The 72,089-nt window shown below is 39.1% G+C and overlaps 1 protein-coding gene across 3 annotated transcripts; it reads right to left on the bottom strand.

Annotated features, from left to right (window-relative positions):
• Positions 1–33,647: 33,647 nt before the first annotated feature.
• On the bottom strand, positions 33,648–69,484 carry BICRAL (BRD4 interacting chromatin remodeling complex associated protein like). 3 transcript variants are annotated; one of them, XM_008932913.3, is made up of 12 exons: positions 69,295–69,484; positions 54,080–54,128; positions 51,264–51,312; positions 51,115–51,183; positions 44,542–46,242; positions 42,669–42,768; positions 41,342–41,439; positions 40,339–40,400; positions 40,078–40,223; positions 39,833–39,927; positions 38,276–38,378; positions 33,648–37,463 (listed from the first exon to the last, which is right to left on the bottom strand). In XM_008932913.3, exons 2-12 carry the CDS (start codon positions 54,121–54,123, stop codon positions 36,661–36,663), a joined length of 3,270 nt encoding a protein of 1,089 aa, XP_008931161.2. In that variant the 5' UTR covers positions 54,124–54,128; positions 69,295–69,484; the 3' UTR covers positions 33,648–36,660. The 3 variants fall into 3 exon arrangements, with proteins under 3 accessions (XP_008931161.2, XP_017940639.1, XP_017940640.1); XM_018085150.2 differs by lacking the exon at positions 69,295–69,484 and adding an exon at positions 55,352–55,698; XM_018085151.2 differs by lacking the exon at positions 69,295–69,484 and adding an exon at positions 54,716–54,896.
• Between the last annotated feature and the right edge of the window lie 2,605 nt (positions 69,485–72,089).

Here is a 72,089-nt window from a genome sequence, read left to right as displayed (position 1 = left end):
GGATCATATTCAGAATAAAAACAAAGAGGTTCTTCAAAAGCTAATCTCTCAGAAGTCTCAGCACAACATGATACTCTCTCAAGGTACAGATCTCTCTACCTTGCTGCTTAAGTATGCTTTACTATGCAGAGTGTAACAATAAAGACCTTTTTTAAATTCAGTTAAAAGGTAACAAATTATCTTAAATGACAAAAGAAGAGAAACAAGACCCTAAACCATGAAATTAGAAGTTGTAGGAATCAGATTCTCAGACAAATACAGAGATGTCGCTCTGCTTATTGGCTACTAGATTCATTTATTTTACTAAGATCTAGCATAGTGTTTTCTTTATCAGCTACTATGTCAGGCATTTCTGAATAAATATATTCAGATATCCAAAGCAACTCCTGCAATAGAAGGAAGTGAACTTCGTCATTATACTGACCTATAAACAAAGCCAGCTGCCAGGGGTGTTTCAGGGAACATCACCCTGATGAAACTGGAGCTGGCAGTCACTTTCCTACTAATTTCTCAAAATCCAGAATAATATGAACCCACAGGATTTACAGACTCTCCTACCCAAATCCTACCCACTCACACCTTTCCCCATAGAATTTGCCTGCAGAAAGGACCGGCACCATAAAATGAGAAACACACCCCATTGCAAGAGGCCATCTGTGGAATCTGAGGTCTGGTCCAGTTAAAGATAACACCAGGGAAATGCTGTACAGGAACTCCACTGGCAACAAACTTGCTGACTGGTGTTTACTCAGATTGCGACTTTAGGGGTGGTCGTGAAGAGAGAGCTGTAGATGTCATATGTTCAAATAAACCAAAGAAGCTTCAATTTCACATCCCTCTACGAAGAGTTAATGTCCATGGCTTGGGGAGAGTGCATGGGAGCTACTAGTACCCAAGAAGAGGAGATCTCAAGGCACTGCACAGTGCCAAGCTCCCTCACCGCATGTTGCCAGAAATCCAGACCAAACACTTTGGGGCAGCAAGGAACCCCAGTTTCTTCCATAACTTTGGTTCATAATTTGTTCTCCTATATTGGCAGAATCAAGGACAGAACCAAGAGCTCTGACTCCAAATCTCCAGCTTTGCCAAGGTACCATTTCTGTCTCCTTTTATCTTCCTGAAAATGAATAAAACACCACCAAAACTGCTATTACCTAACCTCAACTCGGGGAAAGATGCAACACAGCATCTTTCAAATGCTCTCTTCCATGGTGCATACCTTGATAAATGATGAAGACAGTAGGCAGACAGTCCCACCATTGCATGGATGAATCTGGCTGACAGGAACTTCTGCACACAGCTAATGGAGCAGCAGGCAGTCAGCTTCCTCACCAGAGCCTGGTCAGACCACAACAGAGGAGAACAACGTCATAGTGAGGTGCAGACCTGTTTGGTTGATAAATCCTTCCTACCCCTTCAAAATCATGACATTTCACAACTCTAGACAACTCAAGAGGGAGGGGAGGACTAACACCTTGCATATTTACTATACCATTTCTGTGATCTTTGGTGCTGAAATCTTGCCCACCCCCTTCTACTTTTTGCCTCTCAGCCACCACCTGTCACAGTTAAGGACCAACTCTATAAAGTGCTGAGATTATTAAATATCTTTCAGCTTGGTTCAGGCATTGATTGAGTAAAGGGACTGTGCTAGAAGCCTCTTGAATCAAGATCTAAACACACAGTTTATCACCTTTCTCACAGTGTTTCTTTCAATCATTCAACGTTGTCTTCAAAAGGCCACAACAGGACCTTTAAAAAAAAAGAGAAAATATTGAATATCTGGTTCCCAGACTAGCTTCCTCCTACAAAGTTCTCTGCAGAGCAATCCCAATTTATGAATCAGTGAGGAAGACTTACATAGGCATATCTTGCATTCTAGAGTTATCAAATCAAGCACACAATTGATCTTACTTCAGCTGGTCACTTTAGACCTGTTACAAAAGCACAAACAAAATTTACTTTAGCAAGTAAGAATTTCTACAGATTAGAAACATACATCTTTAACACACTCACGTTTTCTTCCATCGAACCTGTGGAAAACTTAAGTATATGCAAAATTCCTGCAGCTCGATATCCCAACAGCCCACACAGCTTCTGGTTTTTCCACATTCAGACTGATCTTCAGGCTGTAGTCACTAAATATTGAGCGTTCATAGTACTAAAAAGTGGTAATTGGTTAAAAGCATGGATATAGATATTGCTAAATTCTTTACTGTGTTCTGTTATTTGTATAGGTATGAGGCTACAAGAGGGAAACTTGGGGATTTGGGTTTGGGTTTTTTAATAAAAGATCATTTTCTCACATCATGTACCAAAATTTCCTCTGTCCTAGGACACACTAAGGAATACTCTTCAACCTACCTGCAAAAGTTAAAACTGGTTTTTGACATTTTCTTATTTAATTAGTACGTTTTTTGGTAATAGTCCCACATCGTTCTAAGGAGTGTATCAAATAATCAAACGGGACTGAAAAAAAAGACTAATATTGCTTTCATTGTTTTAAAACTAAATGTGCATATGCATAATGCAAAAAATATATTAAGTAATCCAATGTAATCTGGATAATTATTTTAAATGCATACTCCAAAACCCCGAATGTGTCAGCCTACAAGTCCACTTCCTATGTTTTTCTATCTGCGAGATCTGCAAGTAATTTAGTCTTGTTTTCACAGAGCGCAAAGACATTCCATTTGTTTACACTAGAGACAAATTTTACTCAATTGACGCAATTCCATTGATTAAATAATGGCTTTCTTCCTCATTTTAGACAATTTCAGCCTTATATCATGACATAAAAGAGGTAAGTGATTGTCATCTGTGCTCATATTATGTGACGGGCAGATTATCAGGTATGAGCCTCACTGCTCAGTGACAGGACCTTTTCAAGGATTGATTTAAGTCTGAATGTTCATAACTTGTTGTGAAAACCAGGCAGATGACTAAATAAGTAAAAAAAGGGTCAATTGTAGGCCAACTATAGGTGATTTAATTGGAGGGACCTCTAGTAGGTCAAGTGAAATAAAGCAGATATAATTTGTCCAACTTCTGCATTAAAAACACTATTGAAGACCAGCTACTGTGTATCTGCCACATTTGTGATAACCCTTCTTTAACAAGATTATTGGACATTCAAGTCCTCTTTACAGACAAAAGTCTGCATATTCCATATCAGCATGGAGTTTTGTCTTAGAATCAAATACAGAATTAGCTGTTGCATTTGAAAGATAAGAAAACAAAATCCTTAGCATTCCTAGTGAATAGAGCACTGTCGAAATACCTTCATAACAAGAGAGGCATTTGCCCAAATGTGCTTGCACAGTGCTAACCCCAAAAGCATTACTGTACCCATCCACAGGCTCTTCAAAACCTTAACATATAACACAGTGCAATTTTCTAATCTTAAACTTGTGTAAGCACACACAAGCCCAGGATGGCTCCTTTCCTTGGGTCAACACAGGATGTCCCGTAGAGTGAGAAGTATCACAAGCCTGGGCACAGGAGTGGCACCAAGAGGCGTGCAAGAACACGGGTGATGCTCACCTGTACATCATCTCTTTTTAACTACCTACCAGAAAAGGCTTTTTAAATCTTATTTCAGTGAAGTGCCAGTGACATCTAGTGGGCAGCTCTTCTACAGTCGTGTATCTAATGGGGCAAATCCAGTTAACTTTCCAACATCTTTGAGGGAGTCTACAGAGCAAGGCTCAGACAGAGAATGGTAGATTTAAAAGGAAATTTTAAAGGTTTTCTAGTCTATCTCCCTGCTCTAATGCAGAACCAACTAGGACATGTGATAATGATAAGTAAAGGGTAATGGCTTTAAACTGAGAGCAGTTTTAAATTACACATTAGGAAGAAGCTCATTACTATGAGGGTAGCAAGACACTAGAATAAGTTTGCCCAGAGAAACTGTGGATGCCCCATCCCTGGAAGCACTCAAGGCTGGTCTGGATGGGGCTTTGAGCAAACTGGTCTAGTAGAAGGTGTCCCTGCTCGTGGCAGAGGGTTGAAACTAAATGATCTTAAAGGTCCCTCCCAATCCAGGCCATTCCATATTTCTCTAATACTTGCTTTGTTCCTAAAGAACACACAGAAACACATCTTAAAACCTTTTCATAATGGAGCTGCAGCCACACTAACCATGCTTCCTACTAAGCACTCCAGCAACAAGCTGGGTAGTGAACTACTTTCCACACTATGACACTCCTTTCCCCCCTTGTCCTACTCACAGCAGACATGGGGAAGAGTGAGTGCTTATAACTTACCTAGTTATAAGTTGGATGAGCAATTATAGTAGCATGATATATAAATGATGCAAGCAGGTTAGTTACTGCCTAGCCAGTCAACTCTGCAACACACGCATCCTCACCTTCTCACAAATGTATGGTTTGTCCAAATTGGGTGAAATTTCATAGATGCAGCAAAAAAAAACTAAAAAAAAAACCAACCAAACAAAAAACCACAACCAAACCAACCAACCAAAAAAAGGCATACCTAATGACCCAGCAAAATTGCAATACCTTATTCCATAAGGAAAAGTACAATCCCCAATTCTCAATCTCATTTTCAACAACAGTTTCAAAAATAGCCTACTCAAAGTGCTCTGCTTACACTGAAGTTTTTCGGTCCACAAGCTAAGATTGAGCACACATGTGCAACAGTGGCAGGGATTTTATGAAGGACAAAACCAGGCAGCTGTAGCTCCAAGTAGGACTTACCTGCATTTGTCTTTATATAATGTATCAGCAGCTAATCCTTTCCTAAATAACACTGCCCAAATGATATTTCATTTCTTAAACATGGTACAGACATGTGAGGTTTCAGCAGTAATTCCAAGCACTAAAACCAGCTAAAAGCTATAAAAACAACAGTAATTTATTTTCTGAATAAGATTCTACATAAGCACTTTATAGACACTCCTGAAACTTGCTTGAATAACACAAAGATTTTTTTTTTTCCTAAGCCAGTATCCAGACCCTGGTGGTTTCAGCTGCTGTGTGTGCTTCACACCACACAGCAACATCTGCTAGCAGTTAATTTGGAAAATGGGAGACTGTCACCACAAAATGTAGACCTTTTAAAATAAACACAAGAAAAATATTACCAAGCAAAAATAAAGCTGCATAATAAATATAAGTGGGTGGTAGCTACACACTGGTAGGAAAGATTTTATAGTACATCAAACAAATCATCATACTGAAAGTGCCCACCACAGTGCTGGTTTCAAAAGACTGATGTTGTCAGACAGAGATCTGGACCTCTCTCTCATCTTTCCCTTCCATTTTATTTCTGTTGAAAAAAAAAAAAAAGTCCTAATTATCTATTCCCTTTCAAGGTATGGTAATATTAAAAATATAAAACCCCAAATCTAAATTTCCAAAGTACTCTGTCAGCAAGAAAAACTTGGTCTTTCTTCTTTATGAGCTCTAACTACAGAGCTGGAAAGAAGTATGCTCCCTCACAACAGCAGATGACCCACAGCTTAAAAGCAAAGTCAGAATTCAGTTACTAGACCTTGGTGGAAGTGCTGGTCTCAGATAGACAAAACTGTTTGCATTAAATAACTGGAAAGATTAAATTTCAGGGAAAAAAAACCAAAGTTGTCCTTATGGCTTTATAATCCTTAGTATGAACAAAACTAGAATAATTCTACAATTTTCAAAAATAAAAAAAATACAGTGAATATTTAATTCTAAAATGTAGGGGAAAAAATTCAGTGGTCCAGGTGATACCAACTGGCAGAGGTTATTTTGTGAATCTTGCCAAAAGGAGCTTAGTAGATGTTATTGTCAGAATCACATTGAAAGAAATATCCCTCTCTCCTATGCCACTAAACCTCAGTCAGGAGTTACAAGCCCTCCTCTGTTTCCATTTAACTGGGAAGCCCATTGGCAAAAGGAAATATTCAGCTACAGCTATTGATGGAATCTCCTGTACTGACTTTTCTCCCAGTTTGGTGCTCTCAGGGAGTCTCTGCCAGGTTTCCAGAAAGGCTATGGTTAGTCTGACAACATATTCTCCCACGAGTTAGGCTTGTGCTTGGCTTCAACAGTTCAGACCTACTAACTGATCACATGTAAGTCTTATACATGCTTAGGGAGAAGGATTTTGTGCAAAGATTCCCAGGACTCACACTAAAAACAGTATCCATTGAAAGAAAAAAAAAAGGCAGAGCATTAAGGCTCTCAACTGGAGCACTCAGAGTGTTTTGGTGAACAAAATTACCTGGATTTGGTCAGTAGGTTTGATACAGGGATTCTGTTGAGTATCAACACCGTTGGGGGAGATTTAAAAACAAACAAACAGATGAACAATAAATAAATAAATAAAAACCACAGAGATAAACTATCTGTTACCATTCACAGATTTTTACACCTCTGTTCCTTTTTTCCTCATTCTGCCTTTTTTCTGGGAAGACTGGAAGGTGCAAAGTGAGTGCAGGGAGATCCACTTTCATGGTTCCTGCACATGAAAGCTGCTCTCAGCAATTCAAGTTTACTCTTGCAGTGGGCAATGCTTTCAGGTGGCTCTAGGCAGCTTGGGTACTGCCAGCTCCCCAAACATGTCACCAGTTCTGGGTGTCTCACCCTGGGATGAAAGTCTGAACCACATTTGTCTACAGTTGTAATCTCTCATAAAACCAGCTGAAATTATTGGAGACTCTCAACATCCCTGTTGCCCCCCTCTACCACTGGTTTGGGCCATTTCCACACCTCACAGGGGCAGAGTAAAAATTAATGCATTGATATCAAAGTCTCAGGTAACTCCACTATCAGCACTGTAGAAATGTCCAAAAAAAGAGAGAGTTTTATAAAAAAAGAATACTTTGGAAACACGCATGACCCAAAAGATCTGGCAAAAATCATGGAATAATGAAGTGAGATGCTGAATAACTGTTCATTCATGTAGTGAGTGCTATCTATCCTGTCCTCTGTGCAAGGCTAAGCAATACTCTAGGGTGCAAGGTATGTATGGGTAGAGAGGGCCTCTTCTACAGTGGAAACAGGCATTTTGGACAGTCTTGAGGAAAGAGCCCTGCACACTGATTTCTCTGGCCTCTCAGGTCTGCCAGGAGCTGCAGGAAATGCTATTCCCTACAGCAAAAGCTGTCTTTTGTAGGTAACTGAATGTTCTGCAACTGATAGTACTCAGGTCAGATGTCAAAGGAGGACTGGTGCCAGAACGGTGATATATGGCTGGCATGAAATGGCTTGGGGCGTCACCATCACCTTCCATCTGAAGATATCAAAGACACAGTCAGACATGAACAGATAACATCCACTCACACTTGGAGAAACAGGAATTCCAGTGTTTCCAAATATTTCTATCCCCAAGGTAGTCCCAATGAATTAACCCCTGTAAAATTTATAAGTCTGCAAGTATATATGGTTATCAACATAGAAGTAGGAAAACAGGAAAAAAACATTTCAACAAGCAATTTCAGGTGTGCCAAGTGACTGATTTTGCTGTTTGACCTGAAGAGGTATACTAGCCTAAGGTTCCTCTTGCTTCAGTATGGATAGATGTAGCAGACACAGCTACATTTGCTATGGGGAGTGAAAGCTGCTACTGCCACCCTCCCTGGCTGGAAGCTGTCTCTATACCCCAGACAGCCCTTGACTAACCAAGCCTGAGTTAACCACGTCAGCTTACACTTCTCTGCTCCCACTCTTCTGTCACCATGAATGCAGCTATTTGTTCATCTTCATCCTTTTTCTCTCGGGTGAGGTAAGATCAGCACACGACACCCTCAGACCCCACAGCAGTGGAAATGTTTATGCGCAGGAATCACTTTCTGCCGTCAATCCAAACTGGACTAGAGCTCACCTCGTTGAAAGTCTTGTGTCTACTTCAGATCTGTTCACATGGGAACTATGCTGTGTGTTGGCTGCACATTTACCCATGATCCATGGGAAAGACAGGTTGGAAATAGCACATCATCTGACTCTCTTACTGGAGGTTCTCACTACACTTTTATTGTTGCAATATAAAGATACAGTCTGACATTTCAATTTAATGATCCAATTATAATTGTTTGAGGGGCTCAGCTCTTTCTCATTGAGCGTAGATGTCTCACATCTGTACGGAGGACTAGGAATCTTCTCAGTCTTGTACAAGAGAATCCCTGGTGGTTTATCTGACAGAGGCTTTTACAGCTCAGATCTCCATATTCCTACATTGCATTGTTTCTCCAGAAACTGCACTATACATTTCATAGCTGTAAGTTAACTTTCACGTTTCTTTTTGGTTATTCAAAGCAGTCAGTTCTCCCAAGAAGCATTTAAAGTGCTACACTGATACAGCCTGTTTTGAAACTGGCAGGCGATGATGAAGACACACACAAGTCAGAGTAGCTTTTGCTCACATGCTTGATTTGCTGTTCAGATTCCAGAGCTGGTTTTTATGTCTGTTGCAGGGTGTCTGTCATCACTTCTCTTCAGAAGCCCAGCAGGGTATCCCAAACAATACCAGCCTTGCAATGGGGAAGAAGGTTCCTTTCTTCCCAAGGTTTTAGTGGCAAAATCTCAAACAACAGAGTGAAACATTCTGTTGCAGAGCCCAAACTGGAGAAATAAAAAAAATAAAATAAAAAAAAAAAGTTTTTCCACCCACCCGCCTTTGCTGTGAGCCCAAGCTCTCCCTGACTTATGGCAAGCACCCTGGAAAATATAAGATTTTTCCAAATTAGAAGACCATATGTTCCAACCACAATTCCTTTCCCGAGAAAATCATGGAAAGTCATCCTGCATTCATAGTCTACTCCAGTGGGAACAAGAAATTCTTGCTTACCCTTTCTCCTAGGATCCTATGAGAAGAATGAACAGGGAGTGGTTTTAAGAAGCTATGTGGTACTAAGCCCCATACATCACCAGCACCACTAATTTATAAGCAGATGTCTTGGAATCAGTTACATTCTACCTTTTCTCTGCAAAAAGAAAAGCAAACAAGTTTTTTTTTTGTTTCAGACTCCCCTCTCAGCTCAGGATATGCACCACTGCACTTTTGGTGACCTGTTCATCAGATGTTCTTGTCCCAGCTGATGGCACCTCTGCTACTGCCATCCCAACAACCAGAGGGCCACAGGCACCCACAGTCTCAATACGCAGCTGTGGGCACAGGACTGGTCAAATGTCACCTGAACCTTCACATCAACCACTTCCCCTGATCCCTTTTCATCCATCAGCTTCTGCTGGTGGGTACCTGTCCAACACAAAACCAAGAAGACAGTGCAGTCATCAAGAAGCCACCACTGCAGAGCTGACACCACACAGGCCAGAGGACACAGCAGTCACAAGCAGGTGACTCAGGCCAAGTTGCTCCAGCCAAGGACCATTGCATGGCTGTGATCCCTTCCCTGAGAACCACCACACACCTTTATTGCCTCTGCTGCAACTCTGAGCAGAAGATGAGTAACTCCAAAAGCTGCTCTCCTTCTCCCAGAAACATGACCCTTCCAGAAGCTTTTTCAATCAGCTGCCCATGTAGGATCCATTTAAAGTACCCTTGTACCATTCCTTAATCATACCAAATATATGCTTCATTGTGTCTGAGAGCTGAGTTCTGAATTCTTACAATTTCTTTGTAGTGATTTGAGGCTGTCCTGGCAAAGGTGTTTTTTTTTCCAGGGAGATTGAGGAACATCATATTCATCTGTGGGCTCCTAATCCCTTCAGAGTAAAGACTACTTTAAAGAGTTCTTTTTAAATTACTTTCAACTTCTTTGGTTAGTTCTTACAGGAAAGAATCCGAAGAAGATCTTATCTGAACCCTGACATGCAATGACCTCGTTGCTCCATTTCATCACTGATTCTCCAGTCACATTATTAGGGATAATACTGGGAATTATAGGATTACCTCCGGCTTTCAGATACACTTTACATTGACTAATTTATTCTGTCTGTCCTTTCATGAATGTCTGATGTAATATACGAGATAGAGGGTTCGTAAGACTCTAAAGGTATTAAGCTTTCACCTTATCACTACTGTTTGTGGTCTTATGGAAACCCAACCTGATCTGCAGCTGGGTGTTACTAGTATCTGATCCCAGACATGTGATGGTACATTAAAAGTGCTAGTAAAGTATCTGGTTAGCACAGTCATGGATGGAAAGCTAATTAACTAGTACTATGTGTACGCCGTTGTGTGTGTAAGTTATATCTGGCTGCCATGTGTGCCCAGAAGCAGTTCTTTCTCAGAGTATGCTGAAAAGCTCTGTCACCACAAGTCAGGCGCACCCTTGATACTTTTCATAAGGCTCCAGAGGAAATTAACGTTGGTTCTTCCAGGTTATAGCTTTTCTATGATAAAAAACCCTACACCAGCTGTATCATATGGAAAACAGAAACGGATCAGAACAGAGACAGGTAACATAATCCACATGCAACTGATAATTCAAGTACAGGTCTGATGTTCAGCATTGGACAGAATGATAGACGAGGCCAGAGTTTGCTTCCTTAAAACATCCAATGTCAGTGGGAGAAAGGAAAGCAACACAGAAATGTGCAGCCTGATTCTGACTGAAGGTGAGCTGTAAAAAGGGAATAATTGTTATAGAAGGTGACCTTTTAGTCTGTAGTAAAGTCCCTAGTGATTTCAGCATGTTTTGTGCTAGGACACCTGCAGGTATCAAGAGATTTTTCTGTGTACCACCAAGTTCTGAGTGATTTTGTCCTGAAGACACAGTAGATATACAGTAGCAACGCACACTCTGCCCTTTTTAGAGTTGCCAGCCTTACGCACAGGACTGAAAGGCGCTCAGTTAAGTATGCTTAATAAATGCCTTGATGAGACACAGAGATAAAAAGCTCAGAGGTCACTTCCATGGTGATACATCAATATAAAACTGGAATAATGCAGCGGTGAGTCAAACCAAGGAAAAACCAATCAACCCATACGAGGGCTCATTTCCTGGCATGCTGCACGTGAGATATGTGAAAGCATCAAAGCAAACCCTTCAGACAGCATTTTGGGCAAATTATCCCTTCTGCCATTTAGTTACTCATTCGCAGACCCTTTTTGTGGAATAAGGCAAGATGAACTATACATACAGAGACAGGTTGTGTTTTATGGGAACAGAGGAGGTGTGCTCATAGCGAAATACATCTTGCGCCCAAAACTCAGCACCAAATTTTTCAGTAATTATTTGTTCTAATAGTTTGTAAATGCACTCTTTAGATCTTAACTCAAATGTTAAAAATATTCAAGTATAACTGTACAGAACTTGTCATTGTGCACACAAAAATTCCTCTTCAGGATCCATCATTTCTCCTGTATCCTAATTTTTTATTTTCTCTATCTCTGGATTTGTCTCATCAGAAGAATTTTAACTTGGTTTCCTATCAAAGCAAGGTCTATCTTCATTAACACACAATTTATCGCATAGAGAATGAAGATTTACAACATCTTGTGTGCCTAAAACATGAAATATTCTACCAGCACACTCCAAGTGTCTGCAACTGCAAAGTCACTGGAGCTCACCGCCCACTGACATGAGAAAGATCTCAGTTACAGAGAGGGTCCCACACTTTGGCAAATTTATACATCTTAGAAGTCTAATTTTTGCATGTCTGAACTGCTTCACCAGTTCACTAAGGTCTTGAACCAGGGCTCCACTACTGCAAACAATAAATGAATTGCATTTCTTAGATGCCACAGCAACAAGCATGGTGGATACCCTGGGCTTGGTATGCAGAAGGCAGGTAACAAAATTTAAACCCTCATTCTTTTGATTTTTGGCCATTTGCTGTCACCCAGTGCATTCCAGCTTGAACCTCCTCCCACAGGCATAACAGAAGTAACCCAGCTTTGTCATAAGGAGACCTGGGCAAACAGTGTTTGTTTGCCTTTCACAAGCCACCAGATTGCTGTGCAGGCAGGTCTTCAGTGCCAAAGCAGAAACCAGGTCCTTTTACTTTCCCATTCCTTTCTCCACTGAGCAAAGGAAAGGGTAGAAACACTCACAAAGAAGATTACTGTGTCATTGACTCCATCTTCCCTATCTTTTCCTCACTGGTTGTTTGCTGGCACCACAGCCCCTCAGGTGGACAAGCTTGTGGCAGGAGCTTCAGCATCAAATTGTGTAAAGTCCAGGGAACCTGCTTGCCACTAAAACTGACACTGTCTGTGGAACTGAACTCACAGAGTTAAAGGTGAAATAAAGTAATTTGAAGTGATCAAGGCTCTCTATATCCACATTTTGAATGGGATATTTAGACTTTTCATTCCTAACTGTTCTATTTTGAAAAAATCTTGTACAAAGTGAAAAACAAAGAGTATCTTCTCCCCTCTCAAATACTGAAGGAACACCCTTTGAACCTGCTGACAGGCTCAGAAACAGATTTTTGATTCATAGTAGTGACAAAGTATTTCAGACTCAGGAATTCAAACTAAAAATAATGTACTAGATTTATGCCTGGCCTGATGCAGGCTTTCCTAGCTCATAAATGCATTACATGTGGCATCTAGGAATAAAGTGTTCGGCCTCAAAAACGAAGAGGAAATACATACTAAGGAAACATTGTGTGGGAATAGTTGGTGCTGTTTTGCCCTGCTTAGCAGTCTTAAAATGCTGCTTCAGCTTTGGTTATGTTTTCTCAACTTTAGCTGCACTATGACCTCAGATGACCCAGCCTGCTATGAATCTGGCCACTGTACATTTGATCCAGAATACTAAACAACCGGTGTCATTTTCAGTCAGTGCTAAATCCAATCTGACCTAGATTGAAAAGCCCTTACATCCCATCTCTAATCCCTTTGGTTCCATCCAAGCAGTGAAGCTTGTAGGAAAACACAGCACGCGAACTTTTAAGAAAAGCAGGCAAACAAATCAAGTTTCACAGAAATCTAAAAACAGAGACTTCAGGAAACCAACCCAAGTAATAGTCTCCATATTCTCCAGAAGCATATTTTTCTGTATTGCTCCAACACTTTCAGACCATTCTGTGACAGTAAATAGATTTTGTCTTTTTTCAGTCTCTCTCTCTCTCTCTAAGACCAGACTGAAGCAACAGTATATTCATTATCTCTTCTGGCCTTCTAAAAAGGTATTTCTTGCATGAGTCTTGCAGGAAGTTAAAGAAAAAATAGTTACAATTTTAAAACATTTTGCTTGAACATGCCAGACATTCCATTTCAGATTTTTTCCCTTAAAGTCATGATTCTCAGCCACAGTCACTTCATCAGTATAGAAATAGTTGATTTTCCCACAGTCTCTCCAACACTCAGACAGCAAACCTGCATTAAGATGGTTCAATTTCATTGGAGTCAGCACCTACTGAGCAACGTGGTTTAGGTTTCTTTTAAGCATTCAAGAACATTTCTCATAACAATGCCAGATGGCCTTGCAATCAAAACCTTCCCATTCAGCCTGTCACCTCCAGATTCACTGCTGATAGTCTTTGGATTTGAATTTGAATACACAATATAGAAGTTGTTTCAGATGTTTTTCAGAAAAAAAGTAAAGCAAATTACCTCTGTGATGACAAATCTTCCAACTGTATTAACTGTTCTCTGGCTTTCACATACTTTGCCAAATATTTTGTGAAAAAATGAGAAAGAGGGAAAAGGAAAAAAGATTTCTTGACTACACAAAAGAAATTGTTCCTTAATTACAAACAGGACACCCTTAAGCTGAGAAGTGAAGAGAAGGGCAATCTATATGACCTTTCCCCATCATTTTACTTTGAAATATGGGGTAGGCAGAACCAATTGATGTGAGCAGATTTAGCAAGATAAACACCAGTGGCAATTTTTTATATTTAACAACATTAGGCCTTCTCCAGGACAAAGAGTAAGAATGAGAATGCTTGTTATGTACTCTTGCAAAATGTACTGTGTATTTAAAAAGAAAATATTTGCTTATCACTTGTGGCTGTGTAATGTCAAACGTACAGTAGCTACATGGTATTTTAACCTTACCCCCAAGCTACAAGGAAATTGAGTAGATAGTTGGTTTTCTAGTGTCTTTAAAGTAACTAAACATGAAAGGTCAGCCGTAGGGAGAACAGTAGCTAAGCTGCCCAACAAGGCCAGCAGAGCTGAGGAAACATGCTCATGGGCAATGGATATTCCACTGTTTACTTAGACACATGTCATAAATGTAACATTTAGTGATGGTTTAAAGCACCCCATGTGAATAAATAGTGGAATTTACACAGGAAAGAGAAGGATATCAAAGACTGATTCGGAGAGTAGAGAAGATAGCTTGTTTACACCCTTAGACCAATTTTAATTAACTTTATGATACCATAGTTACTGGTCTTATGATCATGCATCACAGTTAATCATATTCCCCATAGATGGCTTGCCCTGAGACACAGCCTCAGGACAATATCTTGTACATATTTTCACCACAGTGTATTAGCCCTTTGTGATGACAGAACTATGAAATGGGAAAAATGTGCCTGGACCTGCCTGGGACAGACCCAGTGTCCTCTGAAGTCAATTGAAACAGATTTTGACATAAAACTTTAGAAGAAACACAAGCACAATTCAAGGTGCTCACTTTCAGAATTTGTTAAAACCTGTACTAACTTGTTGGAGAGGAATTGTAGGTGTCGCAAGTTTGTTTCATGCCGATACAGAACAGTCCAAAGTTTTAGAGAAAGAGACAGAGGGCCCATTCCTATGTGCAGATTTAAAACTCCACTATGCAGTGATGGTATGCAACATGTCTGAAAGCCAGGACACCTCAGAGAGCATAAGGAGTCCTACCACAGTCACCACCAATCCATAAGAGGGATGTGACAGTGGAAGAGCATCATTCTTCAAGCAAGTGTGTATCTCACATCAGTAGATTTCTCAACAGAGATGGTGGGATCTAGTAGTGGACTCTAGAAGACGTCTGTTCCAGTTCAGGTTTGGTACAATAGAATTCAAAGAGATATCTTCCCCTCTTTGACTTGTTTTTAGGGTGCTGGATCCCACACTGGCTCTCACACCACAGAAAGGCTGAAATATTTCTACTGAAAGTGACTCTTCTTTTTTAGGTAATCCTTTGCAGACATGTGGGTATAGGCCTGTCACAAAGTTTCCTTGTGGCTAATTACACAAATATTTTTTTTAATCCCATAATGCCACTGGTAGCTATACATTTGACTGCTTTGTTCTGAGAGCAGTGGAAGTAGTAGTTACTAAGTGTTGCAGTTTAGAAATTTGCCATGAATAAAACAATTAATATTGCAAATCAAAAATTACAGCTTTCATTCAAACAAATTATTCACCGATACCGTTATTTAATTTCTGTGGTTCATGGAACCAAAACACACAACCCTCACCCAGCTACAGAAAAATAACACTGTTTGTCAAATAAGCTCAGTAGGACTGCATTCACAATTTCCAGATTCCCTGTAGCTGCTCTTCAGCAGCAACACACAAAGCTGCTTGGGAGCTAGGCAGCACTCGAAGCACTCAGCAGTGAAGCAGTCCCTTGTCCCCAGTCATGCTCCAAAGTTCTCCTGAGACCTTTTCCATGTGCCATCTCAGTCGAGGAACATTTACAGGAATGGGATTCATGGGACAGAAACATCACATGCCTCCTTCAGCCATTGTCCTGAGCCAAAGCCTGGGCTACAGCTCAAACAAACTGGTGAATGGATGTTGGAAAATAGCTGATTTAATGGAAGTGCAAGTGCCAATTTGAATGAACTCTGTTTCATCTGATATTCCCCCATTGTAGACTTGTGATACTGTACTTTGCCTTAATTTTTATGAAATTTTATTTAACTGAAGTTTTGAGTGTTCCCCCTGACTTCCATAAGTTTAGGGTTTATTGTGCACCGGCCTCTCACATCCAGCATACAGTGCCTAAAAATGTCAGGTTAATTAACTCACATCTGGTTTTCCACAAACAGAAATACTAAGTTCTGCTTCCAACTACTATTGCTAGCTAAAGTGCTTCATGCTCTCACTTGTTTGGGGATGAAACCAGTGCATCTTTGATTTTTAAGTCTATATTCTTCAAGTCTGATGCCTTGTTAGAAGGCCAAGGGTTATTAATTTCAAAAACAGAAGGTAGAGTTTAATGAATAATGAATAGCAGCTGTTGGAAGCAAATCTTTGTAGCCCTGGGACCGTCTTTCCCTATGTTACAATTACACTTTGATTGACCTCAACAATAACTAACAAGCATGCCCAGCTGGATCATAAACCAAGTATATACTATGTCCAGATATGGTGTAAAATTTCACATCAATGAAACACTCACTGTCAGTCTAACTTTGTCCCATCATATGTCAGTCAGACTTACAAATAAACTTACTAGAGCTGGGACATGGTCTTTTCCTAGGGAAAAAATTCTTAATTAGCAATGAATGCACAATTTAGAAAAGTCGTGATTACATAGGGATGGCTCAACCTCTGAAGAAAAGCGTTTTGTCATGACAGATGTGTGGGACTCCTTCACGCTGTGAATATTTAGCAGTTTTAACAAGGAGAGGCAGGTTTCAAGGTTGCCTAAAACAGCTATATCCCCACAGTTGGGAGGCTGAAAGCAGAAAAGGATTAACTTTGGGCTGATCAAGCAGCTGACATATTTTCTCTATGAAGGAATGTGCTGCACTGGGACCTGGTGCTTTGGGGGTCTGTGGGTGGGAGGCCCACAGAGTTCACTGGGGATACAGTGCCTCTCACCTGTGGATAACCACATGGTGCAACACCTAAATCTGTCTAAACAAATGGGAATAAAAATGCCGGGACAAACTGTTTATACATACAAAATCAGAAAAATCTGGCTTGTGCTGTTTGGTTGATGGATTACTCACAGTTTTACATCCTGTCTTGTCAGATAGGAACTTTGGTCTATAGCCAAACAATATTAGGGATGAGCCACTGGTGAATAAAACACTTCAGCCTTTGGATTTATATATACTCTCAGCTTTCTAACACTTTATCCTCCCTCTCCTGACAGTTCCAGGTGAAATAGAGAAGCAACAGATCTTTCTCTCATCAAGTTACTGGACTTCTCCATTTAAAACAGCTATATATTATTATTTGTATTATTATTTCTGTTGCTAAACACACCAAATTAATTTGTCATCATTTCTTCCTCTTCATGAACTACACTATTATAGATCCCAAAATGTTGTTACAGGCACTTTCTCAAAAGACACAGTGCAGCCATGCAGAATTACTTAGATACCCAAGCATCCCAGGTTTGGTTTCCCATGTAATTTCCCTAATGCACACTGTGAGACCACATTGTGGCACCTCATACAATCTGCTCTGAACAAGAGTCAGCTAAGCTTGCACATTGTGTTTTCTGCACTGCAGAACTGTAACTGTACGTCCTACCTCTCTTCATCAGAAGTCAAGGTCAAGCACATCCCATCCTCTTGCAGCTTCCCCTCTTCTGCACCTCATTTAATGAGCTAAGAATAAAACAGATTTCATTACAAACACCAACACAGATTTTGTCTCCCCTTATACTGTTGCTTGTCTTTGCTTTGCTTTCTCCAGCTGACATTTCTGCTCTATAATGGACCATCACTGATCTCAGATTTAAAGAGAAGTCCTGTTATCAGTCAGGGTTTCCTGATCTCATCCATCTTTGTACAGAACTCCTTTACAGATTCTTATCTGATCTCAAATGTTTTGCTCGGGGAAATAAATCCTAGTACCACAGAATGAGTTGCATACGCCCACTGATTTCAGTGGAACCAGAAATGTAATTAATTAAAAGGCAGTTGGCAATGCCTTGGGTCCAGCCACATGATTGCTGGTATAAACTGTAGCTATAGTTTCATTTCACAAAACAATATACTGTTCTTTCTAGCATAAAGAAAAAAAAAACCACCACTCACCAAGAGGTAAAATTACACACCATCCCCAGCATAAAGCAAACCCCCAGTACATCACACAATCCCCCACCAGGTAATCAGGCATGACAAGCTGAGCTTGCAGCACACACTAACTTCTGACAGACGCCAGGCCCAGGTGGATGGATTTGGGAAGTCAATTCCAAAGCTGAGGTTGAGTGTCTCTGGCTGATCCCAGTTACAAGTGCTGTGCTGCAGGAAGGGAAGCAGCCTCCTGGGTAAGCGTTTGGGGCTTTATAGGTTCAAACTAACACCTTGAATTCTGCCCAGGAACATATTAACAACCAGCAGAGCTGATCTAAAGTGTTCTTGGCATGGAGCTCCACATTGTGCACCAGCTCCAGTTTCCAAGGGTCTCAGCACACAACTCCATATGCAGTGTGTGGTGATAAACATAATCCAGCGTCAAGGTGTCAAAGGCATGGATAACTGTGACAAGGTTCCTCCACCGGACATAAAAGGCCCCTTTTTCTTTATAGTAGCATAAGGGGGGAAAGACATGGACATTTTGTCAAAGACTTTTCTCAGTGTTTTTAGGCCCTTGACACCACTAATCTTGGAGCCCTCATAAAAGATTGATTATGGACCTGGTCTGTGCTTTGGGCATTTCCTGACCTCCCCCTGACGAAATTAATGAAGTTACCTAGGTGTGAAAGCAGCCTGTGGGGTCACGTCAGCCTCAAAAATCCTCAGGTATGAAGATTAGCTAGGATATACTGGAGAAATTTTAGTGGCTAAAATGTCTGTCTTTGTTCTCCATAGAACATATTTCTGCCGTGCCCCACTGAAGGTTTAGTCAGTTAATTTCTCCACATTCTCAATTCAGGACTGAGCTCTATCAACTACTACTTTTTTTAAAACCTATTTAAAATCATATATAGTTGAGCTGATTTTCTCCACATTTCTTATTGTGTTACTCACTTTCTGACTGTAATTACACAAACAATTCAAACTAATTTAGGGCTGGAGAAGAATCTAAATGCTTCCCTTGGTTCCAACGGGTTTGCTGGATCAAAAGCAGAAATAAACAAATACGGGTGAGTAGATTACTACATACATAAAGGTAATTTGAGTCTCTGATAGTCCAGGTACAAACATCCAGAACAAAGTTGGAGACACAAGCTCTGGCACTCACAGACTCTCTCTGTTACCAACTTATGAGAAATAACATGCAGTCAGGATGCAAACTATTCTTGAGCAAACTAGTCAATGAACTGAAGTTACTAGATATGCAAAGCAAATAATAATTTTAGTTTCCTATTCACTCTGGAAAACTATAACAATTTCCTCTGTGACTGAACTGATCTATGTAAATAACAAGCTCTGTGCTGAATTACCAAGAATGCATTAGGGTGTTTGCAGCTAAGTATCTTCTTCATAAGTGATGAGTCAACAACATAAGGCTCCTGGCCAAAGAAACAAAGCTGGCAAAAAAACTAGACATCAAAGACCACTTCAGTTAAAAAGCTTTCTAAGAGAAAGGGGTCAGAGAAGGTGAGAAGCTATCTAGTGAGACAGACTGACAGAAAGAGTGAGTGAAAGATTAAGGAGTGGGAAAAAATTCCTTCTCTGTGATATTACAAACAGCAACCATAAGGAAAATTCAAGCAGTTTGGTATCTTGAAAAAAAAATACAAACAACTTTCTGAAGAAAGAGATTTGTAAAGTAATCATGTCTTCAAAAATGTATCTTTACTTTAAAAGCCATTTACTCTATACTACTTGGCTAGAAGGGAACTTTTGGTCACTCTCCTCCTCTTGGAAGGAAGAAAAATGAAAAACCAAGGTTCCTAATTGTTCCTACAGAAATGGTTGCACAAAGAGCCAGATACACAGCAAAGAGACGATCTGAAAGTCAGAAAATCATGATTAGGGGGTTCTCCCATGTTTTTTCCCTTGCCTTGAAAGGAATATGAGTTGGAGCCCATTTCCAAGTCCTTTTTCTTGGAATGTTCAATTCAAAGGGAAATTCTAGACACAGAGAACTGTGAAACAAGAGTGTATAAGGCAAATCCTGAAGGATACCAGTTATTACTACACAATGGCTCAAGAGAAAGCAAATGCGTTCATCCAAAATCAGTGATGTTAAACAGTATCAATCATATTCACAAGTTCCCGGAGTCTCAGCCTGGAGTCTTTGGAGGACTGAGAATGGGAACAGAGAACGTCCCACAAAACAGCATGATTCCAAGATATTTTAGCAATGGTATCATGCTTCATAGGGTGTAAACATTGTTCCAGGCAGCAAGCCTGCAGATAGAAGCTCCTTAAAAAGGTGAATGGTCAGATTCTACTGAAGCGAGCTCCAACTCTACGAAAATTATAGTTAAACCACTGAAGAACTTAACAGAGCCCACTACCATTCACTCTCAAAATCTCTGCACAGAGGTGATCATTTCTTCAGGGTTTCACTTTAAAAGAGATAAATAATTTTAATATATTATCTGAAAGCCCCCAAAACATGGAAAGGCAAAGCCTCTCTCATGTTGCTGATCATCACCGAGGCAGAACAGCCACAGATATTAGGAAGCAAGAGGTGCCTACATACATCACAACCAAACCTCACAAAAGACACACTGAATTTACATTAAATACATCTATGAATCTAAGTCTCCCTACCTGAAGATTTATCCTACTCCTATTGTGACAGGCAAGTACTTTTTGCCAAGTCGATTGTTAGTTTTGGTTTTGTTATATAAGTAAGATTCCCCACCTTTGTCAACAAATGTTGAGATAACCCAAACATAAAACATCTGTCCTATAAATCCTAACATGTCTTGCATGCTGTACCAATTCTACCTCCATTGTAGGAAGAAAACATACAACTATTTGGATTGGATTTGGCAGGACTGAAAATAAACTATAAAAATACTACAGAGATTAACCAGTCACACAGCACTAAAATCCAGAAACACTGATCCAGTCAGAAAAGTTTCCATTTGACGAAGAATAATTCCCTGTATCCAACCTTGTTGAGATGCACCTTATAGATACAGCTACAGTAAAAACACACATGATATTCATTTTGTAATTACAGCTCCACTTCAGAAGGACCCTGATTTTAACTGTGACTGACAGAAGACCAAAACAGGGAGGTGTAAGAAATACTTGCCATAAAGTCAAACTCTTTCCTCCACTGCAGGCAGCAAACATTTTTACACTGTCACCAGACAGTGTAACTGTCTTAGCCAGACTTAGCCTGTAACTTAACTGTAACCAGACTTAGCCAACTGTTTGAGCACCAAATCAAAATATGTTCTTCTTTTGCTGAGACGTTACATAGCCTATCTTTAAAGTATCAAAAGACAACATAGAGAATTTGAGAAGAGGTTTTTCAGTATTCATGGACTTATCTAAAATACGACTATTTACTCCAGTCACTAGAAAAAAAATTTGGAAATACAAGAAATGCTACAAAATATTACAGAAGTATCTTGAAAGTCTTCTTTAAATAAAAAAAAAAAAAAATAAAAACTCCTACCAACTACCTCCATTTTAAAAGAAAATAGAGGTCAGATGTGAATCTCAAGAATAGCAAGTTAATAAAGTATCCTCCTCTGAGCTTCCAGGAGAAGAAAAACAGAAGGGGGTGTTAAATCTCTGAATAAATCTCCAGTAAAGACAGACAGAAATTATGCTGCCTTCAGCCACATGAAAGAGAATAGAAGGATTTCTCCTTTTAAATTAGTCTTTATTGTCTGCTTCGTAAATCGTGATCACATGTGGTATTTATTACAATGAAATTTTCTTGTTGCTGTAGCCCTCTTGCTTGCATTTGGTGCTTTCTGTTTATTTTAAAAAGAAAAATGTCCAGAATTTTTCAGTTCTGCGACTGAAATTTCATGGCTGTGCACATGGCAGCGGGTCAAGGTGACAACCAAAGAGCCTGTGTAAAATATAACATACATGTTAAGCAGCAGAAAAGAGTCTAGATCGTGTCATCCCATCTCTCCATTTCATCCTCACAGAGATATCTTTTTATAGGTAGGATGGGAATCGAAGTGTAACAAGATTTTTCTGTGCCTGTGTAACTTCAAACTTGCACTCCTTATTCTAAAGCCCACCAGAACCATTCCATTAGGCGAAATTATTTAATATCTTCTACAACTGACTTTACAAACTTTCCGAACAGGCAAAGCCAATTCACGGATTGACAAAACCTCACCTCCCCAGTGAGGCCTTGAATCACCACATATATTAAACTAAAGAGAGACACTGATATGGCCATGGATAAACACATTCCTTGCATTTTTTTTCCAGTTGGAAACTGACCCACGTTTGGTTTGAATTAAAGATTCATCGCACTGAAACAAATAACTAAATGGAAAGATATGAGTCCCTTTGAAGAGCGTGCAAATCAAATTTGGGTGATAATTAGCAGCAGACAATTGAAACCTACTGTTTATTTGCACGGAACCTGATGTTACTGAAACATGGCTTGAATTCAGGCACAACTGTGAACCAAGTGACTGAGTTTTCAGGAATTAATTTAACAGTTTAATATCTGAGGTAGAAACAACCATGCTTTTAACAAAACGAGACAAATCTAAATAGGCTCAGACCCTTCACTCTAGCTACTGTCCCTTTCTGTGCAGTTACTGAGCTTTCAAGGCTTTATATGTCGTAATTTGTTTTTCCCCAAAATACTCCTCTCTTGGGAAAGTGATGCATAGGGATGCCATAATTGGAGAGAAGAATAAGCGGCTCACAGTCAAGTTATAATGAAGTATTACCTCCTATAACATCTGCCCAACTTAGTCCCTGTTTGTTTAACTTAGTTTGCCAGGGAGCATAAATACACGTGTCATCAGCTGCATGTTTGGCAAACCAAGCAGTTTTTTCTCAGGATGTGTTTGGCCTCAGCATAAGAGAAAGCACAATTCTGCAGCACAAGTGAAGATGAGAAAAATGTCTCTGCAGCACAGAGCAGGCTAGAGTAGCAACTCCCATAAGACAGATTTGGCCAGAGCACTGAAGTGAAATTTTGGTGTATTTTTCACTTCACCACATGTTTTATAGATTTTTTTTTTTCAGTCAGCTTGAGCCACTGGCAAATAGAAGGAGGCTGATAAAGATTTTTAAAGTATTAGAAATTACAGAATCTTTGTGATGAAAGGAACTAGAAATCAGGTTAATGAATTCCACAGGAAAAAAAAAATGCCATTTCAAGCTTTAAGACACAGATCTCCCTGTATCAGGAGACAGGTCCCAGTCTGAGCTGCTAAAGCCATTACTCCAAAAGGAGGAGACAGTGTTCATTTCACACCCACTTTTATCTGCTGGAGTTATGAACTACAACAGTAAAATTTGATTCCTATAGATTATTATTGCCTCATTGTATAGCGATCTTCCATGACAACAGGGATGTAGGGATGGTCATTAGTGCAGCACAGAAGGTAACACCTCTCCCATGCAGGTCTGGGGGGAGAGAGCAGCATCCTGGGCCATTCATGCTGGAGGCTGCTGGGCACTTTTAAGAAGCATCAAGGGCACCTACTGAGAGAGACTGTTGGTGTTCCCAGCCTTAGGCATGGATCAGCAAGGGGCCATCCCCATCCAAAGAGAGCCCGTGGGTCTGGTCCTTGCTCTAGCCTGAGCAGGGAAACCACACAGCTGTCTTTGCAGCTCTCCACTGGGTTTTGCTCTGAACTTGATATTGCCAGAGAATTTGAGGCAGTCCCTCTCCTTCTCACCCAGACAGAAAACAAAGTGAAGCTTTAAGGAGACTGCTGTCCCACCTTGCTAAATGTGACCAGCCTCCCATATAGGTATTCTTGAGTCCTGTATCAATCATAAAACAGCAAAGCCAACATATGCTTTCAGGACTCTGGAAGTAAGTTTTGCCGCTTTGAGGACAGATAACTCACATAATTTAGCACAGCTCCAGAGATAAACTATCTCTGGCCAAGTTACATACTTCAGAATAAATGTGTTTTTCTTCAAGTAGTTTGGAGGGTGTTCCCATATACTTACCCCTCCACCCAGAGAAAGCACATTCCCATACTACCAAAGCAGAATTATTTCTGTTAAAGCTAAGATTCTATTAATCATACCTATGGTCACCTGAATTTTAAGCCTCTCCAGGAATTGGGGCTTGGTCATCTGATTGATTTACCGCACTAACAGATTGCTACTAATCAACTGAATGTATTCTTTTAGCTGTCACAGAAGCTGGTAAAGCTTGACTCCTGTGAACCTGTTCCAGAAAAGTTTATGTTAACGTTATTTAGCTTGTACCAAGCTAAAATATGTAAAGGAGGAGAGACCAAACCTCACCTGAAGTACAGATCACATATCCAAGCTGTTAGAAATTTCAAAGTCCTGGCTATGAGCTAGATGACCTACTATTATAGGTATATCTCTCAGAAGCAAGAAGAAATTATGGCTTTAACTGATGAAGCTATGCTGGAAGAAGCCCTCATGTATTTTGGCCAAAAAAATACTGTTATCATAGAATGTTCAAGGTTGGAAGGGACCTTAAAGATGATACAGTTCCAATCCCCCTGCCATGGGTAGGGAAAAGGAACTGGCACAAATAATGCCAACAAAGGGAGAACACAAAAAAGAAAAAAAAAAAAAAACACACCAAAAAAAAAAACAAAACAAAACAAAAAAAAAAACCAGAAGCAAGCATCAACTAAGCTAATCAAACATCTGCCCCTGCCCCCAGAAAATAAAAGCTTTGGGGACACAGTAAAATACACTCCTTTGTACATTTTAGAACACATTCATGGACATTTTTTCTGATGCAACACCATTTATGAAGTCTGCACCTTCCTCACCTCCCACTTCTTTTTAACCTCACACTGCAGCTCATAGATGTTTCATTTATTGCAACATGATGCTTGTGGGAACAGAAACAAGAAGCTCACACAAAATGTTCGGGCTAAAGAGAAGCAAAACAACCTTTTGTGTAAGCTTACAATGGCAAACTAGGACAGACTTCTGCCAAGAACAGTATAGGCACAGAAGATCACGTATTTAGGATGAAATGGCTCCTCAAAATGTCTGTCCAGCCTTCTTTCCAAGCAATTCACTATTTCAGTCTTCAGTTCTACTCCTGTGTTCACTTATTGAAAATCACCTTACTAACAACCCATTCCAATGGCTTTTTATCTTGATACAATTGAATTAGCCCTGTGCAATGCTGAAACAACCTTAGCACTCCTGCAAACACACTTTAACACCTTGAAAAGTAACTCACATGATCTGCCTTAAGACAATCAGCTAAAGCAGAAGCAGTGTTGTGTAATTCATATGAGTATTAACAGAGATTTCATTTTTTTAACAGAAATGCACTGAATTGAACGTCGCAACTAACCAGTATTTTCTATTTTGGGCTGGCCTGCTTCAGCACAGGCAAAAATAAAAATCAATCAGGTGATAGGGTTTAAGACAAGGAAAGGAAATTGCAAATTAAATGGGGTTTGATTTTTAGGAGCTGCAAAGACTAAAAATGGAGGACTCTGAGACAGACAAACTTGGGGATAATTTTGCAAGGTAAGTCATTCCAAATCCCACCACAGTCAACAGAAAACCTGAAACACTGTTCACAAATCCAAATCCTTAGCAGAAATCTAAGACAAATTATAATATTTTTAAGTACAGACACTAGCTGTTCTATAAAGAATACCAGTTTTATAGTGAAATAGACCTCTGGGACTGAATACACTGCAGGCACACTGAATCTCAGAGAGCCAGGTTTATCTGCCAGCCCCTTGCAGTATGACCACAGGACAGGCAGCACACAGCTGTGGGACTAAGCTTCTCCAATGGAGAAGTAGACACGATCACGTCAGCATCCTTCATGCTTGGACAATGCTCTCAGGAACACGGTGTGATTCTTGGGGCTGTCCTGTGCAGGGCCAGGAGTTGGACTCAATGATCCTTGTGGGTCCTCTCCAACTTCTATTATTTTATGCAGCCCTTAAAGACCTTCTGATGAATCATAATATTGAAATCTCCACTATCGTTCTTAAAAGGAGTAAACCAGCAAGAAACGCTTCAGAGCCTGTTTTTGCGGACTCCCTCCATGCAGTCCGAGGGTGCAGGGGCTGGCGTGGGGAAAGCAGGGCAGCAGGAACCCCGCAAGCTGCCCCGCAGTCCCTTCCCCACGCCGCAGCCCTAAGCATAAGCTGCTTCCTCCACCTCGTGGAGAATCAGGAAACTGATCTGCAAATGCAGCCATCAAGAACTGATAAAATACAGAACATTTAAATGCAGAAAAATACCCCTTCCCCAGCTCAGAAAGCTCAGAATTTTTGTAAATAATTTACCGTTCCATCTGGTCTATCATAAGTGCTTAAAAAACTTCCCTCTGTTTTTTTAGTATAGAATGTCATTAAATAAACAAGAGATTCAGAGAAGCAACCTAGAGATCACTGCAGAGAAGGAATGATCAGATCTTAAACTACCTTGGAAGTTATAACATTTATAAATTGTTTTATCATTAAAAAGTAGGGACAGTCTCCTCAACCAATCACCCAAAAAAGGTGGTTTTTTTTCATCTCACTTCGCTCTAGGTTTCAAGAATTTGTACCAGTAAATACCATTATTATTACACAAGACAATAACTCTGTTACTATTCTACAACAGTTATATTCTTAATAAAAGTGATTTTACCTCACTTGATGCTTATCTTTGTTTCATCAGCTGTCTTGTTCTCCTATCAAGTTTACATGACAGTATTGGATTTATCTTCTCTTCATCAGCTACTGTTTCATCAGGTTCCACTTTACCTGGTACCTTTAAAAAATGTTCCTGTGGGTTTAGAATTTACTGTCTCTCAACTCTCTTTTTGCTATGTTGTTTTTTGGTTTTGTTTTCTTTGCTGGTTTTGGGGGGTTTTGTTGTTTTGGGGGGGGGTTGTTTGTTTGTTTGTCTTTGTTTGGGAGTTTTGCATAGCAGAAATTAACACTTCATTCAAAGTAATTTTAATAGAATTACAATATTAACAAGTTTTCCTGGTTTATTCTTGCTTCCATAGCCTCAGATTTTGTCTGCTATTTGACTGCTAACTTACCTTATATGGATGTTTTGATTGAAGTGTCGGTATTGACACCCACCCCAACACGAAGTATTGTACCATACAGCTGAACTAACCAAATGTATTAACTGTGTGCTAATTGCATAGAAAGCAGCAGTGAAATTAGGTTTTAAAATCAACACTCCATTAAGACAGCTGGGAGAAATTCACACTTTGCAGTACTATTGTGTCTGTCTGCTTAGAGAATCTATACATGCTATTTCTTTCTGAAAAGTCATCAAAATGCAGGATTACAACACCCTGCAGAGCAAATTTCAGCTTTTACCCAGACTCTAGTGTTTACCTGCTCCCAGTTCCTTCTTCCTTCTCTTGGGAAAACAAAAGTTTAAAAGAACCCAACCAAAAAAAAAAAAAAATCCACACTCCTAAAAACTCGTTAGCCAGAAGTACGAGGTACTTCAGCCTAAACACAGTCACCTGGCTAAGGGCAAAGGAGGCCAGACCCTTGCACAGGCTCAGTGCAGTCATGCATCCCAACAGCTAAGGCAGCTCTAACATCCTCACCCAGCTGGTGCCACACACCCCTGATTTGTGAGGATCCTGACCCTGGAGGTTCTATACGTTCCTATGAGTAAAAGAGGAAACAGGATTGCGCAATCCTGAATACAATTTTTTTGCAATAATCTGTACCAAAACTAAATGCCACTGTAAAGAGCTGTTACCAATTAGCAGGGCTAGCTGACAACTTCACTACCACCTCTACAGGCAGCAGTTCCCCGATCGGATTTACCCTTTTCCCTGCTGTGGCTGTTAAGTGCCTGGCCAGCCGGATGGCAGATGGCTCCTTGGCTGGTTCCATCATAGCACAAAGGCACTAAACAAATAATAATGTTTTTGCTGCAAAGACTGATTTCAAGGTAGAGAAAAAGCAGAGGCTCAAATGTCTGAATAAGGCCCATCTAAGTTTGCCATCTGTGCTCAGAGAGCAGTTGCCAGCACTGCTTTCACCATGAGCTGAAGGAATAGACCAAGACTGTTCTCAGGGTGGGAGCTGCCAGCTACTGCAGTGGATAACAGACAATTTAACAGAGAGTGTGGATGAGGACAGACAGAGAGTATTTCTAATGGTGAAAAGAGACAAGGCCTGTTAAAATGAAGAGCATTCACTGCATCCAATGAGCATCTTATGAATGACTGCCTGGAGTTACAAGCCACAGAACACAGGAGACTTCCTAACAGAGGATCAGTAGCTGTTGGCATTTGGTAAATATTTAAGAAACGGCTCTGCTAAAGGTGACACCTACTTTACTGACAGTTGTTATTTTGGCTTCACAAAGACTGGTACTGGGAGTGCCCAGGAATCTGGGAGGTGGGTGCTCTCATCCCAGCAGAGTCAGAGGAGGAAATCTGGCTTTTGGAGGAGGTTGAGGAAGTAGGAATTGATGCTTTTTCCTAGGGGACAGACTCTTACCTAAGAAAGGCAGATGCTGTTCAGATGGAGCTTCTGTCTCATAAGGCTTGGTGAAACTTTATACAGCACACAGATAAGCCTTCAGATATACCTGACTAAAGTACAAGATACCTGTGCTGTGTATGGAGAGAGGCGTCCATGGAAGAGCAGGCAGTCACGTAATTAAAAAGTCAAGTAATTAAAGTAATTAAATAGTCAAGGATAATCACAGGTCCAGAAGGTCAGAATGTGGTGAATGTGTGTAAACACGTGAATGCACTGTATGACCATGTGCACACAGCAGCATTAACATGTTCTCAGCACTTAATCTGTAAGAGTACAAAAATTAAAAATATGCTCCCTTAAGCAGGATAAATAGTCCAAATTGCTATTGCACCTGCAATTCTGTTTTTCTCTAAAACACTAACCATTTGATTGGTAACAATGTCTTAACATGTTTCTGACAATATTCTCTTTCTAGGTCATGAAGAACTGAAATTCATGTATTTTTCAATACACCCCATCACCTGTGTGACCCCAAAAAGTTCAATTCAAAACTGCAGTCAGTGAAACCAAAGTTACTTTTAGGAGTGCACACTTAAATAACCTTTCTACACAACATCTATTGAATATTACTAGCACAGAATCATTAAGGATGGAAGAGACCTCTGAAGGTTAAAGGTCTAAGGTCCCTGCTCAAGCAGGGTCACCTAGAGCAGGTTTCCCAGGACACTGTCCACGTGACACAGTACTGCAGAATATCCAGGGCAGTGCTTGACATCTACTTAGTCAGTCACTCCATCAGATGTCTTAAATTGCCTTATTTCTTCATTATAGGCCTACAGTTTTTAGTAGATGCTTTTGGTTGAGGAAAGGCATGAGATCATTATTTCAAGGCCCTCAGAGACCATAGGCTGCATCACCACAGACAGCAAATATAGTCTGGATATAAAGATTAAAAGGATAATTACCGGAATAGAACAAATGTCTGTGCAAAGGACTGACCTGATGTTGTGTAAGGGAAACAATATCTGGGGGGGAAAAAATTCTTCACAATGGGATTTGGTTACATCTGTATAATGTTAAAACTGCCCCTCATTACTCAAAGCCCACCAGAACCATGCTGTTTGGCACAATTATTTAAGACCTTTTACAACTGACGAAGTCCTTTACAAACTCGCCAAACAGGCAAAGCCAATTCACAGATTGCCAAAAATTCACCTCCCCAGTGAGGCCATGAATCAACACATACACGAAACTAAAATTAAACTGATATGACTGTGGATAAACATATTCCTTGCATTTTTTCTCCAGTTGGAAACTGACCCACGTTTGGTTTGAATTAAAGATTCATCGCACTGAAACAAATAACTAAATGGAAAGATATGAGTCCCTTTGAAGAGCGTGCAAATCAAATTTGGGTGATAATTAGCAGCAGATAATTGAAACCTACTGTTTATTTGCACAGAACCTGATGTTACGGAGTTACCTCTGGAACAGACAAATAGAGCTGCATATTCTGCTTTCCACCCTCCTTTTTCTTTTTATAAAGCTTTTACAGAAGATTGCCAACTCACTAACGCCAAAGCTTTTGTAGCCTTGTTAAATAAATAAAGGGGAGGAGGAAGCAAACGAAAATCCTTTTTTTTTTTTTTGCTGTTCTAAAAAAATAATGGACCTTTAACAACTGACGTCTGCTGCTTCTCCTCTTCCTCTCCTGTACACATGACAAAACTGGATTTTGAGTCAAATATTGCCTTCAGATTGCAGCACAAACAAACAGATCTGTATTTGAGCACAAGGTTTTGAGGCTTCTTTAACCCAGTCACACCATCTGTAGCATGGTTTACTCCAACCTTCAGTCTCAAATTCTTTCAATGCCTGGACCCTGGTATCAGAACCATAAAACTACTATTAACTAACTTTTTGGACTGAAAGAGCATGGCAGATGGGAAAAAAAAAAGGAAATAAATCCAGTTTTCTCTGTCACCCATCATTTCACCCTGATATCTAGACTAGTATTTATTTCTACTAAGCTAACCAGGTAAGAAAGAAAATACCTTCACTTCTCTTGGGGTAGATGCTGCAAATAGCATCTGCATGCAAATAGCAGAGGGGGTCTTAGCTAGAGAGTTTACAAATTGAAAACATAAACCTGAAATCCCCCAAAAGTTAATACATCTCACTTATGGAAAATGGGAGCACAGATAAAAAGTGATGATTATTTCTAGGATCCTGCTTGATCACAATGGCTCTGAAACAAACCAGGTAGCCTCTGACAGTGCTGCAGAAGCATTTCAAAGTGACTTAAGGCTAGAAGTATCTGAGAATGCTTTATTACTTACTTAGGAGCTTCAAATCTATTGCCAAAATGAAACGAAAGAAAACAAAATCAGAGTGGGGTGGCATCTCCCTTTTGGCTTCAACAAAATCAAATGTGGTATAATTCAACTTTTAAAAAACGCAAGTCTTCAACTCTGGGAGGTAAGTTTTAACTCTCAGAGTGGCTGTCACAGAATTAAAATTGCTCTCAATAGATGAAAGTAACATAATCCATTTTCATAAAGGGAATACTAATTACTAGAGGTGTCATAAAGTTGTACATGTTTTCATTAAAAACTCAAAATATACTCTAATCAATGGGGAAAATTTAACCTCAGAAAAAAACAGTGTAGTAGCAAATAGATTCCAAACCTCCCAAAGACTATGTTGTCAATGATGTTCATTCAGTATCATAAAAACACCTCCCCAATTCCACAAAATTTTGGAATTGACTCACAGTTTTTTGTAATGTTCTTGCTCAATTTAAAATCAGACCTTGCATATTTGGTGTGTTCTTTCACAAACAGCTATCAAACTGTGTGCTGAGCCCATCCTTGCAACTATTAAGACATACAAATCCCCATCTGAATACAATATTCACTAAATTCACCCAGTGACATCCAAGTATTTTCACAGAGATGTAAGGGGGGAAAAAAGGCAGTACGTTTAATATTTTTAAGTATGTTAATCATGTCATCTACTACATAAATGGATACACTAGTATACAACTCCCTGTGTGTACAATACATCCTATGTTTTCAAAATCAAGTTTTAGTCATTTAAATCTCAAAGGTCCCCACAAAATCCACCCCGAACACACACCTACCCACCTTCCTGCTCATCTCTTCCAAACTCTGGAGCCTCATCTCCCTCAGCCTCATCTGAATTTCCTTCTCCATACACAAAGCTTTAAGTCCCTCTTCCTGAGCACTCGGCATCCAGCCTTCCACAGACAAGGCAGACTATAGTCTGCTCTTTGCAAGTAAGGTGAAATTCAACTGTCCAACCTCACTAATATTAACCACATCCATTTTTATCCTGTGGGCCATTTGTCAGCCTCAGATACACCCAGCAATATCACACAATGAGATGAACCACAGCATGTTTCCACTGACAGTGACTCCACGTCCTGGACAGTCTACTCCAGTGTTTAATAACCCCTTCTGTGAAGAACTTCCTCCTACTGTCCAGCTTGAACCTTCCCTGGCGCAGCTTGAGGCCACATCCTCTCCTCCTGTCACTAGTTGCCTGGGAGAAGAGGCCGACCCCCAGCTATACATAAATAATACAAAAGAGCTTTAAATTCTGATTTAGCCTGTTCCTCCATTTCTAAAACATTTTTCCCCACAAACTAAAATGATATAAAGTCCAGAAAAAAATAAAACAGGGGTTTATGCTCAGCACGCAACAGGGCAACTTAAGAGGTTTTTGCTTTTACAACAAAAATATTGGTTTAACTGAATACTTTGTGTCCTTTGATGGTTTTCTTCCCTCGTACAGGAAGCTCCCTCAAGCTTGCTTGGTGTTTACCTACTGCAACTCATTATTATTTATACATTTTTTTCCATTTCCTATACAATGACCAGTTGCAAGACTAGTATCACACACAGACAAAATACACACAGTGCATTGCATCTGTGCAGCAGCTCCCCTGCTGATCAGGTCTTCACTGGAACTTATTTTTGGCAATGACTTTCTTTAACCAAAGTCACAGCTGACTCCCCCCAGGTTGTCATGAAGACTTCTTGCATTTCTTGAAGCTGTCCAACAAATGCATTGTTGTGAAAATGCCAAGAAAAAGAGCGTATAATTTTAAAGGAAAAATTCAAATGGTTCAACACTTCCTGAAGACAAAAGGGATTTCTCTAAGGTTTAAAATTACTTATTTGCCAAGCTTATTCTGGAAGTTCTTTTTCTTTGTTCAGATCCTCAAAATGAAAGGTGTTCTGACTTTCTCAAATAAGCTGCACATTAACACACGTACCCAAATCTTCAGAAATTCTGCCAGGAAAGCTGGAATAAACATAACAAATCCTACATAAAAATGCTACTGAAAGGCAATTAAAAAAATACACCATGTTCCTGTAACAAAAAAAATGTTCTAAAGTGAAGACAGCTGCGCAGTAAACTACATAAAATGTTCACCAACACAAAAAATTTGCCTGGTAATTCTATAGGGATATGACAAAAAGAAAAAAAAAAGATGCTTAGCCATCCTAACCCAAATAGAGATTAAAATAATATATAAGTGATTTTATTAATTTTGTTACTGTCCAAATCAATGTGGGAAGGCACGTTTATTTTGTCTCATTGGCAAAATAACAAATACTGACCATGAAGACTTCTACCTTTCAACACTGCAGGCCCTACTCCAAGTTGAGAGGCAGTGCACTTCACCAATGTTCTGTTTCCATAGCATCCAAAAATAAAGCGCTGAAGTTCCAGGCATAAGAGTTTTACTACATCAGAATCTCAGCATGATTTCTGAAAACTTCAATCACAGTAAGAAAAGGTTTATCACCCCTCTAAAAAAATAGTAGGAAGATTCATTGTATCACCTGCAATTGCAGTATCTTCTCACAGCCAAAAGGAAGGAACTGGAAATATTGCAACACAAGTACCTATAACGAAATACAAGGTACTCAACTCTAAATCCTGTAGCAGGGATGCAGTGGCTGACTAACAAAAGCCCACTCTTTTCTTTTGTCTCCCTGAGGTATCAGGAAAATGACGTGTCTGCCTTGTGAAAAAACAGCGGAGAAGGAGAGGATGTCTCAACAACCACACCAGGGCAAGAGTTCTAACAAGGTAAGACCATTGGCTCTCTTGTAATTTGAAGATTAACATTACTGTATGTAGTTATAAAGCTAGAAGAAACAAATCCTAATAGTGTATGTTCAGAAAGAAGCATAAGGAGTATGGAAAGTTGGCCTATTGAGTATTTTATAATTTGCATTATAAAAAGCAGAGGAATAAGAATATTTTGCAATCGTGTTACTTAAAACTGAGAACAATTCTCTTTTGCAAATGTAAATACTCAACTTGGTTAAATCAAGACAATCACAGATAGACATTTTTTCCCAAATCTTTGGCTGTATTGCAATGGTTGTTTCAATTTGTAATCTCCAACTAAACATTTCCTATCCATGGATTAACAATATATTTACTGACTTGTGTCTTTTAACAGTATTTATCCAACATAACAAAATAAACTGCAATTTGTTATACTTTTTTTTTTTACAAAACATTTTATAAATATTTTTACAAAATGTATACAAAGCAATTTCAAGTGAGACATACTTTACAAATGAAGGTATTTAAGCAAATAAAGTCCATACCACACTGACAATAAGTGACACATCCTCTTTAAGTGAAGTCAGTCTGTAAGGCCTCCCTACTCTAACAGATAAATTATACTAAAATCTTCAAAATGAACATAGTTTTCTTAATTGCCAGTTTAAAATTTGTTTTACTATTAGGCAGTATTAAATAACATTGAAATCACAATGCTGATCCAGCAAAATAATGAAAACATGTTTAAAGTCATGCACATTCACAATACTTTGCTGGACTTGAGCCCATATGATTAATAAACTTTTTTTAAGCACCACAAAAATACAATTCTTTCATTTACTGCTTCATCACGTACCAGAATTCCTTTAGAATTGAATTCAAAGGAGGGAACAACAGGACATTAACAAAGATCAATCTTGCTAGGATTGTTCAATGGGTTCCTCTCACAAGCAGTTCAGAGAAATGTGTCTGACCAAATCAATCACGATTACTTTTTGTAATTTGCCATTTTTTATATACCATTTCCCCCCCTCCCCAAATGAGATCCAATAGAAGACACATAGCCTGATACATCAATTATGTATTTGCTGTAGAGAGGCTGGAAACCCCGCATCCATTTTGAGGTGGTACAAAAAGCAAGGGGATTAATGAATGTGCAACTTCACTTTTTTTCCTTCTCTATAAAAGAAAAATTTAACTGGTTAACATACAGCTGTGAAACTTACTGCTCTCCTTCCAAGATAGTTTAGAATGGTTAAATTTCAAAAATGATAAAATAAAATATGCATCAGGATACACAGCCATGAGCATATTATTAAATCTAAAAAGGCAATAGGTGAAGTCTATATTGTCAGTTTTGCCAATAAGAAAACAACTAACTGCTTGAGAGTCTATTCTATGGACACCCAACTAAAAATTTAAAACTGGCAATACTTCTTATTATATTGAATATGTTATACAACACTTGGGAATGTTGGGTTTTTACAAACAGGTACTTTATAATTGGCACAATTTTTTTAAATGGCAATTAGTAACATACAAAAATCAGTATTTCCATTCATGTTGAAGGGGAAATGAATTTTAAGGAAGTTCATCTTTCTCACATTGCTTTCTAGATTTGGTTTCCTTTAGTGGTCAGACAGTGGACTGTAGTTCAATACTGAGTTGCACTGTAATCTTCTACTATCGCAAGGATCTAATTCTGCTTTCTTCTGTGCTATTCAGATGGACTGAATTACACGACAGCAAAACCTTTTGTTTTCTCTCCTGGCAATCTGACTGACAACCACAGCTTGTCACAACGAGCCTCTATCTCACAAAAATCATAATCAGCAAGTCTGAAAAACGGTTGGTAATTTTTCTAAGAAACTGTGGAGAAGTTCTGGGGAAGAACATGAGCATACCTTAAAAACCACAAAAGCTATATCCTCCTGAGCAGACATATGTACTGCACGCACGTGACCAGTGTCAGCGCGCTTATGTGCACAAAAGCACTCATGACCAAAGTAAACTAGGACAAAGCAGCATGGGCAGCAAAAAAAAAAAAAACAAAACAAAACAAAAAGTCATAGATTAAAATAAATAAATAAAATAATAAGATTCTATCTTAATAACATGACAGCAAGCCAGATACAAACCATGCAATGGTTTCACTCGGCTCTACAATATGAATTAATAATTACACATTTTTTGATATGTTTAAACAATGGGATTGCTGATCAACTTTGGTCTGTACATATCTTGATAATTATGACTGCTACGGTGGATGATTTAACATTCTCTGACAGCAAAATAGCAAAAAAAATCAAAAATAAACACTGGCCTTTAAATTTAATCAGAGTAAGGCTAACGTCCTCTTAAAATATAAGCTACAAATACAGTTTTCAAATAAAAGTGCTTTTGACACTTGGTCTAAAAAAAACAAACAACAAATAAAATAAAAGAAACATTTATACCACTTCAGAAAGACTCAAGGCTGACTACATCCAATTATAAAATGCAAAATCTTTTCCTCAAGAGTTAACATATATATGTATTATATATATAAATTCATGGCTCTCTCATGGCCTCATCCTGTACACTTTGCCATTTACTGGCTTCCATTCTACCTTCCTTAGTCAAGCATTTATTACTTCATATCATGCCACTGTGACTAAGATCATATAATATCATCCCACAGACTAAAGTTACCCACTACAAATATATCATCAAGTACTAGTTTCTGCTCAGAAAGCAATAGAAAAGCACTTAAAAGTTTAAATTATGAAGCCTTGTAAACACACTGATGATTTCCTTCCAACTCAAGAATCCTAGAATACAGATTCATCAACAAAGCAAATAATCACTTCTGAATAGAGGTACAGTGGGTTTTCCAGAAAAACTAAAAATTTGATGATTTGTGGAAGAGAGGGTAGGGGAGAATTGTTGCTTCCATCACTCTTTAAAAACATTTTCTTAATAAATATATCCTTTCAAATGACTGTGATTGTCAGTATATTACCGTATTATATAGGGCCTAACAACCTGCAACCTTGTTTTATGTTGCAGCACTGCTCAATTAAAAGCGCTATCATAATAATACTTGAAACAGTAAGGCCCTAACAGACTGCATTCTAACAAGGATTAACTTTACTTGGATATCTCACTGTAACCACAATGAGTATTGCTCTCAAACACAGAACAGAATCTAGTTTAGAAAGGTTAACCTTAAATGCATGTCAGGCTGTACTTGTGGTGTCATTCACATTTGCTTCTGCTAAGAGAAACATAACTTGTCCATGGTACTGTAACTATTAACACTCTAAGATACTATTTACAGCTGCTTCTAAAATAGAGTCAGTTTCTACAACACTTTCACTGTGGTCTGGAATAAATTTTTCCAGGCAGTTCTCTTGTGAAGCAATAGGTGAAAAATTGGGAAATTCTAATTCAACAGAGCCGCTACTTGCCGCCTCGTTTTGTGGCTGTCTCCCGGCTTTTTTAAGTTCCAAGATGTTTTTAAATGTAGTTTCTAAACTCTTACTGAGCAGTAAGTCTTGCTGGGTTTCACCAGAGCCTTTCCTGTTATCAGGATGCAAAACCTCATTCTTTGGAGAGCTCCTCAGAGTTTTGTCTTGAAGAGAATTATTACACGTTACCTTTGAGAAAGATTGAATTGTGTTCCTTGATATCTTATTCTGTGTCCCATGACTGCCTCTTGACACAGCTTTTGACAAGTCTTCAGAACTCGAAGAATTCTCAGTGGACTTGGCAAGATCTTTCCCAGTCATCCTTTCTTCAGAAAGGGCCACGTATTGGCTCTCAGAAGAACAATTAGCTTTTTCAAACTTTAAAGCTTTAGTGAGGCTCTCTGATTTTTTAGTAGAAGCTTTTCCTTCTTGTGGGGTCAGAATGTTGTTAGGCACTAGAGGAAGTTTACTGTGATTTGTGGACTCTGCTGAGCTGGATTTTGGTCGATCTCTTGCTTGGGTTTTGGTACTCTGACTTCGAGAAGGTAATGTTTTGCTAGACTGATGGTCACTTTTGCTGGTCTGTGCTTCTTCAGCTGTTTTCTCAAGTTGTTTGGCAGAACAACAAAAATCGGCCTGATAACCATCTGAAAATTAAGTAGCAACATTTTACTAAAATTACCTCCACATAAAAATAACTGACATTCCAATATTAGCTTCTGAGTATTAAAATTCAAATAACATCCACAGCCTACAGATTTGGGTCTTCAGGAGACGTTCATACACTTAAGTGTTCTGCTGCAAACAGTGCAAGAGATTATCACTAAATTAATCACTAAATTAATCAGTATACTAGGCACATATGTGCACTTTAAAACCAGATTAAGGGCTCTTCCCAGCATTCTCAATATGCAAACACGGTCTCTGGAAGACTAATACTTTCTACAATACATCCTGTGAATATCTTTTAAAATATGCAGAACTTTTAAACAAATAGTAGCTGTTATCTTACACAAATAATGTGTTTCTAGGTGCTACATTCGACAACATTCTGGTTAAAAAAGGCTGCCATTTAAGTGGCCATGATACTCCAAAAGCAACACTTCATTAAGATGAACGAGAGCATCCATGCTTCATAGAGTGGTGTTCTTTCTGGTAGCAAGAAACTCGCAGATTCTTCCCTGCTAGAACTGACATCATGCAGAAGTCATGACTATTTTCAAAAGAAACTTGGAAATATTTCTGCCAAACAGGTCAAATATATTTTTTTTTCCCAAAAATAACTGCTTCAACCTTACACTGTCTCTAAATTGTTGGATTTTGGAGTTACGAAAAGTTACCTTGCAACTGCTTATTCAGTGTTTTGATTACTGCAATCCACAGCAATCAGTGCCCCACACTGTGGCCACAACTATTTTTAAACACTCCACACTTAATTTAGAAGTTAAGCATTACTTACCAGGATCCACAAGTGCAAGACGCTTATCCCGGGTCAGAGATGCCCTTTCCTCCTGGTTAAACATCCTATCAATCATAACCATTTCTGCAGAGGGATTTATCCGCTGCAGGAAAAGGAAAAAAAAATACATCTCTGTAGTGACTTATATGTTGGTACCAAATCAAAACATCTATTAGTTACTCTTCAGAGAAAAAGAAATTTCTTTCATTAGATATTTATGATGAATATTCACAATTCAACAATCTTCAGTCTGACCCAACCACTACTGAAACTTAATCATAAAGTATTACTCACATTTTACAGTAAATTTTATTTGGTAAAGATTTTAAACCAGGGAATTACTATTTCAATCATAAAAACTGTACTTTTTCAGCACTGAGTACATTTACTACTGTATACCACAATTTTTTTTACATCATACAGTATCTTTCTCTTTTAGAGAGACAATCAGCAAAAATCTGCAATGGGACCACCCTATCATCATCTCTACACTTCTCTTCCATCCTTATAACTAGTTGGTGTTGGGTTTCATTTTGCTGACAGTGCCTTCAAGCCAGTTGGATCCATCTGTCATGCAAGAAAGCTCACTGCACTAAGTCACAACACAGGTGACTAGTTTCAAACCTGAATGATATGTGAAATAACCCCTTCAAAATTACTGAACGGTATTTGCCATGCAACATACCAGATGCTAAAAGAACAAATTTCAAACTCCTTCCCCTCTTTGCACCTGCAAATATTTGATGGTTAGGAACTTTTTTAAGGAACTGATAGATTCCAAAACTGTACTTATTCTAACACTTATAGTCTGTATTCCTGACTCTAAAGCAGAGTGATATGTCTATTAAACTCAAAACTTTTCCAGGCTCGAAAACTAGCATATCTGAGGCCACAATGACATTTCCTGGTCCTTGTAAAATACATTCTTAAAGTAACTTTGTGCATTTTATTTTACCTCATATCTGGGATTGTGAAAGCACTTGAATCAGAAGCATTTCTGATGAAAATATGAGATTCCATCTAGCTTCTAAGGACAAACAATGATTTCCTAAATTGGGATATGATTTGGCTCCAATTATAACATGCCTGGAGTCCTCTAAATAGACATTTTCAACATTATTTCACACTCCAACAGTGACAAAAACACACAGAAATCACCTTCCTGACTATCACTGTCTGTTCAGTGCAAGAGCAAAGCAGAAGCAGAGAGCAGAAGCTCATGTGCCTTCAATGCCTATGGAACTTGCCAGTTAACAGCTCCCTTGCTTAGGCAGTATCTGAAATACAAACTCAACTCATTTCACTGACTTTAAGATGTGTGCAGACACTGAAAAATGCAGGTTGGCTCCACTGAGCTTGCTGGTGCAATAATAAGTACACTGGCCACACATGCACCTCCAAAACCTTTACAATACATTTATCATCTTCATAAGGTGATAAACAGTATCAACAGAACAAATTGTAATATCAGTTCTCACCTTCCTGTAGGTGTATATTTTTTTAACCAACTGAATTACATCCAATAAACATGAAGTGTACCTGGGTTATACACCTTACCATTGCATCTTCTATCAGCAAACATCTGTATTTGTTCAGCATAGCCTGTGTCCTCTTCAGAAGCTGTGTGGCTACAGATTCAAATTCACTGTCCACTAGAAAGACAAAGTATACTTTCAAACACTGTTCTTCAGTAACCTGCACAAATTTTAAAATATTCCTTTTCTTACTGGTCTGACATACATTAAGAATCGTCTCAATACACTGATTACAAACTTACTGCCAATTTTTAAAAAGAAAATTACCTTTTCTTAAGTCCTCCTCTGTTGGCAGTGATCCCTGGCACACGTGGTAAGAAAGGAGTCTTTGAACTGCATCATTTAATGATCTGAACCGACTTTTATCTGGTGTCACAGCATGTACCTGATCCTTCTGTAATTGTTGTAGAATACTACAACAAAAATTAATGATATATAATTAACAAGTACTGTACAGAAGTTTTTACACTGACAAAAACTAAAAAATTTAGGTTTCTGCAATAAAATTACAAAAGAAGAATGACTTACAAAGCTCCTTTAGTTAACTGTTTAGCAGCAGGCCTTTTCTGTCCAACTAAATGACCATCCACCTAAGTTCAAAATAAAAGACAAATTACAACATATCCCCTCCTTTGCAAAGGCTATCAGTATTTGTTTCTGTCATTTATCACCAACACTATCTGTAACCAGCACATAAGTATAAACACTTTCAACTATCTCCTCTTCTAATAGGATGCTGTATCAACAAAATAGGGAAGTCACATAAATCAAAGGTCTGAAATGCTGTTTGTAGGCAAATACCACTGTAGTGCATATATATGCTTCACTAGGAAAGAGATTGCCAAATTTAGCAGATGAAAAGGAGGAAAGGTACAACTAAAAACTTTTCCAAATAAATTTGCTCTCACGAACTGTCTCTGCATTTCTCAGAAGATGATATTCATATACTCCAAAAAAACCCTTGCAAAGATTCCCAGCTTGTTTGCTTGCTCCCTCCCCCCACCCCAGTGGGGAGAAGAGTTAGAAAAAAGTAAACCTTGTGGGTTGAGAAGAACACTTTAATAACGGAAAATAATAATTACTATAAAATTGTAACGAAAAAGAGAAAGAGAGGGGAATTAAACCCAGGAGAAACAAATGATGCACAATACAACTGCTCAGCACTCTCTCACTGATGTCCATCCTGCTCCCAAGCAGTGATTGGTGGCTCACAGCCAATTCCCCCATTTTTATATTGAACATGATGTTCTACAGCATGGAATATCCCTTTGGCTAGTTTGGGTCAGTTGTCCTGCCTCTGCACCCTCCCAGCTTCTTGTGCACCTCCTCACTGGCACCGCACGGGACACTGAAAATTCCTTGACTTATTGAGTAAGCACTGCCCAACAAATAAAACATCGGTGTGTTATCAACATTATTCTCACCCTAAATCCAAAACACAGCACTATACCCACTACTAAGAAGAAAATTAACTCTATCCCAATTGAGATCAGGACAGACAGGGAAACACACAAATAAAAGTATTCTCTACCTGTATACTCTGTTGAACTGATGTTGATCCTATCACTTTTTCTTGTGGCTGTGCTGTTCCTAGAGATTGCGGTACGATTTTTCCTCCAGAGTCCTGTCCTATAATAAAATGTTAAAAACACTCTGTCACCCTAAGTAAGAAAAGAATAATTTCATGTACCTATCCTGGTAATTTTGAGTTTTTAGGAAGGATATGTCTTACATGCCTAAAAGCATTAGTGCAACTAACCTGTGGAGAAACCGGCTCACACAAATAAAACAGGACTGATATTTTGTGCTGCAAACTACAAAAATCCTCAGACATAAATCACCCCCCACCATAGTACTGCAAACTAAGAAGAAATTCAAGTATCCTAAGTTTAGTGTCCCAACAATTTACTGAAAATTATACAGTAAATTTTATCAATATTTTCAATACTAACCCTCCCTCAAGCATATAAACCAAATTTTTCTAGAGCTCATGAAAGTATTTAAACAGCAAGCATATTTTTCCCCCCCTATATTTTTTGGGTAGGCAGACTTCCTCCAACTGCCTTTCTCCATAACTCAAACAGTATCTTATCAGTCATGCTACGTTACACCCCAAACAAATAAGAATTTATTGGGTTTTTTCCCCAAAAAAACACCCAACATACCGTGGTAATTGTAAAGAACTGCTGGGCAGTTTACACATTACAGCACACAAGCAAAAGAAAAAAAGCAAGGTAGAGTATAGGACCTTATTCAAAAGAGTTATATATGTACAAAGAGAACAGGAAGGTTACTGAATTTTTCTATTTGACTTGAATATACTGGTATTGTTCTTTTAGTAGCATGGTGCTGCTTGAAAAGCCCAGTATTTTGCCATGGACAATGCATTAACTATTCTAACTGGAAGTGGCACGTTAAAAAACAAAGTGGGTGATGACAGCCTGCACAAAATGTAATCACTGTTTTTCTTCCCTCCGTATCTGAAGCAGCCATCACAACAGAGAATCTAGAAGTTTCAGGGAATTTTAGCAGATGTCTGTATTTTGAAAATTACTTATTCCTACTTTCCTAAGCTGAAAAAAAAGAAAAATGAAAGAAGGTACAATTTTGGATTTTACAGAGGGGAGAAATAATTGCTAATTGCGGAGATTCAACTTTTCACTCTAGGAAATGAAGTACCATGGTTGGGAAAAAAATCAAAGGCAACATTCAATACTGAAAAAAATAGCTTGCATTCTTCTAAAAATTAAATTCCAACAACCTTTAGGACCCTATCAGCATGATCCATCAGTGTAAGTTTGACACACTCTCTTGCTGGAGAAAATTAAGAAAATTATGTTAAAAAGACCTTAGTTGACCTGATAGTGTGTTGCTCAGAAGACTTGTTAGCTGAGGCTGTCTCAAATTATCCTGTGTCTTCGATGCAGAAACTGGTGATGTCTGGTTCACAGCCTTTTTCTGTGCCACATACATAAAATAAATTAAAAAATATTTAAAAAATCACAGTGAAATATTTACTGGAAGCTTTAAGAAACAGAAGGAAAAGGTATTTAAAATTCATCTCTGGGTATACTTTTTTAACCTCAAACTCATCAGTGGTGAAATTTCAGACATCTCAATTTCTCCAAGATCAAGAATTTTATAAAGTAAATCAAAGAGGAACAGAAATTACACTAACAGTACAAATATATACCAGTTACATTCTACAAGACCTCTGATTTGCCACTACAAGAGTCCCAAAACTGCAAGATGACAAAGTTGCTTTCACAACAAAAAAAAACACACAATGGAACAAACCATCCACTGTTCAGCAACTAAAATGATAAATGGTTTATCATACAGTACAATGTTTAAAATAGAAGTACAAACAAACTAAAAAGATTCTGGCAAACAGTGGCATTTGTTCTCTGTAGTTCCCATTTTTAGCTCTGAAATTTCAGCACGGTGAACTTTTTAGCAATAAGAAATATTATGCTTTTATAACTGCTGAAATTCACTGACCCAGCACATAACCTACAAACAAGAAGATGTAGACACATGAAAAGAAAGTTAGAGAGGCCTCAAATTACTCAAACTACAAAATGTAACAACCTGCACTAGCAGTTCTGGCAAAGACTACAAATGTGGTTCTACAACATGTTTGTCCTTATTTTTTAAATACACATTATTTTCTAAGACATTATTTCATTGCAAATTTTGAGTTTGTTTAAAAAAAGAACTATTAGACCTTTGGAAAAAGAAAAAGAAGTAAAATAGTGCAAATGCATTCTCAGATAGTTATCAGAATTTTAAATGATCAAGAACAAACAAACAAAATCCAAAAAAAAGGACAGAGGTGGAATAACTCATTGCTAATCCTGTGACAAGTCTCTGAGTTAAATACTGGCAGCTGACTTTAGAATCTTTTTCTTTTTTTGTTTTTAAACTTTTGACAGTTTGGAAGCTCTCTTATGAAGACACATGAATTTGAGTTGAATATATATTGCAGCTGTATCTACTGGAAAAAACAGACCACTTCTCACCCTAAAAGTAAATTCAGATTTTTTTATTTTTTTTTTAATTATTACTAAGTAGACTTCTTAAAGCGAATTTTTTTTAATGTTATGCTTCTACAAACTGCTTTAAAAGATTTTTTTTCCAGGATTCTCAGAACCACTTCTTGTCTTTGCTTCAAATTTGAAAGCTTCTAACTGCTCCAGACACAGGACACAGTGGGCAAAATGCCAATACAGCAAATAACAAAAAAAAAAAAAAAAAGCCCAAGACACCTTTTCATCTCTAACTTGAAGAGGTCATACCTTGAAAAGCACATAGGTTTTAGTGAGGTCAAACGACTTTTAAGTGCTAAGAATATACCCGAGCCTTTACATGTAGCCTATGGTAAGGTTTTCAGAAGAGCTCACAGTTGTATAAACCTACAGTGCCCATTCCTTTAAACAGGAGCAGAAATAGATCAATGTTGAGCACTTCTGAAAATATTACTAGAAATCACCAAGTCTTCTGAATTAATCAAACTGACAGAGTCATTCACTCAGTGACAGATTTAGAAAATACCAAGTGAAAGGATGTCTCTGGGTTACAGTAGTTTTCAGCAGTTCCACAATATCTGGAACAATACAAACCAGTAAAATTAATGTTCTCTGTATTAGCAGCAACATTAAACTTTGCTAACCAGCTTTCAGCACAGCTTAGAAGCATTTCTTTGGCTACACTCTCAAGCAGCTTTCATACCTGACCAAAGGCAAACTGCTGTTGTGTTACTCCACCAGATGTGTGACTGAAGGTGCTGACAGATTTGGAAGAGGACGCTGGAAGACGATGCGATGCACTGACAGAAACTTGAGTTCTGTTCTGTATGAGCTGATCTCCTGTAAAGTTTCCTCCTGATGCGACAGACTGAACGGATGGTCCCAAGCTAGGATGTACTGAACCAGAAGAACTCGCAACAGCAAATCTGTTAGAAGCTGACATATTTGAGACTGTGGACTGCCCGGGTGACATGGCAGTGAAACTCGATCTACCTTGAGAAACATTAGCTTGACTGGGTGACAAATGCAACACCGTTGGTGATGCCTGTTGCATTGGCACCTGCCCACCAACAATTTGTGAAGTTCCATGGTTTACTATAACTTGGTTTCCAGGAGCTGTGAATGTCTGGCCAGAAACAAGCTGAACAGCTGTGTTCTGATTATTCAGCATCTGTCCTGAATACGACTGGTTGGCTCTTAGCATGTTTGTAGAGTTCCTGTTGAGCATTACATGCTCAGCAGACACTTGGCCAGGGACCAGCTGGGAAGGCTGAGTCTGAAGAAGCTGTCCATTTATGGTCTGGACATGATGAACTGAATTAGAATTCACAGACAAACTTGTAGGTATGAGAAACTGGTTTTGAGATGCGTGAGGCTGTCCCATAGGAGAATGGATAACAATACTACCTCCAGCATTGCTAACTGTCTGAGGTGTAACTGATTTTCTGGTATTTTGTTGATTAACAATATTAACAGACATATGAGGACCAACTACTGAACTTTGAGGTGAGTTTGCAGAAGCAAAGGGAATCCCTTGCTGTACATGATGTTGCTGTATTCCCAAGTTATTCACATTGTAAGCAGTCTGCTGACCCATCTGAATCGGCTTTGGTTGGATATTAATAGGAACTTTGTTAGAGTTTGGTGCCAAACCCCTTTGAATGATGATATTATGGACAGGCAATGAAGTCTGAAAATTTGTGCTGTTAAATGGAACAGTTACAGGTTGTGCTACTGGACTTGAATTTGAGTTACTGAACAGCGAGTTCCCATTTGGAGTTTGTCTGTGAACCAAGAGCCCACTACTCATGTTTGCAGGTGTTTGCTGACCATTGCCTTTCAATATTATCTGAGATCCATCGAGGTTATTAATGGTCATCATGGAAGGTTGATTACTAAATGAACCAATTAGCTGTATCTGCCCAGAACCACTGATCTGGTTGCTATTAGACAAATGCTGGCTGGGAACACTAATTCCGACATGTTGCATAAAGCCATGTTGCACACCGACTGTATTGCTTGCAAAAGATGCTCCAACAGGTTGCTGTACCACTTGAGTAACTCCTATAGGTTGCAACGTCTGACCTGAGTAATTAGAAACATTAGAAGCCTGAGTAAAGGATGCTGATGAAGAAGGATGAAGCTGAGCTTGTGCAAACTGTTGGCTAGAACCTACGCTGGCATCCAAATATGCCTCTTCTGCCAAAGTCTGTTCAGTAATATTGGCCTCCTGCAAGGACTTCTGAAGAATATCAAAAGGCTGATCCTCAGTAAGATCAGGCAAAGGAGACGATACAAGTTCATCTTCAAGAAACTGAAGGCTACTGGACAGCTGCAGTCCATCACTAGGCCCCTCTCCAAGCTGACCGCTTACACCTTTTACAGACGACTTAGGATCAGTGCTCTGAAATGCAAAACAAGAAACAATTTTCATAAACTTCAACATCTACCTTGTTTTCTCATTTTTCTTCATGCAAGCAAATTTTCTACACAAAATTCCACTCTTCACATTGCACATATGAGGTGACATTCACCCCATACAGTGGGCCAGCACAACACATATATCACGGACATCTCACTCGTGCCCTCAAACAGACTGCTGGAGCACTACTTTCATTTCCCATCTCAAATCTCCCAATTCCACACCATCTAGTCTGCAGCTGCACTCTTTCAAGAGGATTTGAAACGCTCTTTAAGTACCAGTTTCCCTTCCTCAATCTGAGCACTGGACAGACAAAAGGATAAAAGAAAGGAGGAGTGAAAACACCTCTACTGTAATTCAATTTCGGGCAAGGCTTCAGTAGCAGCAGTAGTAGCAGGGAAAAGGAAGGAGAAAGCTGACTTCTAGCAAATGACATCCCTCTCTAAAATCCTATCAGCATTTCTATAATCACTTAGTGTAAACTTGTGACCATTTCATAAAGTTAAGAAGGAATTATTCTAATTCTTTAAGAAAAATTTTAGAAACAAAGCAGTAAGAAAAGTAATGCTACAGACTTTGTGGTTTATGCTACTAAAAAGATTACTGAGAACTATAAACTTTGAAACTACCACAAATATTAAGTGGCTTTAATGAAAAAAACCCTTCAAATCTACATCCATAAACACTGTGCTAAAGAAAATGAGAACCTATTTACACTTGTCTACTGTTGTCCTAGTTAGAGCAGTCGGAACCAGTTCATCACTGTGTGGGTGTAACCCAAGCTCTGTATTCTACACCCTCTATGACATTTCCCAGGAACTGTTAACAATAGACCATTCGCAGCAGCTGCCCAGAGCACACCTGACCCCTCAGGCTATAAGCCGGGTGTTAAAAAGCCTGTGAGATAGGAAGATATTCCTATCCTCACACCAATGACTCAGGTGTGATAACTCCTCTCCGGGGAGTCATTAGCACCTCCACACCCAGCCTGAGGGGTCATGTCTGCTAACTGGCCAACAAGAATTCCAAAAATATCCCACAACTCACAATCATTCCCCGCCCTAGGGAAGGTACTGGGTATTCCCACTCAAACATGAGTGTATATAATTTTGAGGTCTTGTGACTTCTGGTACCACTCGTCGGATCCAGAGGAGGATCAGAACTTCAACCAGACTGCAGCCACCACTCTTGACCAGACTGCAACCAGCACTCGCACCAAAAGATTTTCCTCCCCTTTTACTTTGGACTCAGGGGGACCACGTGGGGCTCAGCACAGGAGCCAGAGAACACCACTCTGTTCATGTCCCAGAGTGCTGGGTTATACATCTGGGTTTTGGGGGTTAAAACCAATTGTTTGTCCGTATAATTGTATTATTGTATTATTTTTTATTAAATTGTAACTCTGACTTACAATCTCTTTTGAGTTGGGTTCATTTCTCCTGCTGGTTTACCTTTAAACCAGCACAACTGTGTCTAAGATTTTCCTAAAACAAAATTCTGTCCAGAAACTCTAGACAACACGAGTATCAGGGTTCTGCAGATGGAATGACAATTTAAACGCATAATAATACTTGCAGTAGTTTCAAGTTAGGCAGAGTACATCTTTCTACATTGCATAATTATATCTCAGCTGTTCAAAAACAACATCCAGTGGCTTTTTAGGTCAGGACAAGTGTAAACCATGGGTGTGCAATTATCAGTCACGTTCATACTCTGAGCCTTCACTCCTTGAAGGTCACAGACACTTGTTCTCACCTCATGTAAACAGTGTGACGATGCTGAAAGCCATAATTATCACATGCAACAATGTCCCCACCCTAACTTCAGTTCCCCAAGCATATTTATTCAGAGTTTTACCCCAATCTGTTTCTAAAACAGCCTGTGTGTTTTTGGACACTTAGGTCATGTTTTGAAATATTAAAGGATTGTTATTAAGATTAAATAAAGTATTTTCAGATTACAACTTTAAAACTACCAGAGGAATTAAACTAGTGCTTAAATGTCTCGATGCCTGCATCTCATGAACACCTAAAGCTCAGATCCTCAACTGTACCCAGCTACCATCGGGCAAAGCAAAAAAGGAATCACTAGGGAATTACTAAGACTCTTAACTGTCAGGTTCTTCAGGAGAATTCCCTATTGTATCTGTAATTTGACTGCTGGTACAATGACTGATCTGAAATCTTTAACGACTGTGTAACTTAAAAAGTTCCAGTTAGTTGTATTAACAATACAATTATTACTACTACCAATAATAACAATAATAAATAATATTACATGCAATCAAGATTAGTAGCTTGAAACTCTCCCATTGGAATAGAGACTCCCAAGTTTCATTTCCTGCACCCACAACTGTTTAACGTCCAAAACCAATTTTATGTGCATAAACTGGAACAAGAGCCCTTCAAAGTTAGTATCTGAATCACCTGCTGTCCAGATTCAGAAAAGCCATGCAGAACACCAGGCTAATTGCAGCAAGAAATCAAGCAACTTCATGAATCTGCTTACCAACAAGAGTCTTATTCTCACTGTCTCCATGAATATTCTGCTCTCTTATGCTATACTGTAATAGGATAATGGAAGCAGTCACCCAGTACAACCCAGGTAACAGGGCAATGGCTAAGGAACCCTCTCAAGAGGGTTGTAACAGACACTGCCAACCGCCACAGGAAACCAACCTGGAATCAGCAGAGCTGGTATGGAATCGTTCAACTTGGGGAAGGAGAGGATGGGGGTGGGGGTAGTGTAAGGGTGTGGGAAGAGTGGACAGTGCTTTCTTGTCCTTCAGGCAGGAGGAATTGAATCTTGCTTGTGTTAGGTGTTGGCTGAGCATGCTTACCCGCTGAGGCACTGAACCCTTGATACTGAATTTGTAAACTCTGCCACTGAAAGGCATGAGACGGGCATCAAGACAGTCAATCCTACTTCATGGTAGCAATTCTGAATATATACAAAGACAGAACTTTCAGTATCTGCAAAAACTTTAATGACAAAAAAATTCAGAAGCCTTTAACTTTTTGGGTATCCCATATGATAAGCAAGGACTGTGAAGTCTGTTTATATTTTAGATAACCCTTGTTCCTTCACAAGGCACTCTCTATTTGGAATTTGTAAGAATCTCTATTTGTAATCAAGTTGTTCATCACTTAGGTCAGCACAGGGCTCTCACAGGAAGGAGGGAAGAGAAGATGGCTTTGGTATTCATTATGAACATATAAAAGGATGAGGACAGAGCAGAAGAACAAGTGCCGAGAATGAAAATGCAGTGTGTCATCCTAGGAACATACACTAGGAATCCCTGCTCCTCTGACTACCTGCTTTCTAGATTACCTACTCCCCTAATTTCATATACCAGAAAGCTCTTGGCTTTCACCAAATACTTTTGTTTCCTCCAACTGCTACTCCCTATGCAACAAATCCACCTTATGTGGAATCTCCCACTTCCTCTCACTTTCTGAAAATACACCAGAAACACCTGACTTCTGCACACCCACACATGCTTATCAGACGAATGTCTACAAAGAAGTAGGAAGTCTAGGCTATGACAAATGCATGGCATATGTCACCCTCTTCTCCTGAAACCTTGTTTTTCTTAGGATGAGTCCTCAAAACCCACTCTGCCAATGATGCCTACAGGGAGCTGCTGTCTGCTAATGGCAAGCCTGGTACCAAGTTGAAACTACAGCTCCTGGTGAACTGAAAATTGGGCACACCCTATTACAGATGGTACTCTACTCCATGACCATTATCTCAACCAGCTCATCTGGAGAAAGAACTGTCACTCAACGTATACTTCTTTTACAATATTTAATAACGATGTTGAAAGGGGAAGAACAGAGCAAACACTTCACATTCCAATACTGTACCTACAGGAAAGTCACTAGTTCTCCACACACAGAAACACAGTTTTTAGAATTTACTTATGCCAATTATTTAAGGTCCCTACACACCTACAAGTATATCCATGTATCTGTTATGAACATGGGACAAACACACAAGAGTCAAGATAACAATACAGCAGAAAGAGGAATTGCCAAGAAAATCCTGCTCTATGTATTCAAATAACTTAATTGTGGGATTAAGAACTCAGTTGTTTTCTTTTTAAAGCCACAGCAATGAAATCAAAGAAATGTAGGTCAGAAGGAATCTCCCTAAGTCATCCAGTCCAAACTTCTACACAAAGCAGGACTCCGTCAACACAAGAGCAGATCAGCCTTGGCTTTATCACCAAGGATTGGGATTCCACAACCTCATTGTGTGACACTTGGTCCAGGGCTGCAATAGATTCCTGGCAAGAAAGAACACTGAAGACTCCTTGCAACACCTAATGAATTTAAAGTGACTTCCCTAACACAGAAGTTACAGGAAGGAAACAACCCAAGCTAGCTATTCAGTCCAAAATAAAAAAAAAAGGGGAAAAATAATCATTAATTTAAAAAAATTGCCAGCTCAGATTCTACTTAAAGTAAGAAAAAAATCCATCCTAATATACACAGGAAATGTATGCATGACTAACTCTTAAGGTCTATATTTGAGCACTACTAAATCTACAATCACTAAAGTTGCAAGGTCAGTTTACTGGAGGGAGCTACACCAGAGAGCATTTTCACTGCTCAGTAAGCTGGTTTACATATTTACAAAACATGTCCCAACAGCGCAGTATTTTTAATTCATTCCCCACCAAAATACTTAAAATACTAACAGCATGGGGGGGCAGTTCTATGTTACCATTCAGAATTTTCATAGGAAAAGGTTCAAAACCCACATCTACTTCATTCAGTTTTACAAAGGCCAAGCAAAGCCACACAGAAGCATGCAATCTCAATAAATATAATTTCTCTTCTGACCACTTACATTGGAGTTGGCGAAAATTGAATTTGAGTTGGCTACAGAATATTCTGTATTAGTCAAGTCTTCATTGCTCTGGTAAAAGACAGAAATAACTTTAGAAATAATACACTCAGTGAAGCTTTCTATATCTAACACACAGGAATGCTACTTACAGATTTACTACTAGGTCCATGTAGAAAATAATTCAGCGCCTGTGGGTCCCTTAAGGGGGAAAAACAATAAAGAAGTTAGCACTTTTTGGAAGTTCTACTAATGAGACTAATTTAACAAAGGCACATGCTGTATTCATATAAATCAGGTTTATAGTAAAAATACACTTCTTTCACTGAATCCAATGCAAAGTTGAAACTTTATATCATCTGAGGATTTCTGTTTCTGCATCAGCACAATTTTCAGATGTTAACTGTATTTGCTGCCACTGTAACAAGGCATTTCAAGCAATAAGCTATGCTGATCACAAAATCTTAGTTGCACTCTACTTCCCTTTATAAGGATTACTCATACGCTCTTAAAACACATGGTATTTTATGACAAGACACAGTACAAAACCTAAGGAATGTAGTACCACCAAGTAACATGAGAACTGAAACAGGTACCACCTTTTCTACAGCTAAACTATAATGCCTTGTTTAGCTCATATCTAATAATGGGGTATTTAGAAACCTGAATCTTTGACACGTTTTCTGCTGCCCTTAACATATATTAATAAAAACTTGTGATTGCCAGAGTAACAGTCCTCTCACGGAGAAAATGTGGCACCTTTTCCAAGCGAAATCAACCACAGAAATAACCGGCTAAATATTATGACTTTCAGTGTATTTCATTAACTTAGCACTACCGCTGGTTAAAACTCAGATGAAAATTCTGGTCTGACAGAATGAGTACTGGGAATTCAAACAAATAAAAAATACATTAATAGACATATATAGACCAAGTAAAAACAGTAAAAGGCTGTGTTACATGGGATTATTCTAATGCAACAATTATATGGCATTTCCTAACATGTCCATTAGCATAAAGACTAAATTGACAGGTTTTTTATTTTAAAACATGTTTATTGATTAACACATAATAATACAACATTTTTTAGAAGCACTGAAAGCATCTCCTTCTTGCTTGATCATCCTAGAAAATAAAGAGGGAACAAGTTAAAGATCTTTCAGGTTTACAACTACTCTTCTAAAAGCAAAACATATGTTTACTCCTCTTTTTTTCACAAAAGTTGTTTACAAAAGACGTATTAGATAGTACTTGGCAGGGACCTTATGGTATATTATGCTTACAACATTGAAGTGGTTACACATATTTTAAAATGAAAATGTCATTTTCACAGTAGATTTCACTGAATTTCAAGAATTAAGCAGCACAGAACTCATGGTCTCATATGGGGCTCTATCATGATTACATGTTTTATCAGTAAAATAACCAGGCCATTTAGTACTAATTACCCTCACTGTCTTTCAATCATGAAAAATGCAATTAAAAATTAAGAACACTTCATCACCTTAAATATTGTCTTTAGTAAGGAAGGAATTTTAAAAGGCACTTACCAAATCATAGATCAGACGGAAAAAAGAAAACGTGTTTTCCATTCTTCTAGGTGCTTAAGACAATTATTTCTGCCAGCAGCAGGAAGAACACTGTAATTTTTCACACAAACACTCATCTGTATAGAGAGCACTTCATTCTCTGGACCACCTGTGATCTTGTACCAGGATCCTCATGATTCACCCTCATGCCAGAGCACTTAATTATCCCAGGATCATCTTTATGTTTCAAGCAGGAAGTGTTTTCATACTGCCACAATCAGTAACCTTGTGCAACAGTACACTGCACAGCGGTGCTTTTGCAACAGCATCCACAGAGCAACCCTCAACAGAGCAACCCTCAAATTACAGCAGCCACCATGGTGGATTTTTGTTTTTTCTGAAGTTAAAGCTCTCACTGGTTTCACTGGAAGTTTTCGGTGTGTAAGAAAGGTAAAAAGCCTATTAAGTTACTACACTTTAAAACAGTAAAAAAACTTCTTGTATGAGCTGGAAATGATCATTTAGCAACTGCTACGAGACTGATGTCAGAGTAACTTCTGGTAGAGTTTGAACAAAATATCACGTATGAAAAGCTCAATTATCTTCTGCTATGTATTATAGCATATTATCTATTCCTGAGTACTGACGTGCATGGTAGCTAAAGGAAGGTAACTTGTCACATATAAAATCCAAAAAAACCTTGCTCAAGACTCAGCTATCTTAATTGTTTTTTTAGATTCCCATATAGAATTATAAAACTCCAAATAAATCTGTTAGGGATATAACGGGGGGGGCAGGGGGAGACCACACACAGGGGAAAAAAACACCAACTCACAGGACCATTTAAAATCCTCAATTTTACTAAAATCAAGTATCTTTGAGCAAAATGTTGATAAATACTTGTTCATTGTGAATACTTTAAAGTACAGGGAGTAATTCTTTTTTTTCTAACATTTACATACAAATGTGTATTTATAAGTACGAAAAAATCATTTCACCTTTCCCTTTAGAACACTGCAAGCAGAGTATTAATAAAATACCTAGTTCCACTACTCAAAAAAACCTGAGATCTTTAGATTTTCATTTAAAAAAAAAATAGCTATTTGCAATGAAGTTTGTAACAACATCCCTAGTAATGTACTTCAACACTGATCTGACATTACCAGTAGCTGAGAAGAGAATCCAAACTCCATGAGGACACATTCCCTAGCCCCTCCTGAGGAGAATGTGAGCAAGTGAAGTGTTCGCTAGTATGCACTGGGATTGAAGGCTTTGTGATACACAGATCTCCACATGGAAGAAGTGAATCATATCTGCCCATTTCATTTGCCAGTCACCTCATCCGTACACAATACTGAGATATAATCACCTTCTAGAAGATGATTTTGCAAAATTATTATTTCCAACTTTTCTGCAATAATTGCTTAAGGAAAACTTACCCAATAAGATCAAGGAGACAGGATTCATCATCGTCATCATCCATGACAACTAGAATGAAGAAGGAGAGGATGGATATTTGATATGTATCACATAACAGTTTGCTTTCAACAACAAAACCAATTTAGAATATCTCACTTTTTTCATAAAACAATTTATGAAGCTGACAGTTGTTTACTACTGGCAAAGTTCTTAAATAAATTTGCACTTTCTACAGACATCTGCTGGTTTATCTCAAAATCAAATTCAGTCACACGCAAAGATTTACAAAATCCCATGCCATGTTTTACCCTCCAGGGGATTTTTATAATTTTAAACCAGCAAAAGACAAATGATTCACCAAACTGATTAAACAGAACTTCTGTGACTTAAGGTAGTAAAAACATTGACACTGAATGCAGTCTAAGACTCCAGTTAAAATGCTTCTATAGGACTTTATTCCCAGCTAATACCAGTGAGGGAATAACCAAACACTACAGAACCTACATAGGCTGTTACAAATTAGTAGCTATAACACTGAGCAGACAAAAAGGTAAACAAATTAAGGGCAGTTTCATGAGGGGGCTGCTATAGTCTAGAACCAAAACTACAGCAGAGACATGACAAAACATTAAAAAGAACACTATTTTCTAACAGACCTTTCTTAGCAATAGCTAAATGACACTGTGGCCACTTCCAGTTTCTCCGCAGCAATATTCCAAAGTGTACTTCAATGAACTTGTGATTAACAATACAGTGTTCTGACAGTCCTTTTACCAACGGGTGGGGAGGGAATTCATTGGCACGAGCCAATCTGAGGGCAACTACCCCTTACTGTGTGCAGAGCATTTTTAGCTTCACCGTATCGTGACCACCAACCCTCTTATGCACTGCTGACTCCATCAGGTGCTGCCTCTACCAAACATACTCCATAACTCTCTCCTCTGATCGCTGTTCCTTCAAGCTTCTGTTTGATTATCCTGGGGTCTCTCGTTCACCGTAACTCTCGGAATATCATCTGAGACTATACCTTCTCCTTTGTTCTTGTCAGTAACTCTCAAGACCATCCCATCTAACCCACCAGTTCAATTATCAACCGATGCTAATGTTTCCAAAACCTCTTGGTACCCTAAGCTCTCCTATCTCATCTTCACAGTATTTTTAAATCACCTCAAGTTGATCAGTGCATTCCATGCTTGTTTTTTTCTAAACTTCCCTTAAAAATTCTGCTATCATACTGATCACCAAAATGTATTAATACAGTTTTGGTTTTAATTCATTTTGCTCTCTCTTACTTCTTGCCAAACAGAAGCTGACTGTCCCTGACCAGAGATTCATGTGAATTGTTCTTCAGGCCATCTCTCATACAGATCTCCATAGGGATTCAGACAGTGAAGGGACTGGAGAACCCACTATACAAGAGGCTGAGAGCACCAGGACCATTCTGCCTGAGAAACAGAAGGTTATGGGAAGATCTTAGCCGTGTGTATAAACACCTGGTGGAAAGATGTTAAGAGTATTGAGCCAAACTCTTCTTACTGGCATCCAGTGAACAAACAAGAGGCAAGGGGCACAAATTGAAAAAATATAAACCAAAAAAGTCTACTTAAACATAATAAAACACTTCTATTTCTTTTAAAAACTCTGAGGGTAGTCAAATACTAGGCTCAGGTTTTCCAGCAAGGTTATGGAGACTCTGTCCTTGGAGATATACAGAACCCAGCTGGACCACAGCCTTGACCTATCTGCTCTGGCTGAGCCCGCTGTGAGCAGGACAGGGGATGAGGTTATTTGCAGACATCCTTTCCCACCTCAGCTGTCCTGTGATTCTGTAACCTCTTTCCTGAAATTTTTCTCAACTCCACTGATTCTGAAAATAGTTTATGCTGTAGACTAGCAGAGGGTACTGTGTCCTCTATACTCTATAGCCTTATTTGGGTTTTTTCTTTAGCTGTGTTTTATGCTTACAGTGAGGGTGAAGCAGAAACAGAGCACATGTCACTATAAGGATCACTCAGTATCACCTCTCTGGGAGAACAGGAAAACAAAGCATGGCTACAGAAAACTACGTCAAATGCTGACAAAAATCAGCACTCATGAGGTGATTATGCATCTTAAGAAAAGTAATTTCTCCCATGATTCAGTATTACATCTGCTTACTATTGCATACAGCCACCAGCTTGAGCACTGATCTTGCAACTTAACTCTCAGCAAATTGCATGACATTGTACGATGTTACAAAATTTAATGTAAATATGCATTATTAAGAACAAATTAATAAGCAAATAGCATTAAGTGATTAGCATTCTGCTTTAACTGTACTGCTAGTACTACTTACAGAAAGCTGTTATTTCCTCTAACAGCTGAAAGCATACCCATCTCTCAAGAGCAAGGTTCCAAAGACTCCTAGCTAACCAAAATTCAAAAGTCAAAATTATCTTCATTTTCACACTGCTTTTGAATATCCCATCCCATGTGTCTATGGCAATACTGACAGCATTATTTAAATACAATAAAATGTCTTTGCTTTACCTAACTAAATATTCTCTGTGATTATATTATAATAAGGGTTCACCATTAGCAAAAGTGACAACATAGAACTTTGTTCAATCGATACTCCTGGGGGTATTAAAACAACTAACACAAATTCAGAGAAATTTGGTAATTTCACTGAATTCTTCAAAACTCACATATAATGATCAGAAGGAAAATAAAATGCATGAAAGCACTGATTAGAAAAGATCTTAATGGTAATACATATTCTTCACTATTACGCCCTTTAGCTGAACATACAGTTGGCTTTATTAGATAAACATGATACAAGAAAGATTATCCAACATACTCTAAAAGCCTACCAGTTTATGATGGACAATAAGCCCCAAAGAAAACAGCTGCATTTTTTATAAACACCAAGAATCAAAACCAGTTCCCTCCTGAAGTGCAACTTCTTAACAAGCTTTAACAACATTCTTGTCATCACTAGCAGAATTCTGTCACACATGAAAAAGAAATATGTCACCTTTTCATTTTTAAGGTTAGTTTACCAATGGGCTAACCTGTATAAAACCATCTCCAAGTTTTCATACAGCTGATCACTGTATATCACAGAGCCACTTATCATACACAGCTCTTGCTACATTCAGAAGTCATTCCAATCAGCATTCACTGCACGAGGGGCTACATGCTCCCACACCTCAAAAATTGCAAATAAAGCACAGATAGATCACTACCATCTTGCTATCCCCACAAATCATGGCACTAACAAGGTGCTGCATGGCAGTGCTTTTGTGAAGTACCACAGGACCAACATGCAATTTGAACAGCACTCACAGGGGTATGTGGTCTGTGAAAGAACAATCAAGATCACAGCCAAGCCAGAAACCTACTTATTTAGACTAAATTCTGTTCCTATTTCACCACACATACCCAAAATTGACATAAACCATGGAATTGCATATTGTGGTTTAACCTGGCACGCAGCTAAGCACCACACAGCCACCTTGCTTGCTTCCCAAAAACAGAATGGGGGAGGGAATCAGGGAAAAAAAGGTCATACTCAGGAGTTGAGACAAAAACAGCTTAATATGACAGAAAAAAAAAATAATAGCAATGATAAAAGAATATGCAAAACAAGGGATGCACAATGCTCACCACCTGCTGACTGATGTCCATCTCAATCTAAACAGCAGGCCATCACCCACCAGCCAATTCCCTTCAGTTTTATTGTTCTGCATGATGCCACATGGAATGGGATATTGTTTTGGTCAGTTGGGGTCAGCTCTGCCGGCTGTGTCCCCTCCCAGCTTCTTGCCCACCTCCAGTCTCCTCACTGGTGGGGTGATGTGAGAAGGTGCAAAGTCCTTGGCTTAGGAGCAGTCACTGCCCAGCAACAACTAAAACATCAGTGTGTTATCAACATCATTCTCATCCTAAATCATACAATTCAAATCATTGGTTGTTCTCACAAAAAACCAAATCCCCTTGAGGTTCATACAGGCCTTCCCCATCCTTCTGCATTAACCACTAAGTGAACCCAGGACCCTGAGTAAATGCAGTGCCATGGATGGGTTTGCCTTTGCCTGAAACAGGAATAACCCAGACTGGCTTCCCCAGCATATTTTTTTTGTGTGCACTATAGGAACTTTATCCCCTTCTACAGTATGCAGAAGTTCTGACTGGGCAGGGCCAGCCCAATTAGCAAACCCCCTAGTGAAAACTAATCAGATGGCTTTTGCTAAACGTGTATCAAAATGTTTGAATGTCCCAGTACCCCTTGCTCTCAATGTGACCTTTAACTGTCCATTGTATCGTTTGATTTTCCCAGAGGCTCATGCAGGACAGGGAAGGTGATACACTCAACTCAGTGCCATGTGCTTTGCCTATTTCAGCCACTGTCCTCCACGCCAGAGGGGCTTTAGCCACTTGGCTTGCTTGACTGCAGTCCATGTGTCACATTCATGGATAACCTGTGCAATAGTATCTGTGGTCAGGTTCACCCCGAGATCACAAGCCCACCTCTATGTTGCATCTCTTACTTGCTGGCCTAAGTTGTCATGGGCTCACCAAGCTACAAATAATTCACCCTTACATGGCCAGTGCAGATCGGGTAGTCCCCCTTCCTCCACCTGGCTGGAGACAGGGCCCTTCCAGTCCTGGTCACAGTATTTGTTACTTCTTGCAAATACAAATCAGTTCCCTTGCTGGCAGGGCAGTATGAGAAGGTGAAAAGTCCTTGGTTTAGTGCAAGCACTGCTCAAGAACAACTAAAACATCATCTGTTATCAACATTATTCTCATCCTAAATCCAAAACACAGCACTGTACCAGCCACTAGGATGAAAATCAACTTTATCCCAGCCGAAACCAGGGCACTGCAGGTTTAAATCTTTTTAACTGATGCCTATTTTCAACAACGATTAGCAAACGATTAGCATCCTGTTAATTTCAGGAGAGCAACAGTGGAGGTGAACAATCAGACAGAGTACCTGCACACCTAAAAGCAACTAGTTATTCGGTCTACTTAGAAATTTGAGCAACACATGACCTTGACACAGATGATCATTTAAAAGTGTGTTAATAAAAGCGAGCTTGTCCTGTGGAATTTTCCAAACGCATTCTCTACAGCACAAGCAGTAGAAAAGTTTGCCACTTTTCTTGTCAACTATCTTTTCAAGTTTTCTGTCCTCCTCACTGTTTGTTAACGTACAGTGAGCCAAAGCAATCACTGCTGTATGAAATGAGTACAAACCATATTATAAATCAGGACAGTTTGAACATAAAACTTAACACAATTAATGGAATTAAGAGTTATGTACTCTAGACCAGTGGTCTTCAAAGTGGGGTGCACTCAAATAATTTACAAGGGGCAATCCTCACTAATTAGTCATAACCCAGTATAGATATTCCCTGTAGCTTACTAGCAAGGCCTCTACTGTTTTATTTCATATCTTTGCTACTGCACTGGTGAATCCAGTATATACTTCAACCTGTGTCACATGTACTTGTGCAAGCAGCACTGCCTATCCGTTTTGGGAAATAACTAGAGTGCCCTTTATCGCACACTCCCAAACAGAATACAAGAAAAGTTGAAAGTAATAAAAATGACAAGAAAATCCCAACTATGAAAGCCAGTCCTCTGGGAGACTGTTATTACTTGGCCTTAAAGCCTCTGCCTTCATTTCAACACTCTGACCTACTACAGTGCAAAAAAGACCAATAAAAGACGAATAGAGCTGTCCTGCCCTCCACTCACCCACTTTCCAGCTCAAGGCTTTGAACTGTCACCCGGAACAGAAAATTGATCTGATAAAATACATCAATCTGTTTCAACTTAGATTAGCTTCTTAATTTGGTTCTGGCTTGCCACAGGGCTACAATAGTGCTAGTGCCAGCACAAGGGAACACGAATAGGAATGAGGGAGCCAGGTAGTTCAATAGGGGCGGAAGGCAGCAGTGCTTCAGTCAGCTTAAAGCACCTGTGGGGCTGCAGCCACACATGTTAATACAACCACGGCCCTCACAGCAGCCACAGTGCAGGCAACAGTTCCATGAAAGTGATAATTCCCTTCTACTCAGTATTAATTCTACACAGCTTAAATCTGTGTTCAGTTTTGCTGCACACACTCCTCTTAAAATAAATACAAAACAACTTGAAGGAGTACAACAGAGTGCAAATAAAATCCTGCAGGCACATGAGAAAACTACTTTTCTTCAGCTTGGACAACAGAAGGCAAACCCAGGTGCTACCTGCAGCCTGCCACAAGCTAAAAGAGGCACTCAGATGAGCCAAGACAGCCTCGGCTCATCAACACGCAGCAAGACATGAGGCAACAGCCAAAACATGCAACATAGAAAATCCCAACCCAGTGCAAGGAAGAAAGAAGTTCACAAACAAGAATGTTCAAGTAAGAGGGTGGAATCACCATCTCTGAAAATTTTTAAAACTCAAATAGCCCTGACCAGCCTGTCCTAACAGTGAAGCTTGTTCTGCTTATAGCAGGGGGCAGGGCCAGGTAAGCTCCAGTGGTCCTTACCAGCCTAAATTTTAATCACTATGCTATGCAATCCACAGCATCATGCAACTCATGTAGGGTCTATGTGATCTGCAGTGTCATTAAAACTAGATTTGTCCAGAAATGGTTCAACTATTCACAAATGCTTCATATACCATACATGATTTTTGTAACTTAAAAAATGTATTTAAACTGCTGTAAACACTGGATTTTAAATTCACTCAAATTATATTCAAGCTTGCCACAAAAGAAATACTTCCCTTTCTCAGAGTCATTCAGAATTTCCTACAACCATAATACATCGCTTCAGATACAAAGCAATAAAATATTATTTTCACACTCTGTAAAAAGCCCAAGATAGTGGCTAGCTTAGAAAAGCAACATTTAGAGCAGTAACTTCCAAAAGTGTGATACAATCAACATCAAAACTTGGTGAGCTACAAGTAAATAAATAAAGTGATCTACAAAACTGTTTGGAAAATCTACAGACTTGTAGGTTTTGTGCCAATACATGGAATCCATTCCTGACTGGCAGCATGCTAGCACATGACTTCTGAGAGTGAACACTGACCTTTGGAAACCAGTGCTTTGGAGCAAGGTAATGACTGCTGCAGTCAAACCTTTATAGTGGGAGATAATCAAACTTGTGTTCAGTAACATACATAGCACCTGAAGCAACTACTGTTTAAGTTATGGTATACACCCACTAATCCTCACAAGTTCAGTAAGACGTTGTACACATCCTGTCAGCAGGAATTCTGACAAGATCTCTCATGTTTCATAATGAACCTGACCTATCAAATCTTCTATATTGTTCTGTTGCTCTACCATTCTCCATCCAGAATTTTAATCTACAATTCCAACATTAATAGCAACATCACTATTAAACAGCTGAAGAAATACTTGTCACTGTAATAATAATCACCAAAACCAGAAGAAATCAGTAACTCTAAGTCATTTCAGAGAACAGTATAGTAGTGAACTGAGTATGTAACATCAAATTTGTGGCATTTTCATCCCTCACAACCTTTCTGAACATGGATGTAACATAACTCTATTAACTCAATACAAGCATTCATCCCTTGTTAAAATTACATCCAAGGATTGCAGCAGCATTAAGTGATTCCACACTGACTGCAGAGGTCAAATGCCCAGAATTGAAGTCCTTCTCTCACATAAATTTCCACCACAACTCTCATTAATTCTCACAGTGCTAGTATTTTGCTCAATGTGCTTCTGAACCAGAGGAAAAAAAGCCATTTTATCTAACATTAGGTAACGTGTATCACTTTAGCAGGATGCCCTTCAGGTTGCTAAGGTGCTGTAACTACTGCCTGCCTTACACTGCCAGCTCTCTCTCAAGTTCCTATCGAACAGGCAGCCTTAGATTCATTGAAGGAAACTTTCCCATACAAGAACAACCATTTGCATTCTCTGCAACACAGGAGTGCAAGAAAGGAGTATAAACTCAAAGTCTTATCACCATACAGTTTATTCTTAAATTCCAAGTCCATACTACTTTTAAACAATCTATTATCTTGCAAACTGAACAATTTCAGATTCTTGTAACTAACCAAGCTTGTGTCTTATGATCAACTTAAGAGCTGCTCACCATGGCAAGCCCTCTATTTTCAAGAAATTGAGTTTTACATGGACAGAATAAAAAAGTTAATATTAAGAGGTATTTCCACTTTCCCCCCTCATTACTGTAAGAAACTATGTGCTGCAGAATAACGACACAGTATTCGATGGAAAAGAGGTAAATATTGAAAAACTTCACTGCAAATTAAAATCTCACTCTCAATTTTACTCATTAAAAATTCCAAAGGCATAACTATCAAATAGTTGTCATTTCAGGATGTTAACAGGACAACAGGAGTTAAGGACACAAAATTAATTTTAAAAGGTACTTTGTAAAACACAAGGATTTAACTACTCACTTGTAATCCATGCTGTGCTTATATTCTACAATACAGAATTATTCCTTTTGAGTTTTTTCTTACAGAGTAATCAACAAAAAGCAACTACTGTACTGTTGCAAAATCTACCAGGAATTGTGCTCTAAAAAAGAGCTAATAAAGTAAGAAATCTGTGATTCTAACTTGGTAACACAGTGCAATATGCAAGCATTAACTTACTAAATACAGAAACGTGTTTTAATTGCAGGATTGTAAGTCTGAGTAGCACTTTCAAGATGAACTTACAGTGTTTGAAACACTTCAAAGATATCTATCTGTATGCAACAGAGCATGAGAAGAAACCGGTAATTTTAAATATTCAGAAGAATGATGCAAAATCTTTCTAGTGAAAACTAGTCAAAAAAATAGGAACTATTCAGGAGTCAGATAAACAGCAACAAGAAAAGGAATACAAAAGTGCTAGGCACAATGCTATGCATCTTTATGGTTTCTAAGACCTGGCACGAGATGAACAGGTAAAAAAGGGGGCAGGCAGGGTCTTCATATAATTGTGAAGTACCAGCTCCACACACAGAAGGGCAAGTAAAAACCACACACTAAAGCACAGAGAACCTAAAATAGGCTGTTTATCCAACTCTTATATTCTATTTCACTTTAAAACAACATTAAAAAAATTATTGATTTGAGTTTGGCAAATGTGGTAACTTAAACTTCAAAATGCTACAGTGATATTTTATTATATTAAGAAAAAAACAGAAATGTGCATTTCAATTAACAGTATGTATGACAGTAAAGGCCAATCCAGCTACAGCCAACAGACCAAGTACACGTGTGAACCCTCAAGTGTGGCTGTCTACAATCTGGTTTCCCTCAGACACACAGTTCAGCATGGAATTTCTAATTTATTCAACACAATTTTTTCCTAGTGCATCCACAGCTGTTCCTGGCAACACGAAAATCTTGACAAGACTTTCAGCAGGAAACAGATTTTTTAAATCACATTGAGAAAAATCAGAGTAACCTCAGCCTGGAGGTCAGGATGCTTGCCTACCCCACGGGATTCCCCAGGCTGAACACTGGGCTGAGTCCATTTCCCCAGCAGTGACTATCCTCAACGCTATGCTATGTCCTAGTTTGGGCTCTGTCTTCCAAGCTGCTCCACCGCATACACAATTCCTCGGGAATTTCAATATTCGTAAAACATTTTGAAAGGTCCTGGTCTCATCCCAAAAGAGGCAAAGAAGGAGGTGTAATCTCATTAATTCCTTAGGAAAGAAATATTCGCCTGCCCAAAAGATATTAGATGCTCTTAAGCATTTCTAGAAACTACTGTATGCAATACTGCAGACTATTAGTATATGTTATTTTGTGCAACATGATACTTCAGGGAATGTCGAGTCAGTTCTTCAGATGCTTCTACCTTGTTTCTACTAGAGAATACCGAGTATCATACTTCTCATTCTGTGCATACAGTTTTCAAAGATTCTGAAAAACCAATTTTGCAATTGCAGAATGTAATTTCCTTATGAACTGATCACTTCTCAATTGATCTATAAAGCAATGCCAAATGAATACTTTTTCATTCCCACTCTAGTCCATACTAGTTTAAAAAAAATCCAAAAACCCAAAAACTAATTACCTTGCCACAAGCATGGTTCACACAAGCTAGTGTCTGCTAACAATTACCAATAATTAAAGCTGAACAGTGATTTATACTACTCTTAGTTATTATGTTCTAGCTATCAACTGAAATTTGAATATGATGAATTGATAAATGTGTAACTAATTCAGCAGTGTGGTCCATATCAACACCCCCAAAACCAGGATGAAAATCCTCCATGCTACCAATCCTGTCCGTTCTGGAGGAGATTTTGTCATCTGAATGTGATCTCAGTGAGGCCCCAGATATTTTCTGTAATTGACTTATCATAATAAAATCAAGCTTCAACACCAGATACTGAAATTCCACACTTGTATCAGATTCACAGTAAAACTACTGCAAGTTCAACCTGATCAAGCAGAAGCATAAGATCAAACCTTACAAAAATGATCAGTCTCTTTCAATGAAGCTAAGACTTTCTCCCCAGACCTCCCCTCTCTTCACTTTACCACCCTTTCTTTATACTTTCAATTAAACAAAAGATACTCTATTACATTTTGACAGTGATTTGTCTGCTTTCTCTCTATTCCTTTTAGTAAGGTTTCCCTTAAGTCAGTGTAACAGTGGAAGTAGCTATAGAACATTTTAAAACTAGTGCAAGAAAATAAAGCAATTAAAAACCTTGATAGTCTATTTGTGCTAGTTAATCACATTAATTTTTATTCTGTCTAAAACCTCAACAATTCTTATATAAAGCAAAAAGAATATAGACACAGCAGTTGTTTCTTTTCAACGAGGAAAGCAGGAGCAAATGAACATTCGAAAAAAAAAAAGATATACATATTAATTTAACTATGTGATGACCTTGAAAAAACATCAGGTTGGTGCTTATGCATTTATGTTGGCGCAACAAGGGCCTCAGTGAAACTGTTCACTCTGACTTTCAAACTAAAACAGTGGCAGGTCACAATGAATGTTTGAACAGTTTATTAATCTTGCTGCTTTCCCTCTACCCTAAGAAAGCAAAACACACTTGTTTTTATAGACAAACCCCAAGTCTTGCGCTAGACATGGGTATGTCACCATAAAAAAATCTTTCAAGCACAGATGCGGCTTTTTCCAGCAGAACTACTGCAAGAAAGTATGTCAACTCTGAACAACATGAACTACATCACCAAAGAGGCTCTTACGCCTGGACTGTAGCTACTACTCAGACAGGAATGACACACTTTCACACTCTCTCTGCTACATTCATGCTAAAAAGCACCTGTAATTAGATTTACCACAAGCTTAATGTAGCTTGAAAAGGCACAGTCATTGACCATTAGAGTCACACTGTAAAACCTAACTGCAGTTATACAGATACAACTTTTCTGGAACACATGTGGAAGTATGCCAGCAAAACTCTGGAGATGCAGCAAGCAGAATACCTAGGCATCCACGTCTCCAGAGCCCTTCCAGCTCCAGACTGTGGACTTACCTCTGCAGCAAAACTTTACAGATACAAAAAGGGCCCTTGGCAGAAAATGAAAATGCACCTCATGCTAGCAGAACTTTGGGGGTTTCCCCTCAGTACAATTAAACTAAATATATGAACTCTACTGGAAAAGGACACATGGAGGGGTTGGGGCAGGAAAACTGCACTTCTCTAAGGTGATGTAAATACTTAGCTACAGTAGTACAGTGACCTCAACTAAGTCCACACACATACTGAGCATGTAATCAACTCAAGAATACAGGTATAACATAGAAAGTAAGCCCTTAAAGTATGCACGAAATAAGAACACAGCCAAATACCTGAGTATCACACCATTCCTGCCACATTTTCATTATTTTCACTAATTAATGAAAAGAAACCACACACAGTCTGCCAGACATTAGGGTATAATAAAGAAATTTTATTATATAAAAATACACTACCATTAGAAAAATAATTCACTATCTTGATCCCAAGGCTACTGTGAACAAAAAATGTTAAATAATCACTTCAAGAAACAGTGACTTCCATAAAATAAAATTTCTGAAATATGTGAACAAATACTGTGCTCCACATTCAAAATATTTGTAAACAAAGTTTTATAGCTAGTATATTTTTTTTAAAGCTAAAATGTAAAAAAGGTTGTGAAAGTCTTTAGAAAAACAATTTATATACACACACTTCTTTTAGTATATTCCAAGCAACGAATGCATGTATTTCACAGAAATGTTTAAAACCCTTCAATGCCAACAGGCAAAGAATTTAAACACCCATAAAATTAATCCACAATTTAAAAAAATCTCTCACGTCCTTCAGGAATGAACAAAGAGCATAGGGAAGCCTTCCTCTGATGTGTCAAAAAACATAAACTGAAGAACTAAACAAGCACTCCACACTCCTTAGTGGGCACAGCATGAGTTGGTCTGGCAGCATACTTGCTCTTCCTGAGTACAGATGTTGTTCGTATTAAACTCAAGCCTCACGAGCACTGCGCAGATTATACAGAAATGTAAAACAAACGAAAGGTGGTTTTAATTTTAAACAAGCTATTTTCAACACTCCCCCTAAAAACAGCACCAAGCCAACACTTTAAAAGTATATTAAGGTAGAGTTGCTAAATCGAGAAATTTGCAAAAAGCACCGCTTCCTGTGAGATATATAGGAGTGATAAAAATTTGAAAAAATGCTAGTGTGTCCCCACACCAAAAAAAAATTACCAAGACAGTAACAGCAACAAAATGAGTTCCCTACACCCCAACAATAAGTTCCCTGCCCTGGTATTTCTGCGAGCACTTTTAAAGGAACCGAAGGCTTTTCAAAGATTACCTCGACCAAATGCCCTAGTGCATTTCTTTAAAGAAATGCATTTTTTTTAATGTCATGTTTTATTTTTCTGGTCATCGTTCAAAAGAGGCTCTTTGAAATCTTTTTTCCTTCCTATACTTTGAATGTCACGAAACACGTATTTCAGAGGTAAGAAAACAAGCTTTTAAGGGATGTTGACGGGCTTTCGGCTGGGAGCACGGGCCCCTGTGAACCAAGCTTGTTTAACCCCCCTAAGTCAGTGACACAGGACTAAGAAAGAAGGGGGTGGGTACAGGGAGGGAAGAAAGGCATTTAGGATTGGGGGGAGAGGCTCCCAAAGCCCACGACAGTAACGCTTCCCAGACAGACACAGAAACACGGCCCGAGCGGGGCGCGACGGCACCGCCCCACACGGCGCGGCGAGAGCAGAAAGGACCTTAAAATGGCGCCCGTGGGGGAGGAGAGCGGGTGAAACTGCGCAACAAACGCTGGCAGGGAGCCAGGCAGCGCCATCTTCCCCACACTCCTCCGCTCCCACTTGCACCCGGGAATGCGCCGCATGCGCTGCCCGGCGAGCCCGGGCCGCCTCCGGAGCCGCTCTCCCCTCTCTCCTTCAATCCTTCTCCCATCCCGCGCTGCCGAGCCCCGAGGAGGAAAGGAGCGAGGAGCAGAGAGAATGGGGAAAAGCAAAGGCCTCCATATCTCCTTCCTCCCCACAGTGATTAGGAACAGCTCTGAGTAAATATAAACGTGCCCTCTATACGTCGCTCGGTTTTGCCCGGTTTTTGTAATACCTCTACATCTGCTTTCTACCATCATCTGTAACTGAATTTTGCAATTAATACCAAAAGCAAAATACAATTGACACACTGAATCCCGCCCATAAATCAATGAATGTGAACAGTGAGCATTTCAGGAAACCGCCTCCACGACCGACTACTGTTTTAAGGCACAAATTAAAAAATTATTTATAAAACATTGTTTCTTTTACGGAAAATAATCCCAGCAGCACAAAGGATCGGATTCACATCCCCTCTACAGCGAAGCCAAACGGGTCACTCCAGAAAGAGACGCTTTATTGTTGTGTTTTAAAGAGGCATTACAGTTAAATATTGTCTCTCCAAAAGGAAAACGATAATTAAAAAAAAAAATAAAAATGCAAGGCACATCGGAAAACTTAGTCCCGAAAAGGCGAAAAAAAGCGCATTAGCCCAAACCTACCGCCCGAGCATTTCGCGCACCCACAAAAAGCGGCACCGTTTCCATTCCTCGGTTAAAAGCAGGAGGCACGGAGAGATTCGGAGGAAATTGCAAATAAAGAACCAAACAAATCAAATCAAATCTAATGGCGACACCGAAAACGAGGAAACGACTGAAAAATAAATCCCCAGAAGGTACAAATCTGAGACACAAGCTCAAAGAAAAGACAAGATTAGGGTGGTGGCGAGTGGACGGGGTAAAGGAAAAAATCGAGCCGTGAGTGAAAAAGGAAAAAAGAAAAGAAAAATCCTTCCCAGCTGCACAGCCAGGAGAGAGACGAAGTGTCTCCATTTTCCCGACGAGGAGGAAGAAAAGAGTGTTTCACAGACCACAGAGCTTTAGAGAAAAGCAAAGAAACGAGGGGGGAAAAAAAAGAGGGAGGAGATTTGAAAAGATTATTTTTCTTTCTCCCTCACATACTCTCTCTATCCCCCTCTCTCCCTCTCACTCTCTCTCTCACACTCACACATACACACACACACACACTCTCCCTCCTCTCCTCTTTCCATTCCTCTCTTGATGGCCATCAAGGGGGCGGAAAATAAAAAAAAAAAAAAGACAACAACAACAACTAATTTTAAACCGGCTCAATCAATGAGTCATTAAAAGAGATTTTTCTTCCCTCCTCTCCTGAATTTGCATGGCATCAGCAAGAAAAAAAAAAAAACCACCCCAAACCTCTCCCCTCTCTGCAGCTATCAGCCTGGACCTGAAACCTTATCTCTCCCTTCAACCCCCCCCCGCCGCCTATATTTTAAGAAACAACTTTTTTTTAAGTGCCCTCAGCAGTCACCACCACCAGCCTCGCGGAAAAAAAAAAATAATATATATAGTTCATTTCCATGTGAATCCACATCTGCCCAAACAACAGCCACCCACAAAATATCCCTCTTCTTCCTCCTCGTCTCCCCTCTCGCTCGCTCTCTCTCTAGATATATATTTATATACATAGCCCCAGAGCCAATAGCTCTCTGGGCTGAAACCTAATATCCTGGTTTTGGCAACTCCTGGTTGTTAATTTGCTCCTCTTTCTTTTCTGTCTGTCTGGAGATAGATTTCCCCCCTCTCTTTTCCCTCCCCGAAGGAAGGGAGGAAGGAGGTTGTGTGTTTTTTTTTTCCTTGAAATTTTTATCACAAAATTATAATACACTCAAAGGGAAACTCACCGTCATGAAAAAGCAGTGCCTTGTCAACGGGGTTTCTTCGCCATCACATCAGGGGCTGGCAGTGTAGGAGAGAGAGAGGGAGAGCGAGAGAGCGAGGGAGGGAGGGGGGAGAGCGAGCGGGAGAGGGAGCGAGCGAGAGAGGGGGAAAGAGAAAGCGAGCGGGAGGAGAGCGCGGCACCGCTCGGCTCCGCTCCGCACCCGCACCGGCGACAGCCCCGGCCCAGCACCGCGCCGGCGGGGCCCGGCACGGCGCAGCTCCGCCGGGACACTGCCGCAGACCGGCGCCCGGGCACACGCACCGCCGCCCTGGCATGATGAGTCCCCGGCTCCAGCGCGATCCTGCTCCGCGTTTTTACAGACAGGCCCTTTAAAAAGTTTAGCTCCTCTTTTTTTTTTTTTTTTTTTTTTTGTTTTTGAGAAAGCCGTAGGTCTGGCGACCTAGCCTTAGCTGCTGGCTTTGGGTTAAAAGTTGGGGGGTGTTTGGGATTACAGGAAAGTGAAATAAAGTTTTTTCTCCTATTAAAATGAACATTAAATTAAACAAGTTGGTTGACTTTCTTCATATTAAAGCTGTAAACCCCTACACGTTGGTGTGCAGGTAGATCCACAGAAAAATAAATGCAAGGGTGGGGGATCCCCAGAAAAATAAACGCAAGGTCACCTTGAAAAAGATAAGATTTGATCCCCTTACAAGCTGCAATATTTTGAGTATTTTTAGCTACATTCTCACCAGCCTTGCTGGAAACAAATTACATTAATTTCAACTCCTTAAAAAAAAAGTTTTAGGTAACCTAAAAATGTTAATTTGAAGTCAGAGTTTATAGCACTGAGAGTTCATTGATGCTGTTGAACAGTTTACTTCATCTAAAAGCATTGATAATTTTTTTCAAAGGTTTTTGGTTATAGAAAACTAATTCAATTGAAACTATTCACTTCATTCATTAAAATCCTTTAAATAATTCTAAAAATAATTATTTATTCAGATAATTCAGAGAAGCCTGGTTTATTAAAGAAAAATCCTGATTGAAGATTCTTAGTGTGCAGAGATATGTACGGTAATGCTTTTAAAACAACAAAAAAAATGTCTTTAAGACACTTTTTCTGCTAGTAGTTATAATTCCGAAGAACTTTTCTATTTTATTCCTGAGTAACTTTGTTGATACTCCTTAGAGACAAGGATTTGAAGACTTTATTTAGTAGCACATCCTTCTTTATTAGCTTTACAGCTCAAAGAAAACACGGTTTTTAGTTTTTAAATACAACTATATGAAAATGGTTATGGGCGGGGTGCTAAGTAGACCTTCTTAAAGAAGTTGGCCAAATTTCTTATATTAAAAATAAAAAACCAAAAACAAAACTCAGCACCTCAGTAGTTTTTCAAATTGAATCTGGTTATATTATATTTTTAAGTAATCTTGTTTATATGCATGCCCACAGTAGCAAACTGAGGCGAAGTTACAAATCACTCCCTAAATGGAAGGGTTGGGCCAAGCAAACAAGTCTTAGCACGAGTCCAACAGATCCTTTATGCAGCCCAGACATTCGGAACACGTACGTGGCAGTGCCCAGTCCATCAGCCAGTGTATTGACTTCCCTTTTCACAAATACAGCAAGGACACAAATAGCCAACAATATGGATGGAAACACCCCATGTCAAAGAGCTCTCTAAGAGCTGTAAGCCTATACTCCTGACACCAGCATTAGAAAAATCAAAAAAGCCAAACTTCAAGATCCCTAACTTCAGCAAATGTGTTTCAAGGGGTCAAACTCTGCCCTGAATTCAAGCCTACTCAGCATCACTGGCTTTAGAAATATTGCTCAAGTGAGAATTTGTGAGCTGGAGGGACACCACAAGCATTCTTCTGATCTGATTTACAGGAAGGGACTTTGGCAGAACATGCGATCAGTATGTTATTATTATTATTCTCCCAGTCCTGCAGAAACCACAACAGGAAGTAGGCAATACGATACAAAGAAGGAACTGGAGAAAGGAGGACAAATGATTTTGAATACGTTCTCTTATCATAAGAAACACAAACGAATCTTACATAAATTTTCCATGATGGTACCATAGTTTACACTTACTTTCGTTGAATGATGCTTCAAAGCAGCATTGACAATAATGTTACTAAACAGGTACAGTACAAAAAGGGAAGGAGAGCTAACATCATCTATACAATAAAGCACCCTACAGCAACCAGATTTCTCCAGATCCACACAAGTCAGTGAATGGAAAGAATGGAAACCCTTTACATTGCCCCTGAGTGGACAAAACCAAACCAGAACACACTGTACAGTCTATAAAGTAAACTTGCATGTGTTTCTATATTTGCTATATCTGTTCAGATACAAAATTGGCTTAGGTAGAAAGAGATGGATGTAACTTTATCAGTCATATTGCAATATGCACTTAATGTCACCTTTAATACTAAAAGGTCTGAATACAGTCATCAGCTCTAATTTTATCCCTTTCTGATGTACTACAGATTTTTCCAGACTGTGTTTGTAAAGAAATACTCTTTTTGGAGTGAGATACCACACTTTAAGAGGATCATTTGGTGTTTCTGAACTGGGTGTCATTGCCCCAAGAGATTGCCCCTCTTCTTAACTGCCTCACTGCATTAATAGAAGAGACCCTTATACGTCAAAATTCTTCTGCCCCAAGGTTATCTGCTCAGAACTGTCATCTTCAACCAGAGTCCTATTCTCCAATTACATATAATGCACAATCAGTTGCTCTCTCAATAACTTCCACAATCACATGAATTCGTTTTCCTGTAGCAGCTTCATAAGGA

This window comes from Manacus vitellinus, unplaced genomic scaffold (genome assembly GCF_001715985.3).
Source record: "Manacus vitellinus isolate BGI_N305 unplaced genomic scaffold, ASM171598v3 scaffold_8_pilon, whole genome shotgun sequence".
NCBI lineage: Eukaryota > Metazoa > Chordata > Aves > Passeriformes > Pipridae > Manacus > Manacus vitellinus.
Note: the sequence above shows the minus strand (reverse complement) of the source record. Positions and strands in the feature narration are given on the sequence as shown.

Coding starts and splice junctions, on each gene's coding strand:
- BICRAL (XM_018085150.2), bottom strand. CDS start 55,394: ATGAATCTCTGGTCAGGGACAGTCAGCTTCTGTTTGGCAAGAA. Junction 41,440..42,668: donor TCTGAGCAACACACTATCAG/GTCAACTAAGGT, acceptor ATTTTATTATAG/GACAGGACTCTGGAGGAAAA. Junction 40,401..41,341: donor CAGTTCAACAGAGTATACAG/GTAGAGAATACT, acceptor TTTTGAACTTAG/GTGGATGGTCATTTAGTTGG.